Raw genomic sequence first — 72,089 nt, forward strand, 5'->3', positions numbered from 1 at the left:
GCTGAGCAGAGAGCCTGATGCGGAGCTCAATCCCAGGACCCTGAGATCATGACCTGAGCTGAAGGCAGCGGCTTAACCCACTGAGCCACCCAGGCGCCCCGGAACATCACTTTTGAACAGAAAGTTAACTATAATATTCAGATCAAGATGGCCTTTAAATAATCCATATCAATCACAGGCTTCTTACCTGGCCGTTCTAGATTCAGGGAAAGTTGCCCACGGACTCACTGAAAGAAGAGGGGAAATGCTAAGCCTTGGGGGTAAACCAGTTCTCATCCCTGGTTGCATGCAGAGTCATCAGGGGAACTTTAAAAACAGCCATGCCGCCCAAGTCCCTCCTCAAACCAATGAAATCAGATGTAGGTAGTTATGTTGTGAAAGCACTACAGGTGATCCTAGTCAGTCTTGGATGAGAAAAAAAATGGGTTTGAACTATAAGTACGTGTCACTGGAAAATTTTCCTTTCTCCCTCCACGTCTCTCTTTCCTGGAAATAGAAGACATAAAAGCAATCTCAGCATGTATGCCTCACCCAGGTCAGACCTGGGTGATCAGCACCCCTTGGAGCTCTGCCCAAGAGTGGTGGTTGAATGAATTAGTCACCTCCCTGTTCCCCAGGAGGCACTGGGAAAAAAGATCCACTGGGAACGCAGAGGGAAGGAGAGAGAGTGGATCAGTTCCCAGAGACAGCTCGATAGCTTTGGTGGCTGCTGACTTGTTCAGTTGGTATTTCCCCCTCCTTCCCCACCCTCTTTGCCATGAAGCATGATCTTAAGACCTCTAGATCCCACCAGTAAGAAGACCAGGATTAATTTTCGGACTTCTTTAAAATAATGAGTGCTTTAAAATCCCGGAAGCGGGAACCATACTGGCTTCAATTCTGTTATTAATGATAATTAAACAAAATAATTTGACCAATGATCCACCACTGCATTCTTTCTCAAAGTCACCTGCTTAGTGACAGGACACATTCTCTCCATTGCTGTGACTGCTCCTCTTCCTCCTCATACTAGCCCCACACTTTTCTTGGGGCACCCCTGAGGTATCTCTGTGTGGCTATAAAGTTCCTCAGGACAGCTTGAAGCATAATTCAGCCCTATTGCCTCATTTTATAAGACTGAAAATTGAAGTCTAATAGGGTGAGTGATCTGCCCAAAGTCATAATTAGTGACAGGATCAAGAGTAGTGCTCCTATCCAGAGTGTCATCTGCATTCACTGCTTAACTCACCTTACCACTGACTTGGACACAAAAGGAAAAACAACAAAAGGTATCCATCTGGAAGATACTCTTTCTGTCCGGTCTTCTAAATCCTTGCTATTCAAGATACAGTAGTGTAGTGTAGGCCCCACCGGCCTAGTAAATGAATCAAAATCTGCATTTTAACCAGATCGCTAGGTGATTCTAAGGCACACTTAAATTGGAGAAGTACTTTTCTAAATTAACATTTAGATATGCATTCACACAGAAATGCAAGTACTTATTTAACACACACAGTATAAACCAGAGTGATAGCCAGTGAGACGGTAATTCTACCAGAAAAAAACAAAATAACAACAACAAAACCACAAATAGAATATAATAATCTTAAAAATTTTAGAAATAATGGTAAATTAAGGTATTTAGTTGGATACCAATGATACAGATGGATCCAATAGCCTGATTTCCATCTCAAATAATTCTAGACTTAAATACTGTACTAACTTAAAAAATAAAAATTTAAACACTCATTATCCTGGTATTAAGTGCATGTGTCAAATTCCAATGTTCCCAAAGCACTCTTCATTGCAATTCAAAGCCTCTGCTTTGAATCAAAACCACTATGACATAGGACTGAGTCTGTTTTGAGGTCAAGGGCTGCACACCAGTTTCATTCTGGCAATTGTAAAACTCCTGGCATGGAATAACCTCACTTCCCTAGACCAATTTCCTTGATCTTGTTGCTGTCAAAACATCGATTCTGGTATAGATTCAAGCAGGCCCAAAGCACACCTGATGTCTGCCAACTTTCCTTTCCGCTTTTTTATTAACACTGAGTTTCACCTCAAGAGTTTTGGCCTCTCCTTGTTTCTTGGCAACAGAGCTTCCAGAGAAAGTGCAAGAGCAAGGGCATACACAAAGACTGGAACAGAACAAAGGCACAGAGGATAAACGCATACACAGTGAAACACAAAACCTGTGAATGGCAGAATAATGGGCTCTTTGGTGAAATGAAAATATTTATCAAACCCCAGGCATCACAGCTCCTCTGCTCACTGCTCTAGCACTACTTTTGTGTGCTCAGGTGGTGGCCTTTGTACCCATCTAGGGGACTCTAATTGACTGTTGATTGTAAATAAGGTCAAGTGCTAACTCATGGAAGTGAAAGCCTTTAGAGTAAATATACTTGGGAAGAAAAGCAGTACGTGTACAGAACAGTAATGTCAGTGCCAGCCCAGATGTGACAGCAGCCAAGTGAGGGACAGAGATAAAACGTGTAACAGATGTTTAAGGGAAAAGCCCAGACTGGAAGCAAGGAGGAAACTGTCTTTTCCTCTTTGCAGACTGGCCTTTTTACTTCTCTGTGTGAATGAGAGGTGGAAGATGGCTACCCCACAGCTTCCAAGTTTACGCATTACAGATCTCTCATGGTCATGACTACAAATTCCCAACAGAGAAAATGACTGCTCTGATGTGAATCAGGGGATCGCCCCTGCACGGTCAGCTGCCGCCAACATATGTTAGCAATCCCTGACTGCCTGTGCAGGGGAGAGGGATCCATTCCTAGAACAGGGAGTTTACTATACTGGCTTGTGAGCTGAACATACACCCCAGCAGATATTCACGGGTGAGACAGATGCAGTGACAAATGCAAGTGTCAGCCAACAGCAGCACCAAGTTCAGGAGTGGCTGGCTGGGCTGGATGGAACCCCACTGTCAAGAGTCACCCACAGGCAGAGCAGCAACATTTAACAGATAGTCTGGGGGACAGTAACACAAGTCTAAAAAGAGTTATAAACTCTTTCCTTCATCTCTCAAGCCTGCTCACTTATCAGTATGTGGTCATTTCCTACCACTTCAGTGCCTTCTTTGGAAACTCACTCTGACCTACCCTCCCCACTGGAGCTATTGTCCTTGTAGTACAGGTACCTGTCTTCTGGTGCAAGTATGCCCAGACTTGTGTCAGGAACAAGATGCTGTCCAGCCTCTGGTCAGCTTTCCATTTCCTCATTCTAGTCCCTTTCTGCGGTTTACCTTCTAAAGGATGAACAAAATGGTATTATTCAAAGACTGAATGTGAAAATAAATGCAAGTTTCTTTGTGGTTCCAGGCAGGTAAGGCCTGAAGTGAATCTGGGCCATACTCTGAACCAGTTTTTTGTTGTTGTTTTTTTTTAAGATTTTATTTATTTATTTGACAGAGAGAGATCATAAGTAGACAGAGAGGCAGGCAGAGAGGGAGGAAGGGAAGCAGTCTCCCTGCCAAGCAGAGAGCCCAATGCGGGGCTCAATTCCAAGACCCTGAGATCATGACCTGAGCTGAAGGCAGAGGCTTTAACCCACTGAGCCACCCAGGCACCCCTGAACCAGTTTTGATATTTTGATAAAGACTCTATACAATAAACCTGCTATTTGGTGTAAATTATATGCTAATTACAGGTATACTCAGGGATTTGAATTTCCAACTCCAGCACCACATAAGTGACCAAAGAGCTTTTATGTGTGCCACGAAGGGAACCCTATTTCTGATAGCTGCAGAGCTGAAATTATTTAAAATAAAATTTAGAACTTCCTCTGGTGACTGGTTGAATTATAACACAAGTTCAACACTCAGACTCTCAGGGAGTCTACTACTGAAGTGAGGGCATTGACTGGGAAAGAATGGGATCCTGTAAATGGGGAGGTGGGGACATGTAGGAAGACCCTGATGAAGTCAGGGACATTGGGCTCCTAAATTCTGATGGTCCCTCTCTGCCAGTGGAATAGGCCTCCCCACAATTACTGGTATAGGCCCACTTGTGGGGGGATTAATTCTGCATTGCCCAAGGAACTTGTAATGGCCTCCTCTAAGGCAGTTCCCATGAAGGCAAAGCTGATTCTCCTCAATAACCCCCTCCACCACTTTTCTTTACTTCTTCCTTATGGGGAAGTGAGGAAGTGTACTATACTAAAACGAGTTGAGTTTTCTAATTTATGCAGATAGAAATGAAGGAAACATTTATTAGGAATGGATACTAAGGATGTGGAATAATGGTGGAAGGATCATAAAGTTAGATTGGGCCAAATTTATGGATATGGGCTCACTAAGCAGAGATTCTACATCTAGTGTTACAACTTGGGGAGTTAGAAGGGGCCCTAAAAGTTTATTTGGTTGGCTAAAACATAGATGAAAATGTGGCTTATGATAAGTGAATTAGACATGCCTGACCTGCTTGATTTAACATAGAAGAGATTTAAAGGCAGAGAGACTGCAACATTACGGTGTATTTGTCATTTAGGACCTACTCACCCACACTGGGAGGGTGCAGAGACATACCTTTCACCAAGACTATGAGAGGAATAAGAAATAAATTTGTGAGGGGAGCCCCAGAATCCTAGAAGGGCTCCATGATTACTCTCTCTGTAGGCCAGGCCTTACAGTGGGAACTCAGCCGTTTAATCGGGAAACCAAAATTCAGTGGGAGTAATTGGACCTTGAAGTGGCAGGATCTAAGTGGATGCACTCAAGAGCCAAAGGCAAGGTAGGCAGAATCACCACAATGGACAGCAGAATCAAAGCAGAAATCAGAAGTCTGATTCATGCAGATTTACGGCATTGACTACTTGATCTTGCTGCTCCTAGAAGTAAACTAGATAAAAAGTTTACTAAATTCTTACTTGATCTGTGTAAGCAGAAAAATCCTAAGTCAAGTGAATAAAAGTCCAACCTGAATCATAAAAACAGAGAGCCATGATCCCTCAGTCAAGTCCCAGATCTGTTTATAGACCTAGAATCCCTTGAATGAAGGGAAGTCTTCATTGCCTTGAGGAAGGACTTTGGCATACTACCAAAAATTGATACTGTTAATCTTTCTTCCAGAGGGAGATGCCTCTCCCCCAGAGAGAGGGGGATATGTGCATTAGAGAAAAGAAAACCATCAGACCCTTCAGGAACACCCTCCAAATTGACATTAATTCCAGGAGACCCAAATGTCACTATGGTCTACCAGTCAGAGTAAATAGTAATAGTAAATAGTAAATAGTAAATCAAAGGCAATAGTGCATTCCTAAAAGGATTGTAAAAACTAATGCTACTGTCAAGGACTTGAAGGATGTGGAGTGCCTATTCCCACCACATCCCAATTCAACTTTCCTATTTGGTCTGTGCAAAAGACAGGTCTTGGAGAATGACAGTGGATTACTATAAACTTAACCAGGTGGTGACTTCAATTACAATTGTTGTACAGATGTAGTTTCATTGCTCGAGCAAATTGAACACATGCCTAGTACTGGGCCTTTAACTATTGATCTGGTAAATGCCTTTTTTCTATCCCTGTCCATAATGCCCATCAGAAGCAGTTTGCTTTCAGCTGAAATGGCAAGGATTATAAATTCACTGTCCTTCCTCAGGGGTATATCCTGCACTATGTCATAATTTAGTTTACAGGGATCCTGATCACCTTTTCCTTCTACAAGATATTACACTGCTCTATTATATTGATGGCCTTGTGCTGATTGGACCCAGTGAGCAAGAAGTAGCAATTACTCTAGACCTACTGGTAATATATGCATACCAGAAGATAGAAGATAAATCTAATATTCAGAGGCCTTCTCTGTCCATGAAATTTGTAAGGATCCAGTGGTGTGGGGCATGTGGAAATATCCCTTCTAATCTGAGGGGTAAATTGTTACATCTGGCCCCTCCTACAACCAAGAAAGAGGGACAATGCCTAGTGGGCTTCTTCAGATTTTGCAGGCAACACATTCTTCATGTGGGTGTGTTACTATGACCCACTTACTGAGTGACCTGAAAGTTTCAGTTTCGAGCGGGTCGCAAAACAAAAGAAGGCTCTGCAGCAGGTCCAGGCTGCTGTGTAGGCTGCTCTGCCACTTGGGCCATATGATCTGGCAGTTCCAATGGAGCTTGACATGTCTGTGGTGGGTCAGGATGCTGTTGTGAGCTGTTGGCAGGCTCCCATGAATTGCAGTGACAATTCTTAGGACTTTGGAAGAAAATCCTACAGCTTTCCACTGATAACTTCTCTCCTTTTTAGAAACAGTTCTTGGCCAGCTACTAGGCCTTAGTAGAGATTGGCTGCTTAACAATGGACCACCAAGTTACCATGCAACCTGAGCTTCCCGTCATGAACTGGGTTTATCTGAAAGAGCAAATCATAAAGTTGGGTGTACCATTATCAACAGAAGTGGTGTATATGTAATCAGGCCTAAGCAGACTCTGAAGACACAAATAAGTTACATGAAGAAGTAGCCCAAGTATCTATCATCCCCATTCCTGCCACTTTACCTTCTCTCTCCCAGTCTGCATAGTCTCATGGGACGTTCCCTATGATCAGCTGACAGAGGATATGAAATTCAGGCCTGGTTTATAGATGGTTCTACAAGATATATTGGCACCACTTGAAAGTGGACAACTGCAGCACTACAACTTGAAGGTCAGTGGTGAAGGGAAATCCTCCCAAGGGCAGAACTTTGGGGGCAGTGCATAGTTCACTTTGCTTAGAAGGAAAAATGACCAGATATGTGATTATATACTGATTCATGGGTCATGGTCCATGGTTTGGCTGGATGGCCAGAGACTTAGAAGGAATAAGATTAGATCATTGGTGACAAAAGATTTTGTGGAAGAAGTATGTGGATAGACCTCTCTGAATGGGCAGAAGAAGATATTTGTGTCCCATGTAGATATTTACCAAAGGGTGACCTCAGCAGAGGAAGATTTTAATAATCAAATGGACAGACTGAGAGACAGAGCTACTCTGTGAACACCAGTCTCTTTCCTCAGTCACGACTGTCATTGTGCAGTGGGCATAGTGGCAGGGATGGAGGTTATGCATGGGCTCAGCAACACTGACTTCCACTCACCAAAGCTGATCTGGCTAAGTCTACCACTGAGTGCCTAATCTGTTAGCAGCAGAGACCAACACTGAGTCCCCTATTTGGTACCATTCCCTGAGGTTATCAGCCAGCTACCCTGTGGCAGGTTAATTATATCATGGAAGCAACACTATTTTGTTCTTACTGGAATAAACACTCTGGATACAGATTTGCCTTCCCTGCATGCAATGCTTCTCCCCAAACTACCATCTATGGACTTCCAGAATGCTTTACCAATCATCGTGTCATTCTAGATAGCACTATTTCTTATTAAGAAAATCATTTCACAATAAAAGGAATTTGACAGTGGGTCCATGCTAATGGAATTCACTGATCTTACCATGTTCCCCACCACCCTAAAGCAGCTGGCTTCATAGAACGTTAGAATTGCCTTTTGAAGAATCATTTACAGTGACAGCTTGGTGGCGATAGCTTGCAGTGCTGAAGCAAAGTTCCCCAGAAGGCTATATATGCTCTCCATCAATATATGCTGCTATTTCTCACATAGCCAGGGTTCATGGATCCAGGAATGAAGGTGTGGAAATAAGAACAGCGCTGCTTACTATTACCCCTGGTGACCCACTAGCAAAATTTTTGCTTTCTGTTCCTACAACACTATGTTCTACCAGCCTAGGGATCTTAGTTCCACAAAGAGGACACTTCCAACAAGAGAGACAGCAATGATTTCATTGATCTAGAAGTGCCATCCAGCCGATTTGGACTTCCCATGCCTTGAAATCAACAGGTAGATAAGGAGTTACTGTTTTGGCTGGAGAAACTGGACTGCCATTCCATCACGGAAATCAGGGAAAGTATATCCAGAATACAGGAGATCCCGTAGGGCATCTCTTAGTATTACCTAGTATTACCTAGTCCAGTGATTAACGTCAATGAAAAACTACAACAACAACAACCCAATCCAGCCAGAACTACTAATGGCCCAGACTTTTAGGAATAAAGGTTTGGGTCACCTCACTAGGTAAAGAACTGTGGTCAGGAGCTCATGGGTGGCTCAGTTGGTTAGGTGACTGCCTTCAGCTCAGGGTCCTGGGATTGGAGCTCCACATCAGGCTCCCTGCTCAGCCGGGAGCCTACTTCTCCCTCTCCCTCTGCTGCTGTGCCTGCTTGTGCTATCTCGTGCTTTCTCTGTCAAATAAATAAAATCTTTAAAAAAAAAAAAAACAAAAAACCGTGGTCAGCTGAGGTGCTTGCTGAAGGTAAAGGGAATGCAGAATGGATAGAGAAAGAAGGTAGTTATAAATACCAGCTATGACCACATGACCAGTTACAGAAACAAAGACTGTAATTGTCATGAGTGCTTCCTCCATTATTGCCATGAATATATTTTTCTGTATGTATGTATCTTTGTTTTCTGTCCTTTCTTATTCTCTTACATAAAATAAGATATCTTGGCTTTATAGCAGTATTTAAATATTGCTAATTTTACATCATAGTAGTTTGGTTTAGGATTTCAAAAAGAGTAAACACCATTCAAGGACTTCTCCTCCTCTTCTGGAGAAGAGGTTAGTGCATTTTCAGTTGTATGCAGGATAGTTATATCATACTACACAGAATTATGACCTTGTTGTTGTCTTCATGTGGATATTAAGTAGAATTTAAGGAGATGCATGTGGGTGCCAACTTGATAGACTGGGGGGACTTGTGCTGGTTGGTTTTATGTGTCAACTTGACTGGATCACAGGGTGGCTGGATATTTGTTAAACGTCATTTTTGGGTTTGTCTGTAAGGGTATTTCTTGATAAAATAAGCATTTGAATCAATGAACTAAGGAAAGTAGTTTGCCCTTCCCATTGTGGGTGTGCGTCAACCAAAATATTGAGGGCCTGAATAAAACAAAGAGGCAGAGGGAGAATTTCACCATTTCTTCCTGGCTGAGAGTGCTGAAACATTTTCAGGCTCTCAGCATTCCTTGTTTTCAGACCTCGAAACTTGAACTTGAATCTATATCATTGGTTCCCCTGGTTCTGAGGTCTTTGGATTTACACAGAATGATACCACTGGTTTCCGTAGTTCTCTAGTTTACAGAGAGCAGATTATGGGACTTCTCAGCCTCCATAACTGCAGGACCCAACTCCTTATAACAAATATCTTCCTATATGTATATCCTATTCATCTATTTCTCTGGAAAACCCTTGCTCATAAAACCTGTTAGCTGGCTACCCTCATGATCCCAAGATGGTTGCTCTCTCATGAGTCTAAGATATTTGCATCTTAGGAGTCAAGTATTGGCAACATCCCCAGGATAGTTCCTCAAGAGAGTTTCTTTTCATCAAGGAGGAAAATATTTCCCAGAAGCCTGCTGCAGACTTTCCCTTATCTCATTGGCCAGAATCATATCAGGCACACAGGGTTAAGTTAATCACAGGCAAAAGGAATGGGATCACCATGATTGGCTTAGGCCAATTAGAATTCACTCCCAGGACTGACCAGGAGCTTCAGTTTCCCCTGATACATCTGAGTATCTGATACCCCAAATTTTGGAGTTCTATTAGCAAGAGCAATGGGTATATAACCAATCATGTCTACGTATTCAACGTCAGAAGCTCCAACTTCTAAAAAGGCATTTCTGGTTTAAAAAGAAGACACCTGGGTAGCTCAGTCAGTTAACTAGCTGCCCTTCATTTGAGTCGTGATCCCAGGGTCCTGGAATCAAGCCACACATTGGGCTCTTTGCTCAGAGGGAGGTCTGCTTCTCCCTCTGCCTACCTCTCTCTCTCTCTCTCTGACAAATAAAAATAAAAATCTTTAAAAAAAAAAAAAAAAGATGACACCTTTCTTATCAAACAAACATAGAACCAGGATTAGAAAGTCACTTCACTCAGTCACTTGTCCTATTCAAGTTATATGGACACCCCAGTAAGTGCTGAACTATGAGATAATAATAAAAGCAATAATGACAACTTAATAACAATTTCTAAGCGCTCACCATATGCCAGGCTCTGGGCTAAGTGCATTACACACAATTGGGAATGCTGTGCAGGGACAGCACTAGGGTGAGGCAAGCAAGGCACAGAATTTAAGGAGGCATTCACTCTCAGGATGGTGCACATGCAGTTTGACACTTAAGAGTGAGTGCCTCCTTAAATTTTGTGTCTAGGGTCCTTACATGCCTACCTCTAATTTCAGGCCTGATGCTGTGTTGTGCCACCCAGACCACTCCATTTAGAATTAAGGCACCCATTCCCCCAGACGCTGGGACTATGGGTAGCTCAGAGTTCTAGGCTGACGTCTCCCTGGGGGAATTACCCTCAGCTGAAGACAGTTGCTTTGTCTGAATTCTCATCCTTTCCAGGAAGCAGTCCCTACCCAATGACTGCTAAATGCAGAGGTATCAGCTCAGGTAAACTCTGCAAGGGTCATCCCATATCCAGAGTAGCCCATGCGAAAGACCTTTTTTGTAACTGTACTGCAGTTCAGCTTCTCTTTCTGTCCCATCTTATTTCCTTCATTCACAAAAGCACTTCCTAATCACCTTTTAGCATACAAATCTGAGAGCTTATTTCTTAGTGAACCTCTATGGCAATATTGGTATAGATGTCTGGAAAAGCAGACATTAAAATAGGCCACAACAGGACTTTGTCCACAGTGATAAGATGAAGCACTGTTAGACCCTGATATACTTTAATAGTGAAATTTAGAAACTTTTATAGGATGAAGTAGGGTAGGACACAGTGATAGAGTATGCACTATAATGTGTCAAGCATTCAGGAGATGGGGTAGATAATAATTTAAGGAGTATGGAATTGGATGGCTATTGCAGGGAGAAGAGATGCATTGGAGAAAAACAATGAAAGACTGAGTGTGATTAATTACTAATTAAAGTTAGATGTTAATACCAGAAGGCTTCCTTAGAAGCATATTCAAACAAACAAACAAACAAACAAACAACTCTCATATCCTGTAGCCAGAAGGCAGAGAAAACTGAGTATCAGACTCAGGACTTAATTATAATAGCAGAGCCCCAAAGGAGGTAGAATTGTCAACCTAGAAGGTATTCCACATCAGAACCTGGTCCCTAATTAGGAAAGGGTGAACCCTAGAGACTTGGGATAGGAACATCTCGTTTGATGCACTCAAAAACCTCAAATCCTAAGATTCCCCTAGACACTTTGGGTCTGCCAAATTGGTTCACTCCTTCTGCCAAAGGCTAGCATTCAAACCTTGCCTAAAGATGATGTAGAACTTCTTCTTGCAAAATAACACATTGCTCTGTGGTAGACAGACCCAAAGATGGCCCAGTGGTCCCATGTTTACTTTTGCTCTGAATGGAACTTTTTTTATCCAACAAAATATTGCAGAAGTTCCCAAGTATAACTACTGAGGCTAGCTCATAAAAGACATGTGGCTTCCCTCCTGGGTTTTTTTTTTCGGGGGGGGGGGGGTTGGGAGGGAGTAGTTACCCACTCCAGAGGAAGCCAGCTACTATGTAGTAAGGATACTCAAGCAGCATTATGGAAAGATCCACAAGGCAAGGAACTGAAACCAATTGCCAGCAAGCCACTAAGACGTCCTGCCAAAGGCCATGTTATGAGCCATCTTGCAAGCAGATGTTCCAGACAAGACTTCAAATGATTATAACCCCGAGCAACATCTTGACTGTAATCTCATGAGTGACCTTGAACCAGAAACACAGAGTTAAGCTGTACCCAAATTCTTCAACCACAGAAATTGTGAAATAATAAATTTTGTTGTTTTAAGCTGTTAGATTTTGAGGTAATTTGTTACACAGCATGGATAACTAATACAGGACCTTAGGATCTACTCCCACATCCCATATTGGTCATCAGACCAAGAACTAGAGTTAAATCACAACATGACCCAATTGAGGAAGTACTGAGTCCTTTAAGAAAAAAAAAAATCTATCTATCATATCTACACACACACACACACACACACACACACACACACATCCCTCCCAAATAAACTATAGGATCTAGATAGCATATGCTAATAGGAATTGTGATACTCTGTGAAAAGGATTTAATACCTCAGGAAACAGTACTAAAGCATTATCTAGAATGGATCTTGGATATTTAGCAAAAGCAGTGAAGTAGAAATGTCAGAACTTCCGTGGCAAACAGTGGAAGAAGGGGCTGAAGGGCTCTGGGTAGGAGGCATGCTGAAGTGGATACACTAAAAACGTTGAGAAAACGCAACAGAAAACTTTGTTTTGTGGGAGCCCCAGAAGACGTTCTTTTAACCAAAGTGACAAGGAATGCCCTAGTAGAGGAGCACTAACATCAATGAGAAGTTTCAATAGTGAACATCCTCGGTAGAGCCAGCCTGTTGGTAGCAGATATCATTACAGAATCGGACTCACTGATAGCAATGGTAATGGCAGCATCCTGAAGAGGGGCCAGGTAGCCACACTGAACCACTAAAAGAAAGGTAGTCACAATTGCCCTAATCCATGGAGATGGTTAATAGAAGACAGAATTTCTAGAGCAAGCCGATAGGGTAATGTTCAATCTATACAAACAAAAGAAATAAAAAAAATGGGTGATCAAGAGACTACTTATAATCCAATGAAAAGTCATGTCCCTAATCCAATTTCTGGATCTGAGCCAGTATTTGACTTGGAACCTATTGACTGAAAGAGAAGCAAAGTCCCCAGAAGGGAATGCCCTATCATACCATGTTAAGTATATATACTAATAATCAGCTCAATCCCTCCCTAAAGGGATCTATTGTCATTTATTCAGGAAGTTGTACACTTGGAAAAGGGCAAATCCTGAACAATTTAAGAATGGTTGGATATAGGACACATATATTGAAAATCTGGGCTCAGATTTATCACTTTGTTCAGATCTTAGCATTTCAATCCCTTCACCTGCTGGAATGTTGGCAGCTACCAGCTATGAGATGAATCCCTCTTGAGGCACTACCCTCCGCTAAAGAGTTTCTTTGCCTGAGATCACACCCCCTTCCTGGGGCCAGCTCACATCCAGTGCCTGGGCACTGCCAGAGTGTCTGGCTGACCCCTTTTGTCTCTGTTTCGAATAGTTCTGAAGGGCTACTGCAGCTGCACAGCTGCACTCATGGGAGTGCAGTCAGGCACTGACTCCCAAAAGTTTGGAGCTCTCTCTTGTGCTCAGGTTGCTGTCTTACCGACCTGACCCAATGCCACCCCCAGCCCCATGGGTCCCAGATCTCAAGGTAACTGGAGTGACCCAAATGCACAGTAGTCTTTTTGTCTTATGAATTCAGTGGTTTAATACGCGATTTGTGGCTAGAAAAATTGCGTAACTATAGAGACCATTCAAATCTACATCAGGTCTCTCTTCCCTCCCCACCCCCAAGCTGTCAGTTCCTCCTTTGAGTAAGGCTCTGCCCCCCTGTCTCCCCCATGTTCTAAGATGTCAGTGCAAGATATAGGAAATGCTTGATGGGAATGTGGCTAAAACTGCCTCCACTGGAGCAGAGAAGCAGATTGTCAAGAGCTGCAAGTAATCTAGAGGCTCTTTGTCTCTTAGACAACTTTATTCTCATTTTACTCTCTGAGAAATCTCATAGACAATGCCCAGACCACCATCAACTTCTGCACATACACAACATTTATAAGTAACCAGGCAGGGCAATGAAGCATGTTTAGTCATTTTGCATAAGAACTTCCCTTGCACAACTTCTATATATAACTCACTTGGCAACCCCCTTTTCTACTTATTGAGGCACCAGAGCAGAACATCCTCTTACGAGTGCTCACAGCAACTTCTCTTGAGGGCTCCCTGAAGCAACTGAAAGAATATTCCAGGAGTTCTAGTTCCCTTACCCTTATATTTACATCTCCAGTCTCTCCTAGACTTGTCTCATTATTCCCAACCACAGTTCTTCTGCTTGGGAAGGTCTGTCTCCTTCCCCCGATCAACAGGTTCAGCTCATTCCTGCCCTCGTTTTCCTCCTATGACATTTTCCACTTTTCTCCCCATAGCTGGATCTCCTTTGATTCCTTTAATCATCCATGTGCACTGCACCCTTTCCCAAGATAGTATCCTGGGGGAACCCCATTCCACCACATTCATGAAGTCTTATCAGCATGCACTTATACAGATATTGGACTAAAATAGCCAGTTTTCAATGGAATCTGTTACAGTTTTAGAGTCAGAATACTATTTCTAAGACTCTTTCCTTTACTGGAATGTGATCCTGGGCAAGTCCCTCTTACTTTGAGCTTCGCTGTCCTCATTGGTAAAATGGAGACTGTAAAACCCACACAAGATGTTTGTGGAGAGAATCAATGAGGTAAAGTAATGGGAAGTGATTATACATTTCAAGTGTTGTACAAGTGTTAATTATCATTATTGTGTTGTTTCTCCCCCATGGGCCCTCAGAGACCACATGTTTTACTTCCTTTCTAACTCGTCCCTGGGTCATATATGGTGCCAGTAATGCTGTAAGCTAAAATTAGACACACAGTTAAGAAGAATAAAAGGAAATGATTTACCTAAGAGGATTAAGGCAAAATCATAACCATATTAAATCTATTGTAGACATTTTTCCACAGAGTGAATCTAGGACGCTCTTTACAGGGAAAGACCATGAAAATTTATTTGCAGCCCACTCTTGCAAGTCTAAGCTGAATGGAAGAGGAATAGCATCAAGATAGTTCCATTCCTCATTCTAACATGAGGCCAACATTGCTGGCAAGGGTAAGGTGGCCTCTGGAACCCTTGTTAGTTTTCCTCGAAAAGGCTGCTACCTTTAAATAACCAGATTTTAAAAATTCTCCTTAGAGAGATCATTTTTATCTCTATGGTATGATCAGTTCCTCTTCAACATCTGATGCAACCCTTAGTGTTTTCCATTGCTTTCTAGCTGTGTCAGATTTCCCTAGAAGACAGAAATGAAAGTGATGACTAAGAAAATTGTGCTTAAAATTCAAATTTTTGACCTACACATTGATTTCCCCACCCACCCCTCCCCTTCCTGGCTCCTTGACTTCCAAAGGGGAAAATTACCATTTTTACACAGTGTAAAACCTTCAGTTTGCACCATTACCTGCAGATTTGCCATCTCCAAGTACAAATTTAGTTCATTTGGTTGAAACTATACAAAGCAGAAGCTACTCAGAGAATTCAGACTTTTTTTTTTCTATTTCCCTGACTATCTTCTGAAGAGACAGAAAGGGTTAGATCCCCAAAGTGTACCAGATATGGTCTATGGTCTATTTCCCCTCTGTCACTCAGACACAATTAGGCATTGCCTTATCTCCTCCCCAACATTGGCTTCTATTCTATATTCCAATCTGACCCAAGTGCAGTTATTTAAAGCACCATGTCTGGAATGGAGAAAGATACTGGGGGAAAAGAAAAAGACAGTGAGGGGGAAAAACAACAATTATATGGAGTCTTTCTTCAGGCTACCTCAACATGGTCTTATAGAACATTTCCCTCACAGAAACAGGATGAGATTTCTCAATTGCTTGTATTTTCCTTCAACGACCCAAACTTGAGTAATATAGCCAATACTTTGATGGGTATCTAAGAAAATTAAATGGTTATGCTGACGTGTTAATGAAGCTCATTTTCCAGGGCAGTCTGTTCCAGATATGCTCACTGAAAGCAAAATCACCTAGAGTTTTAGCCCCATTCTCTACCAAAAGGCAGTTTTTCTAGTCTGCCAAGCTAGCAAAAAGTAGATCATTAGATAGCCCAATTATTACTGACAGATCTTTGGCAAACATGCCTTAGGTACCTTGGGTGTAGTGCAGAATATCCTGCAGGAACTCCACACTTCTCCACGTATGTATTGAAAGCCATGTACTGGAACTACAAAAGTGATCAAAACCACTCCTAAACAGAAGTGCACGGTCTTAGATTGACCCATTAGCAGATGATGATAATACAAATCAGGTGGTAGACAAATACAAGGGCCAGGGGCTGGGGGCAGTGTAGGGGTGTAAGAAAGGAGCTGCCTATGTTTTAAAAGATAAGCAGGAACTGGACCAGAAAAGAGAAGAACAAAGGCCAATCTAGGCAAAGAGAGCAGCCAGAACAAAGAATCAAGACAACAAGAGAATGTCCCGTGCAGAGAATCAGCAAACATTTTTATCCCAAATGTGTTTTTTATATGCTGCTACCAGTTTGTGAGTCAAGACTGCCCATTTTGTTTCTCTTTTGTTCTGGAGTTCTCTGGAGAGGTTGGCCTACGAAGGAAGCACTCCCTCAGCCTCCCACTGTGTGGCCACCTCCCTCAAAGCTCTGTTGCCTCACGGCTCTCCATCACCTCTCCCAGGAAACTCGGAGGTGCCAACACTGTCCAGGAACCTCGGGTGAGCTGAGGAAGGCGGCTCTCCCCTTATCATGTCTGCTTGAGGGCAAGCAGGGTTCAATGTCTTCCAGAACATTAGAAGAGACAGCCCTTGAGAGGTCTACCTCAGCCCATTGGGCTCTCTCTCCAAATCAAAGGACTCGGAAATGACTCCACGGGAGTCTGCCAGGGGATTAGAGGAAATCACTTCTTCAGAATCTCCCTCTCCCGCCCCCCAGCAAAGCCTAAAAGCTTTGATGTGTGGCCAAGCTCCTTCTCCCTTAGGCACTCCTCTCTCCCACACAGTTCCTCACTCTGCAGCCCTCTGACTTCTGGCTGGCTGCCCTATCAAGTTTGCCAGACAGCCCACATGTGCCTTGATCCTGACAGGAGGGTCCAGCTGAGGTCAGAGCTGGGGGGCCTTTCTACGGGCGTTTCTTTCTCCTTTAAGCACAAGTGAGAAAGTAAATCTCCAAACATCATTTTCAGTACCAGAGATGGTTAAGGGCAGATGTCTCTGGAGAGGGGAACAGAGCAGCCAGCCAGGGGGCAGGGTGCAGGGAGACTGACTTTTTCACACACCCTTTGGTAGTTGTAAGTGTTGTACTACGCATATGAATCACCTATTCAAGAAGCATAATTTTCTAGAAACTTTAGAAAGAAAAGTAATTTTTTAAAAAGATTTTATTTATTTATTTGACAGACATCACAAGTAGGCAGAAAGGCAGGCAGAGAGAGAGAGGGCGGCAGCGGCAGGGGTGGGTGCAGTGCAGGGGAGCAGGCTCCCCACTGAGCAGAGAACGATAAGGGCCTCCATCCCAGGACCCTGAGATCATGACCTGAGCCAAAGGCAGAGGCTTAACCCACTGAGCCACCCAGACGCCCAGAAAAGTAATTTTTTGAAACCCAGAGTTTTAAGAATATTTTTGAGAATGCAATATTGAGGTCTTTCCTGTGTACTCAACTGGTTCACTATCTTATAGGTAAAAAGTCAGTTTAAAAAAAAAAAGGTGGTGATTAACAAGACAGATCTCAGACAATAAACTCACTGTGAGACTTTAACTTTTTCGCTCTGTGCCTCAGTTCCCACATCTGTAAACTGAGGACTATAAGTCTAACTCAGATTTCTTGTGAGATTAAATGACTCATAGGTACGAAGCACTTGGTGTTTGCCACATAATAAATGCTGTAGAATTGGTTGCTAACAATCATTATCTTTTTTTTTTTTTTTTTTTTTAAGATTTTATTCATTCATTAGAGAGAGAGAGATAGCACACAAGCAGGGGAAGAGGCAGAGGGAGAAGGCAAAGCAAACTCCCCGCTGAACTGGGAGGCAGACGTGGGGCTTGATTCCAGGACCTAAAGATCATGACCTGAGCTGAAGGCAGTTGCTTAACTATCTGAGCTACCCAGGCACCCCCAACGATCATTATCCTTAAAAGTTGTGGGGTGCCTGGGTGGCTCAGTGGGTTAAAGCCTCTGCCTTCAGCTCAGGTCATGATCCCAGGGGTCCTGGGATCGAGCCCTGCATCGGGCTCTCTGCTCTGCGGGGAGCTTGCTTCCTCCTCTCTCTCTCTGCCTGCCTCTCTGCCTACCTGTGATCTCTATCTGTCAAATAAATAAATAAAAATCTTTAAAAAAAAAAAAAAGTTGCAACACACTTGTGTCACCTTCTGCTATAGCAATTGGTAAGAAGAAAAGCTCCCAGTGAGTAAAGCACACCTCTAAGTATTAAAAATGAAATCTTAGGGGCACCTGGGTGGCTTAGTCGGTTAAGTGTTGCTCTCGATTTCAGCTCAGTTGTGAGATCAAGTTGTGATCTCAGTTATGAGATCACATGCTGCATTGGTCTCCCCTCTCAATGGGGAGTCTGCTTTTCTCCCCCTCTCACTCTTTCCCTCTCTCTCCGGCCCTCCCTCCACTCATGTGTCTTCTCTCTCTCTCTCAAATAAATAAATCTTTTTTTTTTTTTTTTAAAGATTTTATTTATTTGACAGGGATCACAAGTAGGCAGAGAGGCAGGCTGAAAGAGAGAGAGAAAGAAGCAGACTCCCTGCTGAGCAGAGAGCCCGATGTGGGACTCCATCCCAGGACCCTGGGATCATGACCTGAGCCAAAGGCAGCAGTTTAACCCACTGAGCCACCCAGGTGCCCCTAAATAAATCTTTTTTTAAAAAACGAAATCTGAGTGCTTTCAAAGCCCTTGTCACACTTTGCTCTCTTTCTCCACCTTGCGGGAGAAACACTTCCACGTGAATCACCCCAGCCATGCTCTGCCTCCAATAACCTCAGTTGTGAGATCACGCGCTGCATTGGTCTCCCCTCTCAAATCTGGCTCAAACCCTTGTTCCTTCACTAACCTGCCATGAGACTCTTGGCCAAACCAAAGGTCTCCAGTCTTAATGTCTTCACAGGGATGTCAGAGGAGAATGCAAGTCACTGTAAGTGAAGGTGCCTTGTATCCACCCAAACTCTGCCAGTTTCAGAAATACACAACTGATGATCTGTTACATGAAAGGGCTGAATTCAAAGAACAAGTGTCTAGCAAGTCACTGCCATAAGAAAAGTTTACTTGTTGATAAAAACTCTGTGGTGATTGAATCAACTGCTGAAGGAATAGCCCCCTCCCAGAATGCTCTCCTGGTGGGGCTGCTGGTGTCCCACCTGCCACCAGCACCTCAGGGTAGAAAAGCCCTGAAATGCTGAACTGTTCCTTTTCTCCCCTAGACGTTTCCTCTAGGATCAACACTCTGTGTCCTTTCACTTCTCTGGAAATAACTTGTCTCCCTTCAAATCCAAGGCACCAAAACATACTGCAGATTCCTACAGTTCAATCCACAACGACTTTTAATCAGTTCAAAAAATCTCAGAGAAGCGGGTTCACCAGTTCCGTGACTTCAAAGCAGTTAATCTCTTGAGGCCACAGCCTCCTTACTAGGAAAATTCTATTTCAGATTCTAAGAGTCAACATGGGCTTGGCACAACTGTAAACTTGGCTACCACTGTTTCCTATCTCTCTGACCCTTCTGGTTAATTCCATAAACCTCCACCCCTAGACCAGGTTGATATCCATCTCACTCTCAGATCTCTCTGGTTTTCAAGAAAGTGGGTCATGACTTGTTTTTGTTCTCAGGTGTGAAAGGTTGCTCTCCTCCCACCCTGGCCCACCTGGCCAGGATCCTCACACAGCTGTGGCTTAGAAAAGTCATGCTTAGTGGAGAGACAAAGGAAGGAATGCATGGATGAATGGATTAACTTGTTCATTCATTCAACAAATACTTACTGAGTGTCTGTTATATACCAGAGAGAGTAGTTCAGTAAGAACATGATCCACCTATTACGTGGAGGTGAGAGGCCAGGGGACGCTCCCCTAAGTAAGTGAGATCTGGCTGAGACCTGGAGGAGGAGGAGGAGGTAACTCTACCAGGAGTATTCACAAGACCAAAGGTCCATCAGCTGGAAAGAAGGAAGAGATGAATGGATGAAGGAAGGAATGAGTGAATGAATGAGTGAACTAAAGGACCAATGAATGGGCAGCCAGCCTTCAACCTTGGTTACTGGCACTCTGTCTCTCATTGGGCTTCTTTTTCAAAAGAAATTAGCACCTCTTTGTTGCGGGACACATATGGTTATGTTTCATTAGTCTGTGAAGCAGGTGTAAGTCCTGGACACCTGCCATGGTGTAGAAAAGAAGTTGGCAGTATCTATCAAATATTTCCTTGGTTCCTATTGTTCAGAAAGCAGTCATTATCCAAATGGAGAGCTGAGAAATTTCAGACTTCTGCCACTGCAGGGGATCGGCTCCTCTCATCTCTTCACTGATTCACCCCAAGTTCTTCCAAAGGATAGCTTCTGTATCAGCCCTTTCCATTATCAACATCATTGAAACACCTCCCCATATTGGCTCTAGCAGTTTCGATTTTTAAAAAATTTTGCAATAAAATCCAGTAAATCCAGCACAGAATTTAACCATGTCTTTCTTTCTTAAGGTGAAAATCCTCCAGGGAGATAAGTTTACTAAGCAGAAAGAAAGAAAAAAAAAAAAAATCTTTTGTCATTCCTGAGAAGGGGGGGGAGGGAGGGGAGAAAAAAAAAACCCTGTAAATGTCACTACTGACTAATCCGGTCTATTTTTGGAAGGCCTTGGGGGGTTTTAGGGCTTTCCGTGTGGTAAATTAAACAGCGGCATTCCTCTGAAACAGGAATGTGCAGTCTTTACTCCCTGCGGCACTCACCTGCAGCAGCCATAATTAGGAGCCTGAAAGGTGAGTGGGAATTTTGGGGGTGGGATGCAGTTTCCAGTTGCACCCCTACCTGCCCTGGGGTACTGCAGGTCACTGGCATTTTTAAAGCCCATGAATCAAGCGTGACCCTCATCTGACAGCTTTCCCAGGGCCCCTGTGGACTCGAGATGGTGCTCTTCTTGCCCTCGCCTCCCAGGCGGTCTCCTACCATTGACTCCATTTACACGTGACTTAGACAGTGGATGGTGCGGTCAGATGCCCAGATCTCTCTCTTCCTATGAGCCTGCCCTGAACTTGATCAAATCAGTGTGAGTCCTACCCAAAATGTCACTTGTTAGAAGTTCAGAAAGTGTTTTGTTGTTAACAAATGGCATTTGCATGATACTGGTATTCACTGGAGGAGTAAAGCTGGACATACTGGGAAGTACGTTCTTGCCATGTTTTTAAGTTCTACCGAACTTGTAAGTACTTCTTACACTGGCCACTTTGTGTCTTCCCCTATCAGGTTGATGGCGTTACTCGGAAAAGAAATGGAAAAGAAATGTTTGCAGCGGTGGTTCATTACACGAGCCTCTACTTTTGTGTGTATTTGAGATTCTCCATGATAAGGTGAAAGAAAAATAAACAAGCACAGCATTTCACATGCTACAGGATCTTTGATGCTTTTACTTTCTGCTCTTCAGCCCAACTGAAGACATCTCCAAGTGAGAAACCTTGGAAAGCCGAGCTTGCCCCAAATCCCGGCTCATTTTGCTCCGTTGCTTCAAAGTGGGGCTCATTTTTTTTTCATTTTACATCCCACCAATACTTTCATAAAGGAACTCTGTCTCATCGGGATTAAATTAAAGGTTCATTTCTTCTAAGAGGGAAATTACATATTAACAGGCATTCTGATGTTATTCTTACCTTTTACCTAAAAGGTAAAGGCTTTAAGGACGTATATAGTTGCAATGTTATTACTGGAAGTAAATTTTATTCCTCTGTCTAGAAAACATATTAGCGCAAATGATGATGTCACGGTAGTTGAATTTTGCAATACAACAATTGAGGATTTTTACGACTACCTTAAGCCTAAACCACAACACAGATAAGTAAAACACTGAAAATGAATTCTGTAATTGTCATTGCCACACCCAAAAATATCCACTGAACATTTACAAAGTTAATAACAAGGCATAGCATGCTAGCAGATAATCATGGGGGTGAAACTACACTGGTTTCTTAGGAACTGTTATAAAAACTCCACATCCCACCTACACAACTTCGGGTCACAAGTGTTCTACTCCCAGCTGAAAACCGTTCTCTCAGCACATGTTTTTAATACACCCCAGGCCAGGACAAATTGGCATTCCCTTCACAGCCCTGTGCATATAGACAAACAGACACATGAAAGAGGCGGGGCAGAGAACTGAGGACTCCAAGCCAACTCTCCCCAGATCACAATCCCCATCCCACTCCACAACACCCCAGCTTGGCCCTGACATCAAACCAGTTTCCTGGGCTCTGAGTGAGAGCAGAAAACAAATTTCCTCATGCTCCATTAAAACATCCACTGGTTATTCAAAAGAAAACCCTAGAATCTGCTTGATAATATGGATCATTTTGAACTAACCAGATGATGATGGCCAGTCTGAACTAGCAAAAGCCTCCTTTATGCTTTAATGTAATGTAGAGGACAATTTTTGAAGACTTTTATTTATTTGTCAGAGAGACAGAAAGAGTGAGAGCGCACAAGCAAGGGGAGCAGCAGGCAGAGGGTAGACTCTGCCCCTGAGCAGGGAGCCTAATGCAGGACTCGATCCCAGGACCCTGGGATCATGACCTGAGCTGAAGGCAGCTGCTTAAGTGACTGAGCCATCCAGGCGTCCCTAGAGGACAATTTTTAAAAGTAGTTTTATTACACTGATAATCTTGGTGTAGGCTAACATGTAAGGTAGGCTAACAAAGGACTGTTTTATAGGCATCTCTTGCTTGGCGACTCAGTAAGAAAGACTTTCAATGCAGTCATTTCTTAAATTCTAAGATGTCCAGATAGCACTCAGTAACCGTGTGGGGTTTTTTTAAGCTTTTTGTTTGTGTTTTTAAGCTTTCTTAAAAAATTCTACTCTTATTCCAGTGTAATACCAATGGATTTTGCTCAGTTTACCTTCTCATATCTACTATTTGTCTACTTTATCTTAGCTGGGTTATGACCTCTTCTTAAATCATTAGTTGAATGTGAGATTTTAAGAAGAAAAAGCTGCAAAACCAGGTCTTCTTAAGAATCCTTGCTCCCAGACAAAGGGGCAACAAGCAATCTGCAAGACCAAATAGAGAGAAGGGCATCCACACAGCTTCCCAAAGGTGCACAAGCGGTGCCAGGGCCCCAGGCTGAAGATGAGCGTGTGCTGTGTGAGTCTGGGACGCACATCCACGGTGCCTGCACACACACAGTGTGTAGGCTTATTCTAGACATCAGTCTCCTTCCTCTTACCCACAGCTATCCTGTAGAAATTGGTACACTAACCCCTATTCCAGAATCCTCTGGGAACCTCACCCCACACCTAAGTACTCTCACTTATATTAAAGGGCAGATTCAAAATCCCAATATTCTCTTTCAGATTAAACAAGACTTCGGAGAGTAAGCTTCCATGTAAACAATAATACAAGGCCAGGGAAAAGATGTGACTTAGCCAGAGGAGATAAGAATTAATATACAGGCAGAGCTTCTAGGTCCACTTAAAGAATTTAAAGTTTGCATTTATTTACCCCAAACCCATCAAAATGGCATTGCAAAAAAAAAAAAAAAAAAAAAAAAGCTGTTAAGGAGAAAAAAACTAAGCAGCCAAGCAATTCTGTGTATGGGACTTCAGCCACAGGTGTAGGTAGAGTGAAATACCAACAGAAATAGAGTGAAATACCAACCAACCCCAGTGGTTGAAAGAGTGAAATACCAATAGAGTGAAATGCCAACAGAAAACAGGGAGATTAACTAAAAGATTCACAATGGATAAAGAGACACACAGGTGCACGTGCACACAGCCACCAACATCACCCCTTTTACTAACCTTTGTGAGACAGAGCTATCAGAATACTTGCAAGGCAAGTTTACACCTTCCCAAAAAGAGACTAGACAACTCTTCTCTGGGGCAACTGAATATTCCAGGAGAAACCAGCCCCCACCTTCTGCATATACTAATATTTAAATCTTCCTATGGAAAAATCAAGAGCCCTTCCAGCTCTCTCTTCAGAAAAGCCCACCAACTAATAAGCCCTACCTACATCAAACTTCCAATCCCCATTTTAGTATCTCTCCCTTACAAATAAGTAACCAAGACATTTGGAAAAAAACACACCCTTCTTCTGAAAGAAAGAGACCAAACACAAAGAAAAACTCAGGAGAAACACAAAAAATAAGAATTAGAAGAAAAATGTTTTAAGGCAATGCTAATTTCCTCAGAAAGCTAAAAGCAGATATATTCATGGCATAATAATAGACATATAGATCAATGGAACAGAATAGAGAACTCAGAAATGGACACTCAACTCTACGGTCAACTACTCTTCAACTACTCATCAACAAAACAGGAAAGAATATCTACTGGAAAAAAGACAGTCTCTTCAACAAATGGTGTTGGAAAACTGGACAGCAAACATGCAGAACAAAGAAACTGGACCATTTCCTTACACCACACACAAAAACAGACTCAAAATGGATGAAAGACCTAAATGTGACACAGGAATCCATCAAAATCCTAGAGGAGAACACAGACAGCAATCTCTATGACCTGGCTCCAAAAGCAAGGGAAACAAAGGCAAAAATTCAACTATTAGGCCTTCATCAAGATGAAAAGCTTTTTCTCAGCAAAGGAAATTAGTCAACAAAACCAAAAGACAACTGACAGAATGGGAGAAGATATTTGCAAAAGTCTTATCAGATAAAGGACTAGTATCTAAAATCTATAAAGAACCTATCAAACTCCACACCCAAACAACAAATAATCCAATCAAGAAATGAGCACAATACATCCCAATGGCCAAAAGACACATGAAAAAAACACTCGACATCACTTGGCATCAGGGAAATACAAATCAAAACCACAATGAGATCCCACCTCACACCAGTCAGAATGGCTCAAATGAACAAGTCAGGAAACAACAGATGTTGGTGAGGATGTGCAGAAAGGGGAACCCTCTTACACTGTTGGTGGGACTGCAACTGATGCAGCTACTCTGGAAAACAGTATGGAGGTTCCTCAGAAAGTTGAAAATAGAGCTACCCTATGATCTAGCAATTGCACTACTAGGGATTTACCCCAAAGATACAAGTGGAGTGATCCAAAGGGGCAACTGCACCTCAATGTTTATAGTAGCAATGTCCACAATAGCCGAACTATGGAAAGGGGCCAGATGTCCATTGATAGATGAATGTATAAAGAAAATGTGGTGTACATATATTCAATGGAATACTACCCAACCATCAAAAAAAGGTGAAATCTTGCCTTTTACAATGACAGAGATGAAACTAGAGAATATTGGGCTCAGCGAAATAAGTAAGTCAGAAAGATAATTACCATATGACCTCACTCATATGTGGAATTTAAGAAACAAAACAGAGGATCATAGGAGAAAAGAGTTAAAAATAAAATAAAATAAAATCACAAAGGGAGACAAACCATGAGAGACTCTTAATCATAGCAAACAAACTGAGGATTGCTGGAGGGGAGTGCGTAGAGGGATGGGGTAACTGGGTGATGGACATTAAGGAGGGCACATGATGTAATGGGCACTGGATATTATATAAGACTGAAGAGGGATGCTTTTTTGACTCAGTCAATTGAGCACCTTCTTTTGGCTCAGGTCATGATCCCAGGGTCCTGGGCCTGAGTCCTTCATGGGGCTCCCTATTCAGTGGGGAGCCTGCTTCTCCTTCTCCCTCTGCTTGCCACTCTGCCTACTTGTGCTCTTTATCTGTCAAATAAATAAATAAAATCTTAAAAAAAAAAAAGACTGATGAATCACTGACCTCTACCTCTGAAATTAATAATAACATCCTATGTTAGTTAATTGAATTTAAATTTAAAAAAATTTTTTAAATGAACTCTCATTTTCCCAAGTTAAAAAAAAATATATATATATCCATGAAACAAGACACTATTTTTAAAAAGAGAACTCTTGGGAATTCTAAATATGACAGCAAAGATGAAAAGTTCAATGCACTAAATAATAAAATGAGGATAATAATAATAAATAAGCTAATAATAATAAATAATAAGTAATAAGCTAAATAAATAATGAGCAAATTCCCAGAAAGAATAGGAAAAAGAGAAAGAAATAGAAAAGAGAAAAAGGGTTTTATTTGGTTATTTTTGTTTTTTAGATAGAAGATTAATCCAGAAAGGCCAATATCTAGAAAAAGAGTAGTGAAAACAGAAAAAGAGAGGGAGGGAGGGAAAACAGAAACAGGAAGGAAGAAAGAAATGTAATACTTATGAATGATGCAGCACATATGTAGTTGGGGTTCAAGCAATTTAGCACACCGTAGAACATTAAGCCAACAACGGCAAAAATGGAGAACCATCAAAATTTACAGTAATCCTCAAGACTCAGGAACTTGCAGTCCCAGATACTTGAGAGTTAAGGCAAAGAAAACCAAAGAAAGGCTATGTGAAGGCGGTTTGAGAAGCAATCAGAGGTTCTATTGCCTCCCAGCTCTGTATCATTGAGTCTACACCCTGCTCTTCCCCACACCTGTTAGAAAATGGTAGGTTTATTCTTTGAAGAAATTCTTTGTGGATTGGTGGTCAAACCGCCCAGCCATTGGTTTTGGGAACAGAACCACAAACTAGGGCATAGAGTGACCATAAAATGCTGAGACTCCCAGCCCTATTTCCCCAGGTGGCTACCAGAACACTGGCAGCATAACCCTATGAACTTGTCATAAGAAAAGAAAAGTTTCTTTCTGGAGAATGCGACCAGCCCAAGAAAAAAAGACCAGAAAATGGGGACCTGGGTGTCTCAGCTGGTTAAGTGTCTGCCTTCAGCTCTGACTCAGGGTCCTGGGATCCAACCCTGGTCGGGCTCTCTATTCAACAGGGAATCTGCTTCTCCCTCTCCCTGTGGGATCTCTCTCACCCTTGCTTTCTCTCAAATATGTAAATAAAATCTTTTTTTTTTTTAAAAGACAAACTAAATCCTTTAACTTTAGAAAAATCTAAATCATGTTTCCTACAATAATCAGTGCTTCATGCTACGGTGAAGCTCAGTCAACAAGCCCCAAGTACAAGCCCAGAGATTCCAATTAGTTTCTTAATCTTCTACTCTAATACAAAGCAGACATCCAAGGATTACCAGATTCCTAAGGAAAGCTGAAAACAAGAAAACTAGATAATAAAACAAGTAGATAAAAACAACTTGAAGAAAAAAAAAAAAACAACTTGAAGGAAGCAAAATAAATAAGGATTAAAGAAATTAAACAGTGCAATTAAGGGGAGCCTCGGTGACTCAGTCAGTTGAGTGTACAACTCTTGGTTTCAGCTCAGGCCATGATCTCCTGGTTCTGGGACTGTGCTCACATCTGGCTCCATGCTCAGTGGGAAGTCTACTTGAGATTTTCTCTCTCTCTCTCTCCCACCTGCCCCTCCTCCACGAGCATGTTTTTTCTCTCTCTCTAAAATTAAAAAAAAAAAAAGTCATTAGTACTCTCAGTAAAATAAGATACAGTATTATACCCTTCAAACAATGATAGGAAAGTATGAAAAAGAACATCCAGGTTACGAAAAAGAACATCCAGGTTACGAAAAAGAGAAATATTAGTGTAAGGGCCTGGTTAGCCAGAGGAATTAAGTTGCAAATCCCAAATACAGGGGTGGGCCAGGCCAGATGGAGACATCCAATCAGTGGGGTGTGCATATATTTACTGTGGTAAGTTGAAATCCCATTGGCGACCTGTGTATGGGTCGGGCTCAACCACCTATATAAAGATTAGTCTGTGAGGCTAGGGAGTAGTAGGAGTAGTAGGAGGAGTTAAAATAGCCATTGCAGGGCGCCTGGGTGTCTCAGTGGGTTAAAGCCTCTGCCTTCCACTCGGGTCATGGTCCCAGGGTCCTGGGATCGAGACCCACATCGGGCTTCTCTGCTCGGCGGGGACCTGCTTCCCCCTCTCTTTCTGCCTGCCTCTCTGTCTACTTGTGATCTCTATCTGTCAAATAAAACATAAAAAATCTTTAAAAAAAAAAAAAAAGATTAGCCTTTGGGATAGCCCTTAGGGTAGGAGAGTCTGAGCGTCATGGTCATCATGGTCATCAGGAGCATGGTGGCTGTCCTGGTCATCCTAGTCGTAGGCAGCGGCGCCAAGGCGAACAGCCTCGCCATGGAGCAGCCATGGAGCAGCCTCGCTGTGGAACCACCACGAGCTGCGGCGCCGCCACAGCCTTGCCAGAGTGGAATCATTCTGGGGAGTGGCCCTGTCCAGGGAGCGACCTCAGCAGCAGCGGCCTTGTCCTGGGAGCAGCCTCGTCCAGAGTGGCCTCTTCTTGGGAGCAGCCCCGTCAGGGGAGCAGCCTCGCTGGAGCAGCCTCATTCCGGGGAGCGGCCCTGTCCGGGAGCGGCCTCGTCCAGGCAGCGGCCTCATCTGGAGTGGCCTCATCCTGGGAGCAGCCTCCTCCAGAGCGGCCTCATTGGAAGCAGCGTCATGGGGAGCAGAGTCTGCGTCATCAGGGTTGTCGTCCTCGTCATCATCGCCTCTTCGTCGTCAGGAGCGGCTTCGTCCACAGCAGCCTCGTTGGCAAGCAGCCTCATCCAGAGTGGCCTTGTTGGGGTCGTCGTTGCCTCCTCGAGTGGCCTCGTCTGCGGAGCGGCCTCGTCCAGAGCGGCCTTCTTGGGAGTGACCTTGTCAGGGTCATCGTCGTCATCTCTTAGTAAGAGATGGCCTCTATCAGTCTGATTTTCAATGCTTGGCACGAAATAAAGCTTTGTTTGATTTTTGCTTTGTTTTAGTCTCATTCCTTTGATCACGGACCCTAACAATTAGAAATTAATAAACATTATGGTAATAATGAGAAACTGAAAAGAAGGATCAGAAAAAAAAGTGGAGGTATTCTCCTAAAAAGGAGAGTAAGACACAGAGGGAACAATAGAAAAGAAAAAATAAAGACATTAGAGGACCAACTGCAGGATTTCCAATATCTAATTAACAAGAGTTTCAGAAACAGGGAACAGAAAACCAAGGGGAGGAAATCATCAATAAAGTAATTCAAACAAATTTCTCAGAAGTGAAAGATGGGAGTTTCCGGATTTCCTGAAAGGGCCCTGAGGGCCCAGCATAATAAGTGAAAATAGGCCCATGCCCAGGAACATTTACTGTGTTTCAGAACACTGGAGACAAAGGGAAGATCCTTTCTGTCTTGACTACTACAGGATATTCTCCACCAAAACAAGAGAGTAAACCAAGAAAGAGGAAGAGATAAGGAATCCAACTCGGAAGAAAAACAGGAAATTCCAAGGTTGCTAAGGAAAGGAATGTCCTAAAATGACAGCTCTGCAACAGCACGGAGAGCACTCAACCCAGACAAAATTGGATTGGGGTGGGGATGGGGAGGCTCTATTTAAGAGAAAGAGACTGGTAGATTACCAAATTTTGGTTGATCTGTGTCAATCTGAAGGTAGATACAAAGAACATTATGTAAATAGAGTGGGAGTAGGAGTGGAGGGGCAACAGTTAATTTCAGGAAAAACAAAAAGAAAAGAAACAACCACAGTCTACAATGTTCAACTGTGAATTGTAATTGCCTAGACAAGTTATGTAAGTACAGAAGTTGATTTAATCAACGCGTGTATTATCTTGGGAGCATGTGACACAGGAACAGAGAAGAAGATGATGTAAGAGAATTGGATGCTTATTTACCATAACAGGTGATAGAAAATGTCTAGAAGTCACAAATCAAAGCAGTCTAATCTAGGCATATTATTTGGAAGTGACAAGATATACACTCCAGAAGAAATGGCTGAGAGAATCAAAAGTGGTTGTCTCTATGAAGGGGTCCTGGAAGTAGTGTAAAGAGCAATGCAGGTGGGCGCCTGGGTGGCTCAGTGGGTTAAGCCACTGCCTTCGGCTCAGGTCATGATCTCAGGGTCCTGGGATCGAGTCCCGCATCGGGCTCTCTGCTCAGCAGGGAGCCTGCTTCCTCCTCTCTCTCTCTCTGCCTGCCTCTCTGCCTACTTGTGATCTCTGTCTGTCAAATAAATAAATAAAATCTTTAAAAAAAAAAAAAAGAACAATGCAGGAGACCACTGTATTTTGTTATAAACTTTTTAATACTATTTAACTTTCTAAATGATGTACATGTATACTTTTAATAAAGCAATTGATATTTAAAAATATGTTCTATTTTTTCAAAATGAGAAAATAAAACAAGTGTAAAGGATTTTAGTTCATAATTAGATTAATGAGTCAACAGGGGGATGGACTACTGACTCCTCCAGATAAGAACTGGTCTTACTCCCCTCTTTTCCAGCACCAGCATGAAGTAGGAACTCAGTAAATTACTCTTTAATTGATCATTCTATGGATAAGTATTTTAGGCTACATCAAGAGAATGATAGGGGAAAAGTTAATAGATAACACTCACTGAACACTCACTATGTATCAGTCTTTGGTCTAAGTCCTGGGCATATATTGCATCATTTAACTTTTACAATCCCGTGAGAAAAATGCTGACATTGTCCCATTTTAGTGACAAGGGAACTGAAGGACAGAGTATGTCATATAGTTCATTCTAAGTTACACAGCTACAAAGTATCAAAGCTGAATCTACACCTCGTCTGGCTGGCTCTGGAGTCTCCACTCTTTGCTAAACTTCACAGCCAAGGAGGAGTTGTCCTAGGGGCATACCACAGTTGGAATAATCTGTTCTGTTTTGAACACACTCTCTCTCCCTTTCTTTAGTAGTGAACTGTAATAGGATGTGAGAAGACCAAAAACCACCCAAGCGGGTGTGGGAATAGAAATAGTTTGTCAATGATGAAAATCATGTCTAATGTCTAATCATCTTTCAAGGAGGCTGATAAAGAAGAGGCAAGAACTTATTCCTTGTGCCCCAAGCAGTAATGTTAGAACCAATGACAGAGATTATCTGAAGCTATATTTCAGTTTCAGGAAGAACTTATCCACTGCTCAATGGGGAGTCAATTGCTTTAGAAACTAGATGGTTCCATTACTGAAAACCATTAGCTCATCACACTCCAGGCTTAGAAGAAAATCTAGACATTTCATCAATCAACCTCAGAATGCTTAAATCACCTTTACATTATCCTCCTCAAAGGCATTCTTAAACATTTCAGAGATAAAGAACACAGAAAGGGAAGTACACTCTTAAAAAATATTTAAATCAAAGTTTAAACATGCACACAATTTAAGGAGTTTAATAGTTCTACAATATTTTTTAAATTAATTAATTTTTTTCAGCGTAACAGTATTCACTGTTTTTGCACCACACCCAGTGCTCCATGCAATCTGTGCCTTCTCTAATACCCACCACCTGGTTCCCCCAACCTCCCACCCCCCCACCCCTTCAAAACCCTTAGATTGATTTTCAGAGTCCATAGTCTCTCATGGTTCACCTCCCCTTCCAATTTCCCTCAACACCCTTCTCCTTCTACAAGATTTGTTACAAAAATTTCCTCACTGGAGGCAACCACTTTCAATTTTTTTTTTAGGCGATTCTTCTGGAAATTTTTATCTCTATATTTCTAAATATCTCCTTATATTGCCACTTCTTGATTTTTCAGGATTAGGCATTCTCCAATTACTTTCCACAATGTTATGATTTTATTCTCTTTCACTCCCCACCCACAATATACCCTCTCCATCTCTTTACTATTTAAACATAGTTTATGTAATTTTGGTTATTTACTTTGGTTATTTAGTGTTTATATTATTATAACTAAACACTACTCAGAATCGAATCATGATGCAAACCATGACTATTTTCCTTTCCTAAACATCTTCGTGATGCCTCTGAAATTAATAAACATCTCCCTTTTTTGCCTTTGCTTATTTTTTTAGTGTACTTAGTAATACAAATCCTCCATTTTCTATTCAATATATGAATTTCTTCTTGAGACAGTCATACACATCAGGTTTCTAGCCATTTTACCCCTAAAGAAGCCTGTCTCAGAGCCTCCCAGCTTTTCCTAATGTGGACTGGCTACTCTCCATGCTTAGTGCACAGTTGCTATCTGGGAACTGCCCTTACCATCACCTGGAGATTCCCATCACCTTTCTCCTGTTTCCTGTATCTCTTGTATCACTCTTAATTTGGTTTTCTCCATTGTTTTAGTGGTGTTCATCCCACAGCAGCTTCTTAAGAAAGGTTGTGTGGGAGGTAAAAGAATTTTAATATTTCAAGACTAACTATATCTTTATTCTACCTCACACTTGATTCTAAATTGCATTCTAGTTTCTACTATTACTATTGAAATGTCATTCTGATAGCTGTTCTTTGCATGACCAGTTTTGTCTCCCTTGAAGTTTTTAAGATTGTCCCCTTGTCTTGAGTGTCCTGAAATTTCACAATACTGTGCCCTGGGTGTGGGTCTATTTTCTTGCATTGTGCTGGGCACTCAATAGGCAATTTCAGACAGGAAACTCATGTCTTCCAGTTCTGGGAAATGTACTTGAATTACTTTGTTGATGACTTCCTCCCCTTGGTTTGTTCTGTTCCCTCTTTTGGACACTTTTATTCAGAAACTGCACTTCCCAGGCTGATCCTCTTATTATTCTATCTTTAATTTATCACCGATGTTTCTATCTTATTTCTTTCTAATTTCTGGGGTAGTTCCTCAACAGCATCTTCCAAACCTTCTGTTGAAATATTCACTTTTTGTGCCATTTTGTTAATTTCTGAGAGCATTTTTTGTTCTATTGATTGCCTTTTCTAAAAGCATCTTATTTTCATTTTATGATTAAAATATTTTTTATATTTCTAAAGACATTAATAATAGCTTTTTTCCTTGAAGTGTTTTTCTCTTTCCATAAATCTCCTTTTTTCTCTCTCTTTGCATTGGCTTTTCTAGTTGTTTATTTCATTATTTTGGTCTCTTTCATTTGAGGCTGTTCTTGGGGGTCTTGTATTCCTTGGTTATCTGCTCATATTAAATAGGGACTTAAAAACTGGCTGGAAGTCCTGGCCTTTCAATGGAGTTTGGCCAATTTTGGTTTCACTATAGTGGAACCTAGCTGGGTTGTTTGGTGGGGAACCTCCAACATCAGAAACATCAGGTATTTCTTCTTGGATTGGTCAGATACACCAGAGTATACTCTTCTGTTCTGTTTGGAAGTTGGAGTCCCAGCTCACAGAATTCTAAGAGCCCATGGGTGTGTTTGGATAATATTTCTGCCATGGTCCTCAACTATGCTGTAGAAGCAAACAAGTAGAGTGAGTAAGAGCATGAGCTCTGAAGCCAGGATTGATATACAGATTTGCCACTGCATGACCTCAGGCAAATTATTTAGCTCCTCTGTGCCTCTGTTACCTTATCTGTAAAATAGGGTTGGACTATTTTTCTAGGCTCTATAACAAATCACTACAATATAGAAACTTAAGACAATATGCATTTATTATCTCACAACTTCCATGGAGTCAAGACATGACTTTGTTGGGGATTCTGCTCAGGAACCCATACAGCTGCAATCCCGGTATTAGCTGGGCTGTGATCTTATCTGGAAGCTTACTGCTTTTAATTTCATTCAAGTTGTTTGTAGAATTCATTTTCTTGTGTCTGTAAGACTGAGAACCCTGATTCTTACTGGTTGTCAACTGAAGGCCACCCTCAGATCCTAGAGGTTTTCCTCAGCTACTAAAAGTAGCTTCAGGTCCATGCAACATAGCTGCTTACTCCATCAAGCCAGCAAAGAGAGTGACCAAAGCTAGTCTGCTACCAAAATGGAACCTTATGTAATATTACATAATCATGAGAGTGACATCTATCATCTTTACCATATTCTAGTTAGAAGCAAGTCCCAGATCCCATTCACACTCAAGGGAAAGCAATTATACAAGGGATGTGAACACCAATTATATATATATATTTTATATAAGTATATGCATATAATTATATATAAATATATAAATTTTATATATAAAATAAATTCTATTTATATTATTATATATAATTATATAAACTTATTTATATAAGTTTTTATAAAATAAATTATATATAAACATAAATTATCTATAAACATATATTTATATATTTGTATATAATATACAATAACTTATTCTTTTATAATTATATATATATGATAAATACATAATTATATAATGTATATTTGTATATGTATATAGTATATGTTTATTATAATTATATAGTATATATTTATATCTTACATATTGTGATTATATATTGATATTAATATAACAAATATATAATTATAAAAGAATATGTTATTTTTATATGATATAAATTTATGTATAATATATAATTTAAGTATATAATATATATAAGATACTTTTATACTTAAGTATAAGTATTTAAGTATGTAATTATAATTACATATAAGTATATACTTCTTTGAGGTAAAATGGCTAGAAACCTGATGTGTATGAATGCCTCAAGAAGAAATTCAGATATTGAACAGAAAATGGAGGATTTGTGTATATACACATATATATAATTTATATATTATTATATAATTGTCATAATTATATAATGAGTATAAAAATTTTCAATCAGTCAATGCCTGGTTTATTGTTAGCATTGAATAAATATTAGCAATTTTTTTCATTATTATTCTATTGGAAGATATTTGATGATATAGAAATATATCAAAGAAATACTATAAAGTAAAAAACCAAGTTGCTGAGTGAGGGACAATATATAACCTTTTTTTAAAAAAATTTAAAACATACAAATATATATACTCATACATAGATAGGGAATTTTTAAATTAACCATTAATATTTGGGGGTGTGAGTTAAGGCTACCCAGAACTGCAGCACAGGTGAGAATGTTGGGAGTCCCATGATCTTTAAGGAACCTTTGAACCCTAGAGTCTAAGAAATTATTGATCTAGTCCAACTATACCTTAGTTGACCTCAGACTAGCAGTGCCAGTAAAAACTCGAAACTTTCTTCTAAATCCATACTTCTGGCTAGATATTTTTTAAGATTTTATTTATTTATTTGAGAGAGAGAGACAGTGTGAGAGAGAGAAGAGTGAGCGGCAGCTGGAGGCGGGGAGGGCAGAGGGAGAGGGAAAAGCAGTTCCCCACTGAGCAGGGACCTCCCCCCCCCAATGCAGGGCTTGACCCCAGGACCCTCAGAACATGACCTGAGCTGAAGGCAGATGGTTAACCAACTGAGCAACCCATTCAGCCCTAGGCTAGATCTTAGTCCCCAAATAATACAATTGAACTCAGCAACAATTGACTGAGAATACTTTATACATAAAGCATTGACTTTGATGCTATAAGAAATAAGAGTATTGAAAGAGGTGGTCTTGGAGTGAATCAGATGAAACCACAAGAAACAGTAGGAAAAAATACAAGGCAGGTATGATTAAAAGCTAAACCTCTACCATCAATGACACCACTTGTTAATGTTTCTATATATCTGTTCTTCTGGCTCCTGCACAGTTTTTCATCTTGGAAGGCAATCCCTTAAGTGTACATCCATCTCATTGTGGCCAAGGGGAAGGCTCATCCTGATTGACTCTAACCCATCAGAATTCTGTCTATGGTCAGGAGTGGGTCTATCCCACTAAATGTCAGTAGTGTCTCCTTCTAGTCATAATGATCAAGAATATCCCCCCACACATTTTCAACTACATTTGGGAATAACTACTCAAAGCTGACAACCACACCTCTCTCTTCTCCTTTTTTTTTTTTTCAAGTAGTCTCCATGTTCAAGCTCTCCAACATAGAGCTTAAACTCACAACAACACTGAGATTAAGACCTGAGCAGCGATCAAGAGTTGGATATTTGGACACTTAAAGACTGAGCCACCCAGGGGACCCTACGCTCTCTTTTTTAAAAGGTAACTGCTTGCCACACAATGGAGAAGCAGCAGAACGGAATTTGGGGCAATAACTACGATAGTACAGTATCATCATCCCCATTATAGAATTAAGAAAACTCAGGCTCAGAAAGTTGTAACATGTCCAAAGTTACTCTGTGATCAAAGGCAAGCCACTTAACTTCTCCGATGCCTAATTACTTCTTCTATTATAGGAAGCTAATAATGCCATCAGAAAGTTTGCAAACTTGGTGCTTACACAAGTTGAACACACATACACGCAAACATGTGGTACAATGACACATTAACCTGCCTCCACTCCAGAAGAGAACAATGAAAATATTAGAGATGACATCAAATGGCCTCTCCCAAAACTGTCTCAAATAGTATGATCTCACATTCTTTCTCAGTTGAAATACTGTGAGTTAGTGAAAGAGTACTCACTCTTGTGTGTATGTGTACATATGTGGGTGGGAAAATAGGCAGAGTAAGCTTTTTCTGACTTAATTTCTGTCCTCAGCAGCCCTGCAGAAAAAACACTACTCAGTTGGCAACTATGATAGATCAGCCCTTAAGACTGACAATTCTCAGAGGAATTTGATGTGATCCCCAGGGGTGGGCTATCTGAGCACACTTGAAAGGAACAAGACCCAAGCAATTAGGATTCAGGGTCTTAGTCAGCGTGCCCTGAGTTAGCTCACTATCCCATTGTTTATCTCACTCCTGCGCTGCAGACCCTGTTACTACTCAGACACAACTGCTCTAAGTGCCTTCCTAGCAACATCCTACTCATGCACAGGAGCCTCTTCCAAAAACACACCCAGTGCCTGGAAAATCCTTCCCTGCCCTCTGAACAGCCTTCTTCATTCCCACCCCAGTCTCAGGTCCTGAAGTCCCAGCCTCCCCAGTTGTCAAGGCTCCACTGATTAACCAGAAAAAGAAGGTAATTTCCTAGAGTCTCTACCATTACACACTCACCTAAAAGGCCTTTCACCTGTTGTTCAAAAACCCAAGATAAGTATTTCCCAAAGAATAGCTGTTTATTGGTTGGTCTTTTACCTCACCAGTCTTCCTCATTCTTTCCACAGATAAGTCTGAAGAGGGTAGAAATGGTGTCCAACTTATTTGCAAAGTATCCAACACAATGCTATGCTACTCATTCATTCATTCATTCATTCAACAGGTGATAGCATCATCTCTGTACGAGGCTGAATAAGACTCTGCCCTCTTATAGATGAACAGGAGATAGAGAATATAGACATTTACAATACAGAACGATGCTTGCCCCCATGGGGCTGCTTTCAAAGCCCCCTCAAGTTGTATGCAGAATTCATCCCCTTGTGTCTGTAGAACTGATGACCCTATGATTAAGAAATAGGGAATTAAGGAAGACTACACAAACAGGGTAGCATGAGGTTGCCCTATTCTTCCCAGGTAGAGAGTAGAAAGACGGCATTTCAGAAAAAGTGAACAGTAGATTTGGGGGAACATCATCAAGAAGACATGACCACCAGATGACCTGTGAGCTGGACCCTGGGCATTCGGAGACTCCTCATCCTTTCCCCATTCCTTAGCATGTAGATTCTGCTTGCCTTCGCTGCGCCCAGAGGCTGCTCCAAGGGCCTACTCTTGAGATAGTAATGTGATGTTAAGAATGCCTGTACAGGGGCATTTGGGTGGCTGGTTAAGCCTCTGCCTTCAGCTCAGGTCGTGGTCTCAGGGTCCTGGGATGGAGCCCCGTATTGGGCTCTCTGCTCAATGGGGAGCCTGCTTTCCCCCTCTCTGCCTGCCTGTCTGCCTACTTGTGATATCTCTCTCTGTGTCAAATAAATAAGTAAAATATTAAAAAAAAAAAAATGCCTGCACAGCATATGTGACTAAACCTCGTTAAGGTCTCTGTAAACTTTTAAGGCTTGGCAGGTAAGTATGGGGATCAATTCACCTTGCTGCCACCCAAAACAAACCTCCCGTTGCTTATTAAAACTACCACCTACCGACCTGGAGTGGCCTGTCTCTTCAGGCTCTCTCTGAGCTGTGAGTACAGGGGTCAGTTTCAAGTTACACTAAGAAAGCTCTTGAGAGTGTTATTAACCAACAGCAGCACAAAAGCATAGCATAAAGTCTATTCAAACAATAGTCAAAGTTTGAAGGGAGAGTAGCAAGGTGATAAGTTTGGGCAAGTAGGCAGGGGCCTTATTAAGAAAGGCTTGCATGCCTAATGAAGAGTTTGAAATGTGAAGTCACTGAAGCATTTTGAATCAGAGAACGATAAGATCAGTTACTGTGTCAGAAAGAAGCCCCTGCCCCCGGCACCCAGCAGAAGGAGCAGAACAGGTGAAGAGAACAGAACAGAGAGGCTTTAGGAAAGATCTGGCAGGAGATAATGGCCCTGAACTAGGGTAATGATGGTACAAGTAGAAAGAAAGGGACAGATCAAGGAGAAGTTGATGAGGTATAACTCACAAGAGAGAGTATGGGGAGACTCACCTCATCAATACCAAGACTGCGGGAGGGTGAGCAGATATGGAGAAGAGCCTAGTTCGGGACCTATTGGCTTAGAGATGCCTGTGGGACTTGCATGTGAAGATATTCAGGAAGGGTGGAAGGGTCAAGGGCTCAGTCCAAGGTTGGGTTGAGATGAACATATGTGAGAGTCACACCCATAGAGATGGTGGCTGAGGCCATGGCAGGTGATGAGGAAATTCCCCAAGGAGAGGATATGGAGGGAGGAGAAAAGAGGACCCAAAGTGGACTTCTAGGAACACATACAAAGACATCTAGAGACCACACAGAAACTGAGACAAACTAATTGTGGTTGATTCCTTTGGATCCTGACACCGTATCTTCTCTTTCATACAACACAGGTCCTGGACAAATTAGATCAATAATACCTTGCACAATATTATATTGGAAGGCTTAAAGGGATATGTACAGTCAAAATTATAACAAATTGTGTCTCCTTCCCTGCTCAAATCAAGGCATAACATGCTTGCCCTACAGCTATGTGGCCCTATTTGCATAGGAGCATGACTCCCCAAAAGCATCTTTTGTTCCCATGCAAAGTCATCTTTGCTTGAGCCCAACTGCATTCCTCTGTAAGTAAAGGTAGAATTAGAGGAAGAAAGACACAGAAAGTCTCTTTCCCTTTCCTGGAGCTGTATTTGGGATGAGTCCTGAGCATTAAGACACTAAGTTAAATGACACAAGATATCCAGATTGATAGAGGTGGGTCTCCAACGACCAACAACTCTGAGGAATGGATAAGAATTTCAGTAACATATGAGATAAAAGATTTTTTCCTCTTTATTGTAATAGCTGTGTGTGTGTGCGCGTGCACGCACACGTGAAGCTAATGGAACACATTTTAAACTCCAATTTCCACCATGTGATGACCAGTAACAATTTATTTAAATCTTGATTTCCATGAAGCAGAGACTTTTCCACTTATAGAAAACTCAAGAATAGGCAAAACCGATCTTTGCTGATTAGCAGTCATGATAGTGGGTATATCTAGAGGGTGGTTATTAACTGGAAGGGAATTGTACAGAATTCTATGGGGTAATGGAAATATTCTATATCTTGATCTGGGTGGTAGTTACATAGGTGATACATACATAAAAATTCTTCATGTCCTGCAACTAAGACCTTTGTATCTTACTACATGTAAATTCTATATCAGTAAAAATAGATAATCTGAAACAAAATAGATATAGCATACATTCCTACACACACACACAACAGACACCCAACAAGGTCTATGTTGTCCAGGAAAGAAAACAAATTAAAAGCAGACTGACATGATCTGATGAGCACTGGGTGTTACACGCAACTGATGAAACATTGAACACTACATCAAAAACTAATGATGTACTGTATGTTGAATTAATTGAACTTAATTTAAAAAAAAAAAGAAAGAAAAGAAGACTGGTCCACTTGAAGTGGAATTAACTGAAGGCCCTGGTGAGATCCAAGAGCTGACATAATGAGAAAGGGAGTGACAGAGCAGGGAGGTCAGGAACCATGATCAGGGTGGGCTGCTGGCCTCTAGGACCACATGGGTGAAGCAACCCCACTAGACAGCAAAATCCAAGATGAGGCTATATTGTGAAAAGCTACAATGGAAAAGAAGTGATGATCTTTGGAACAGAGGAGATCTCCAAGAGAAGGAACATCAGAGGGATCAGCTATGTGGTCACTAATGCTCACCAAAAAGGATGGCTGGAGTAGGAATTCCAAGTGTCAAAGATCTCAAAGCATTTGAGGAAGTAGCCAGGAGACAGGAGATGATAGCTTGAGATAACAGCAAATCACTCAAGTGACTCATGAATGGTTTTGATTATGAGAGTAAAGAGGGAAAAAACTGGTTTAGGGTAAGGAACTCTGAAAAATGAGGTTTTTAAGCGAGAATGAAGTTAAAGGTCAGTGTTAAATCCCTGGAGGGAGGAAAAAACTGATGTTAGGTCACCTTCTCTTTCTTCAACAGCCGTCTGTGCCATGCAACTGTAACAAAGCATCCCAGGTCAGAGTTCCTTAAGGACAGTGCCTTCACAATGCCTGGGGGTCAATGAGTGTTGCAATAGAAAAAGAGAAAGGAAAGAAGGGAGGGATGAAAGGAAGGATCTATTATAAAGAAAACCTCAGTTGTAATTTTTTTTTAATCTTTAATTTTTAAATTTCTTTTCAGTGTACCAGAATTCATTGTTTATGCACCACACCCAGTGATCCATGCAATATGTGCCCTCCTTAATACCCACCACCAGGCTCACCCAACTTCCCACCCCTCTCCCTTCCAAAACCCTCAATTTGTTTCTCAGAGTCCATAGTCTCTCATAGTTCATCTCCCCAATTTCCCCCAACTCCATTCTCCTCTCCATCTCCCCATGTCCTCCATGTTATTTCTTATGATGCACAAATAAGTGAAACCATGTGATAATTGACTCTCTCTGCTTGACTTATTTCACTCAGCATAGTCTCTTCCAGTCCCGTTCATGTTGATACAGAAGTCAGGTTGTAATTTTTTAAAGTGCATTAACTACAGCATGGTGGGATAAGCAGGGTTTAAAGTTTTACAGGCTGTGAATTACAGAGTTCTGATACTAAAAGGTTACAGAAAAATAATATTTTAAAATGTAAAAATATTTTAAACATTTAAAAACATCTGCATTTATTTGATGTATAGGTGACTGGCTAATTAATGAATAGACCAAGTGTCAAATGATCAGGAGGCTGTCACTTGCTATAGTACTTACCTTCCCAAAAGGTAAGTACTATAATGAGCCCATTCCCCAAGAAGCAGGGTGGAAAGAAGGGAGGGAGCTGATTGGCAATTCCTTTATACACCGGTCATGTTACAAGGGGTAGACTACCCTCGAGTTACTGTAACAGAGTATGATCCAAAAAGCAGCAGCAACAGTATCATCATTGTGCTCACTCCCCTGCAAAGAATAATCCTCAAAGTTTCCTAAGGCAACCCTCCTAAGGTTTCCTCAAGGTAAGCCTAGATGGAATCAAAGTCCTCACACACCCAAGAAGGAAACAGAAGTTTAAGGATTTCTTCTAGGACTTCAGAGGACCTCTCAGAAATGACCATCTGGTTCAAGGGACTCACAATGGCTGAGTAAAGTCAAGAAAGCAGAGGAGGCAGCAGTTCCCAAGAGACTGGCTGGCAGGAATGAGCTGGGCTGCCTCAGAGTCTTATCATACTTTCCCCAGGCTCTGTCCCCTCTTCAGCTCTTCATCTTTCCCTGCCTTTCTTCCTGGTGGTCTCATCAGAACAAAAATCATTCTGAGGGGGGCACCTGGGTGCCTCAGTGGGTTAAAGCCTCTGCCTTCGGCTCAGGTCGTGGTCCCAGGGTCCTGGGATCAAGCCCCACATCAGGCTCTGCTCAGTGGGAAGCCTGCTTCCTCCTCTCTCTCTTCCTGTCTCTCTGCCTGCTTGTGATTTCTGTCTGTCAAATAAATAAATAAAATCTTAAAAAAAAAAAAAAGATTAAAAAAGTCATTCTGAGAAATCAAAGAATTAGAGCCTAATTAACCATCTCACCAGGGCATTGTGAAAAGAGGACTATCTAAGCAGGAAAAGTAATCTACAGTGGTGAATTTCTTTGGGAACCTGGAATTGCACCATCCAGGCACCTACACCTTCAAGTACCTGGGTCAATTCATTAGTATCTGAGAGGCTTGCAGAAAAGCTCAGTCACTGTTGTTCTGGCCCTTGGAGGGCTGGCAACTGTGCTGGGGCTTGATTTCACAGTTTCCTTTTCTAGCAGGTGCATTCTGTTTTCCAACTCCTGTACATCAAGATACATTGTATCTGGAGATTTTTTTTTTTTATATGTAAGATATCCTCTGAAGTAAATGAAAACACCCTTTCATGAAGCCCCACCAGGTGAAAAATTGTTGCTGTCAGCATCTCTTCAGGCTGCTTTCCCAAAACTATAATAAAATCAGTTCTCACCCCTAAACTTAGAAATTGTCAGAGCTTTTATTTAATGTTTGAAAATATGGGATAATGTATGGGGAAGATAAACCTGACCTAACACTTAATGAAAGATCTATTCTCTAATAGGAAACTTAAAGTCCAAAATAGCACAAGTAGGATCAAGTAATTAATTAAGATCAAGTAGTTAATAACTTTCACATGCCTGTCTGTATCTTTTTAATGCCACCAGAGTAAATGTGTCCTAAATATAAATGCAAAGAATTTCCTCCTGGTTAAACTGAAGATGTAGTGGCTAATCTTTTTTTTTTTTTTTAAGATTTTATTTATTTTTCTTGACAGACAGAAATCACAAGTAGGCAGAGAGGCAGGCAGAGAGGGGGGGGGGAAGCAGGCTCCCACTGAGCAGAGAGCCCAATGCGGGGCTCGATCCCAGGACCCTGGGATCATGACCTGAGCCGAAGGCAGAGGCTTTAACCCACTGAGCCACCCAGGCGCCCCTGTAGTGGCTAATCTTGATAATATAATCCAATGATAAAAAATTACTTAATTTCTTTTAAAGTCTCCCAAATTTATAGGCTTAAGCCATGTGTGAAAGAATTTCAGACATGAACTCAGTCGAAGTGGCAATAGACAAAGAACAAATAAATTGGAGAAACTCCCTAATTACTTTTGGGGAAAATGAGAGCCCTCACAACAGATTTTCTTTTTTTAAGATTTTATTCATCTATCTGACAGAGATCACAAGTAGGCAGAACGTCAGGCAGAGAGAGAGAGAGAGAGAGGAGGAAGTAGGCTCCCCACCGAGCAGAGAGCCCGATGCAGCACTCGATCCCAGGACCCCAACACCATGACCTGAGCCAAAGGCAGAGGCTTAACCCACTGAGCCACCCCACTGCCCTGACAACAGATTTTTAGAAAATCATTCTCAACAGGGCCATCTGGGTGGTTTAGTCAGTTAAGCCAGGGACTCTTGATTTTGATGCAGGTCATGATCTCTGGGTCCTGAGATCAAGCCCACCTCTGCCTCTGGGTGGGCATGGAGTCTGCTTGGGGTTCTCTTTCTCCCTCTCCCTCTTGGTGCCCTCCCCTCCCCCCCAATCATGTACTCTCTAAGATAGATGGAAGGAAGGCAGGAAGGCAGGAAGGACGGGAGATGATAGATAAATATCATTCTCAATAAGGTAGATGCTATCAGAAAAATCTTAATCAATAAAATATTTACTTAACAATAGGCTTGGTGATTGATCTAAGGAGAACTGCACTGTGTAAGAATACCACCTTAGAAGAGCTAGCAGGGAGTGCCAGGTTGTATTAACTCTGGGCAGAATTTCTATATCCAACTAGTTACACGATGTCATTGACTAATGTAATACCCCAAGGTAGACAGTTAAAATGTTGTTTCTTAAAGTGGGGGAGGAGGTTGTGGACTTCCTCTTTCAAAGCTACTGATCCCTGGTCCCCAGCCCAGCCCAGCCTACTTGCTAGGATTGGGATTCCTGAAAGTAGGACCCAGAATCTATACTGTAAACATTCCCCAGGTGATTCTGATACACATTAAAAATTGAGAGCTACTAAGTTAAGACTGTATATATTTCTTTATATTCTTTTTGGGTTTCCCAGAACAGTGGAATTTGTAACTTTCACTATTCCCATCACTTTATATCCCGCCAGGGAAAAAACTGAGCAGGATTAGCTCAATTGTCTCTGTTGTCATATGGTGGCTGTGTGACTAGGGATTAGGCAACTCACATATTCTTCTGAATTTTGGCTTCCTCATCTGAAAATAGGGATAGCAGTATCTACTTTTTAGGGCTGTTAGGAAAATTAAATCGTATAATACATGCAGATTAAGTCATGCTGAACACAAGACGGTAAATGGTTCCACCCTTGTGCAATTGCAATCACAAGGGATATGAAATGATTTTACCACAGACGTGACAAGGCCTTCGTAACTTTGCTCAGTGAAAAATCTGTTCTTAGTTATGACACCAACATGGAATATCTACTTCCAACCAGTTACCTCCAACAAGTAAAAACTGAAACCAGATGAGGAATATTCAGAAGCTCTGCAAGCTTTTAACATTTTAGAAATTTGAGTAGTAATGAGACAAGAAAAAAAAATAGGTATAAATCTCACAAAAGATGACACAAAATTATTATTTGAAGTATATGATTATTAGTAAAAACCCTATCAGGTAACAATATCTACTAGTAAAATTGGCCAGTTTGGATAGAGAACCAGTTACAAAAAACACAAAAAGAGAAAACTTTCTCCCGTACGTGATGTAAACTTTAATAACAGCAAAGTTTATATGTGATGGAAAAATTTTCTATTCCTAAAGAACAATAAAAACCAAAATACATAGGAATTAATCAAATGAAATACATAGGACTGATATACTTAAAAAAAAATTTTATGTGTTTTTACCATGATTTTTTTGAGAAAATCAGCCTTGATGGAAAAAAAAAACAAAATTTTATTGAAATATGTTAAATATTTTAAGAATAGACATAAACTAGCTTATTAAATGAGAAAAGCCAGCAATGTAATGATATCAATTCATTTCACAGTAATTTATACACTTAATTCAATTTCAATAAAAAAGATTATTTGGAATTAAAAAATTAAATTTAATTTACTATAATTAATTTAATTTAAATTTTGGAATTAAAAAAATTAAATTCTGAAGTTAACAAAATGTGATAGCTAAGAAAATAATAAGAGTAATAACAAAGGAGGCACCTTCACTGCCAGAAAGTAGGATATATTTTAAAGCTAAAATAATTTGAGTAATGTGGCATCAGTGATAGAAGGATAGTGAACCCTGTAAAATGGAATAGGAAGTCTGGAAACTTTAAGAAGTATATATAATTATTCACCATACAATAAACATGAGAGATTATTCAATAAATAGTACTGAGATTTCAAAAAGCAATAATATTAATATCTTATCTCATTCTGTTTACCAAAATTAATTCCATATAAGCTAAGTAATTAAAATTTTTTAATGAACAAATGAGAAAGCAAACAAAACCTTGGATGAAAATATGGTGACTGTTTACATAAGCCTAGAATAAGAAAGGAGTTTATATGCATTACACCATGGTAGAAGCTACAAAAAATATAATAAATGTGATTTTGTAGTAAAAGGCAATATACAAAATTGAGAAAATAGGGGAAAGTATTTGCAACTTATATAATAAAGGGTCCCTGTCCTTACTGTAATAGAGCGTATCTTAAGTATTTATAATAATCACATTTATTTAGCAATTGCTATATGCCCAACAATGTTTCAAATGTTTTACGTATACTGACTTATTTACTTCTCACAATACTCTTAGATAGGCATGATTGTTCGTTCTATAGATGATAAAACTGAGGCACAAAGAGGCTAAGTAATTCACCCAGGATTACACAGCCAGTAAGAGAGTGGGATTTGGGTTTAGGCAGTTGGGCTCCACATTAATCACCCCTCTACTATTAATACAAAGAAATAAGATATCTCATTGGTGATTGATCTAGGAGAATTATCAACACAAAGCTATCAACACAAAGAAATAAGAAAAAGATGACCCAGACAAAGGACCAATGACCTAAAGAAGCAAATCACACAAAAAAGTTTATCTGAACATGAAACACATGTAAATATATTCAGACTCATAATCAAAGAAATGCCATATTAAATACCGAGATACCATTTTATACCTATCAAAATGAAAAAGATTAAAAAGTCAGTGCCCACTATTAACCACAGTCCTGAAATTCCCATACACTGCTGGTGTAAGCAAACTGGTATCACCTTTCATTATAAAGGGTAACATGGCAACATTTACCAGAACACTTAAAATGTATATGCCTTTGACTTTACAGTTTCACTTCAAGGATCTTATTCTGAAAAAAATGTCAAATGAGTGCAGAGACATCTGTGCAACAATGTGCCCTGCAATATTATATATGATAGAAAAATGGAAATGATCCATCTATCCCCATAAAATTGAACTAATAAAATCTATTCAGAAAAATGTTGCAAAATACATTTTTATATGAATACTATGGGAAAATGAATATAACATATTGCCAAATTTTAAAATATTACAACACAGGAAGCACAATATGATAGTTCTTTTGTAATATAAATTAAAATGCATGTGTGTTTGTGTATACATATATATATGCACACTAAAATATTAATAGTGATGACTTCTGGGTAGTAGAATCATAAATAGTTTTTCCCTTGTGCTTTTTGGTGTTTTCCACATTTCTCTATTGATCATGTTCTGTAAATAGTGTTGGTAACACTCATTCTTAAGGAGGGGAAAAGCAGGAAATAATTTTTCCAGCCAAGGGGAATGGACAAAACACAGTGTGAGATCACTAGAGGAAAAGAGAACAGAGGAGAACAAGAGAACAGAGTAGAGGAAGGGTAGAAAGACAAGCTATTTCTTAGTAATACGTGACAAGAAACAGGCTTACCACATATCCTTTTGATGGGAGGATAAGCCTCCTTAGCCATGAAGTTTGCAAAAACTCCAGAAATAACTGAAAAACCACAAAAACAGAAGATGAGAATAAGATTTATTCAAGAATTTAACCGCCCCCACTCTTGACTAGCTTAGCACAGGAACACAAATGAGAGATCTAAGCCAGAATGGAAGGAAGGCAATCCTTAAATAAGGACTTGATTCACCAATGCCTTAGGTAGGAGGCTCTGAAGTTAGTAATCAGTACCCTACTGCAAATCAGTGATAAAGTATTGAACATAATTATGCTGGAGTTAATTGCATAGTAAATTACATCAAGCTCCAATTCCATGGTCTATGCTTCTTCATTCCCAAGTGACTTCTCTCGTTTGTCTTCAGAAGTTAGAGATGGAGGTTCCTCCCTGTGTCTGGATGAGCTCTCCCAGACATCACATCACAACTTTGGTGCCTGTTATTGGCAGACCTACACAGAATGCTGTTGTAACAATGGATTATTCTATATTGGAGTGTTCTGTAAGGAAAAAAACCTCTGGTACTGCCAGCAGTTTATGTTCTGTTTAATTTATACAGTGAGCCCTGGAAACAGGTTGTTGCTACTAGTAGCTGGAGCTGCAATTGGAGGTTGGAGGTTGGAAGCATGAAAGAAAATGGTGAAATCTTTCAGAAATGACAAAACTAGACAATCATTTTTAATTTCTGCCACCATTTACATCAAAATAATTAAATGCTCAGGTGCAAGTTTCAACTCTAAGGAAGAATTGTTTCAATGTCATATGGAAAGACAAGTCAGAAAGGAGCTTTGAAATTATTCAAGTACATGATGTAGAGCGGGGGAAAATGTATCATTGAGGAGAATTTTTTAACTTGAAGAAGCCAGAATAGAAATGTTACAAGAAGATCATGGAAGATTATTAAGTTTTGAATAGTGGCCTGGTCTCTTTCCATGAAGGATAGAAGAGGAAATGATCTCAATTAAGTAAAGCAAGACCCTCTGACTTACAGAAGGGTTTGATGCACAATATTTTGTGGATAGTCTTGGAGCCCTCCCTCCTCCAGAGATGTTTAAAGAGCAGAAGGATGCAAACCCACTGTCCGGGGGGCTGAGGGAAACCTCCCTAGGGATAAAAACACAGACTCTCTGACATTGTATGGTGCTTTCCAGTCCTGGGTTTCTATGAGCAATGAAGAGAAGCTTATTTTTAGATTCTAAGCTATTACTTCTCCATGCTGACCTTCGTCTTACACACCTCCATCACATACTTCTCTCCCACCCTGACGTATTTTTCTTCTTTATTTTCATGCAGACATTTGCTATTAAAAAAATTAGAGGAAAGAGAAGTTATTTAGGTAAGTTATCCCTGGCAGCTGCTATATCAAAAACAACTCTTTCTTCTGACAGAATGAGAATACTAACAACCTGCAGGTGTCCTTTACTTTAAGTCAACAGACCATACATATTGTCAAGTGTTCCAACCCTATTTTCACAGTAGCTCCTGCTAGGGAGTAAAGGGAAAGATGAGTGTTGAGGATGTGAACTCTTTCATAGCTTTTTATAAAAGCAACAGTATGTGGGTGTGTAAATATTCATACTAGATAAGACAGTATTTTTATAAGGTTAGGGATGAAGACAAATTATAAAAATTATAATAAAAAAAAAAACCCAAACTAGTCAGGAAGGGGGTGACACAGATCTAAGAACTAAAAATCAATCTTTTTTCTTGCCTCACAATTACTTTCCCCCCAAGACAATCTTTTATTACCCTAATAATTAGTCACTGTTTTAAAAGGATTGATTGACTATTTTATTTCTGGGACAGATGTTGTGATATTTATTTAAATGACTTTTTTTGGCCAATTACAAACTGTCACCCACACAAACATTCTCACCTGTTCCCTCATCAGGCACTTCTGGATTGGTCCTCTTTTAGGAGGATAAACGTCCGTCCCATCTATCACAGCTCCCAGAATCCATCAAAAAAGTACCCACTCTTATAAATCATGTAAAAAAAAATAAACACAGCAACCCAAAATAAAAGTAAGCAAAAGATATGAACAGAGTGAGGATACAAGCCAATAAAACATACATGATGCTCAACATCATGAATAATAACAAAAGAGTGAGGGCTAAAAAAAATAAAACAGATAATTTCTGTTTTGATCAAAATGTAGAGAAGCTGGTATTGTTGGTCAAAGTGTAAACTAGTGTAATTTCTCAAAAGAGAAATTTTACAGGCCAATGAAAACTTCAAATGCACATACCCTTTGTCCCGGAAGACTACTTCTGAATATTTGACTTACAGATAAAATATGGCAAAGATCTATGTTCAGAGGTATTAGCAAAAAAAAAAAAAAAAAATTTTTTTTTGGAAACAATTTCAGTATCCACGAAAAAGAGGAACTAATTATAGCAATTATGGTAATTTCATATAGTAGAGTATTATACAGTTCCTAAAATATCATGTAAATCTAAAGGGATTAAGGGGGAAACTGTCCAAATAAATATATTCTAAATTGTATTTAACAGTCATATATGCACTCATCTTAAAAATCAAATGATCAAATGGCTTGAAACAAAATACAGTAATTCCCTATTCTACCCCTTCCCAATCCTGCAATTCATTCCTCAGAGACAACCACTTCTTACTATTTTCGCTCTTTCCTTTGGCATTTATACATCACCTTATTTCTAAATCAGTACTGTCCAACAGAAATATAATGCAAGCCACATACAAAATTTTAAGCTCTCTGGTGGCCACATTTTTACAAAAGGTAAGAGAAACAAGTGAAATGAATTTAATATCTCTTATTTAACCCAATATCTTCAAATATTATCTTTGCAATATATAATCTATATCAAATTCCTAATGAGATACTTTACATTCTCTTTTTGTTCTAAGTCTTCAAAATTCAGTGTGTAGCTCACACTAACAGCATATCTCAATATGGACCAGTCACATTTTCAGTGCTAAATAGCTACTCACTATCATGTTGGATAGCATGGCACCAAACAAACTATTTGCTATCTTGGTACATGCAAAAGAATGAAACTGGACCACTCTCTTACACCATGTACAAAAGTAAACTCAAAATTGATGAAAGAACCTAACTATGAGATCTGAAACCATGAAACTGCTTAAAATGCCTCAGCAACATTTTTCAAAATACCTCAAGCAAAAAAAACAAAAGCAAAAATAAACTATTGAGACTATACCAAAATAAAAAGCTTTTGCACAGTGAAGGAAACTCTCAGCAAAATGGAAAGGCAACCTACTGAATGGGAAAAGATATTTACAAATGACATATCTGTTAAGGGTTTAGTATCTAAAATCTAAAGAGAACTTACACAACTCAACACCCAAATAATAATAATAATCTGACTAAAAGTGAGTAGAGGACCCAAATAAACATTTTTCCAAAGACATAGAGATGGCCAATGGACACATGAAAAGATGCTCAACATCACTTATCATCAGGGAAATGCAAATCAACACAATAAGATATCACCTTACACCTATCAGGTTGGCTAATATCAAAAGGACAAGAAATAACAAGTGTTGACAAGGATGTGGAGAAAAGGGAACCTTAATGCACTATTGGGGAGCAATGGAAATTGGTGAAACCACTATGGGAAACAGTATGGAGTTTCTTCAAAAAAATAAAAAATAAAAGTATTGTACAATCCACTAATTCCACTACTGGATATTTACCCAAAGAAAATGAAAACACTAATTCAAGAAGCTACATGCACCCCTATGTTTATTACAGCAACATTTATAAAACTAATATATGGAAAAAACCTAAGTTCCATCAATAGAGGTATGAATGGATGAAGGAGATGTGTTGTACATATATAATGGAATATTACTCAGACATAATAAAGAATGAAATCTCACCCTTGGTGATAACATGGATAGACCTAGAGGGTATTATGCTAGGTGAAATTCTCTCAGACAGAGAAAAACAAATACCACAAGATTTCACTTATATGTAGAACCAAAAAAACAAAACAAATGAACAAACAAACAAAAAACAGCAAGAGAATCACAAATACAGAGAAAAAACTGGGGGTTGCCTGAGGAGAAAAGTGGAGGGATGAGTAAAATAGGTGAAGGGGATTAAGAGGTGCAAACTCCTACTTATAAAACAAGGAAATCATAGGGGTGCAAAGTACAGCATGGGGAATATAGTCAACAATATTGTAATAACATTGTGTGGTGACAGACAGTAACTACATTTCTCTATGTTCACTGACAGACAGTAACTACATCACTCTATATTCACCATGACTGGTGAACATAGAGTAATGTACAGAACTATTGAGTCACTATGCTGTATGCCTGAAACTAAAATAGCACTGTATGCTAACTATGCTTCAAAAAGTTTTTTTGATTAAAAAAATAGAATACTGGGCACCTGGATGGTTCAGTGGGTTAAGCATCTGCCTTTTGCTCAGGTCATGATCCCAGGATCCTGGGATCAAATCCCACATGAGGCTCCCTGTTCAGTGGGGGGCCTGCTTCTCCCTCTCCCTCTTCTCCTCCCCCTGCTCGTGTTCTCCCTCTCTCTCTCACCCTTGTTCTCTCTTAAATAAGTAAGTAAATAATAAATAAATAAATAGTATCTTAAAAAATAGAATACTGCTTTTCATTCATTAATGAATTCCTATTATGAGCAAACAAAGGTCTAGCTCTACTTACACTTTTTTGCTTTCTTTCTCACAACTTTATATACATTATACTTTTTGGTTAACTATTCAATATTTACATTATATACCCATGCAAATGTTAATGACAACCAAGCACTATAATGTGCTATAATAGTGTTTCCCTTCCTCTTTTGTTTTTCCTTAATTTAATAATCACCTTGTTTTTTATTAACTTGAATATAATAGGTATACTATTATAGTAAGTCTTCCACATTGTCCAATGGTCTTTCCACTGGTCAATCCCATCAGGGAATGTATCAGTTCTCAGTAGTCTCTCATATTCTTTCTTCCTTTATATACATACTTTTATCAAACTCATATTCTAGTAGTTCTACACAGTTAAGAAGACTAGTTCTATGTTCCAACTACCAAGGGAAATCTACAGATTCCATGCAATCCCTATCATATCCCAGCAGCATTTTTTGGAGAAATAGAAAAATTCATCCTAAAACTCATGGAATCTCAAGGGACCCGTAATAGCCAAAACAATTTTAAATAAAAAATTTGGAGAACTCACACTTCCTGATTTCAAAACATATTGTGAAGCTACAGTAATCCAAGAAATATGATGCTGGCATAAAGACAGACATGTAGATCAATGAAATAGAATGGACAGCCCAGAAGTAAACTCACATTATTGTCAAACAATCTTCAACAAGGCACCAAGACCACTCAATGAAAAAGGGACAGTCTCTTCCACAAATGGTGCTGGGTAAACCAAATATCCACCTGCAAAACAGTGGCTGGACCTTTATATATATATACACACTGTGTACATGGGCAAAGGACATGAATAAAGGTTTTCCAAAGATGATCTACAAACGGCCAAGAAGCATATAAAAAAAAGTTCAATGTCACTAGTTGTCAGAGAAATGCAAATCAAAACTACAACGAAATATCACCTCCCACCTATTAGGATGGGTACTATAAAAAACAAAACCAAAATCAACAACAACAACAAAAAAAAAACAAAACAAAAACAGAAAATAACAAGCATTAGCAAAGATGTGGAGAAATTAGGACACTTGTGCACTGTTGATGAGATTGTAAACTGCAACTGCTGTGAAAATAGTATAGCAGTTTCTCAAAAAATTAAAAATACAGCTACCATATGATCCAGCAACCCCACTTCTGAGTATATATCCAAAAGAATTGAAAGCAGGGTCTTGAAGAGATTATTTGTACACCCATCCTTATAGCAACACTATTCATAATAGCCAAGAGGTGTTACCAACCCAAATGTCCATCAACGGATCAATGAATAAACCAGATGTGGTATATACATACAATGGAATATTATTCGGCCTTAAAAAGGAAGGAAATCCTGTTGCATACTACAACATGGATGAAACTTGTGGACATTGTGCTAAGTGACCTAAGTCAGAGACAAAACACAAATACTGTGTGATTCCACTTATATGAGGTATCTAAAGTAGTTGACTTCACTGGAACAGAAAGTAGAATAGTAGGGAAATGGGAGGGGGAGTTAGTATTTAATGGCTGTAGAATCTCACTCTCAGTTTTGTAAGATGGAAAGGTTCTAGAGATCTATTTCACAACAATGTGAAATACTAACACTACTAAACTGTATACTTAAAATGGTCAAGGGGCACCTGGGTGGCTCAGTGGGTTAAAGCCTCTGCCTTCAGCTCAGGTCATGATCCCAGGGTCCTGGGATCAAGTCCCACATCTGGCTCTTTGCTCAGCAGGGAGCCTGCTTCCCCCCTTCTCTCTCTGCCTGCCTCTCCACCTACTTGTGATCTCTGTCTGTCAAATAAATAAATAGAATCTTTAGAAAAAAATAAATAAGATGGTCAATTTTATGTTATGTGTTTTTATTACAATATATATTTTTTGAAAGACTGATACAGTGGCAAAAGACTTAGTGATGCCAGCTTTCAACCAAATTCCTGAATCATGCTATTCCAATCAGTACTGCTTGCCCTCTACATTTGATGGGCAACTGTTGTCCTGGGATCTCCTTCCACCTCTCTCTGGGAGATTCCCTTCCCTGAACTATATTCCATACTTTCCTCTTTCTTGGCTTCTTCACTCATCTATATGGAGTGTATCCTCCCGGAGCTTCCTGAAAAGGGGGACTTTCTGCAAGATTTTTAGATTTGCCTGTCTGAAAGTATCTCCTTTTCACCTGATTTGACTCAAGGTTCTGCTCATTATAGACATCCACGTTGGAAATAAACATCCTTCATGGTTTTGGAAGTATTGCCCAAGGCCTTCTAGCTTCCAGTGCTGCTGTTGAGAAGTTCAGAGACCTTTTAATTGATGATCACTTATATGTGACCTGTTTTTATATCTGGGATCTTGTGAAATCTTCCTTATCCTGAAGGTAATGAAATTTCACAATTATGGTGGAGCCATCTTTTCCTTCACTGTTTTCGGCAATCACTGAGCCTCTTGAACCTCAAAATTCATGTCCTCGCAGTTCTGAAAAATGTTCTCCCCTCCATGTTCTCTGCACTCTATTTCTGAACCTTGTACTGTTGGATCGTTGGGTTTCCTGGACTTATCCTCTAATTTTCTTCTCTTTATTCCATTTTCAACTCTTTCTTTTTGCTCTACTTTTAAGGGATTTCCTCACCTTTTCATGTAACCCTTCTTTTGGGTTTTTCCTCTGGTGATATGTTTCCATTATCCAAGGATTATTTCTGTTTCCAAGCACTACTTTTTACAGCACCTCATTCTTCTTTCATGGAAGAAATATTTTCGCTGAGGATATTAATGTCAGTTTTTTTTTCTAACTGTACAATCTGTTTCTTCTGTTGCTTTTCTGTTTATTTTGGACTTTCTCATGTAAGATGCTATCCTCACACAGCTGGTTGTCTACTCACATTCAAAAGAAGGTGAAGAAAGGGCTAATTGGAAGCTTTAAGCTTGAGGATAGGGCTTAGTGACTTGGAGCTTCACTATAGAGTGATCTAGCTGATATGGTGTCCATATCTTTATGTCTTTTTGCTTGCACAGGTCAAATTTCCTATAGTGTACTCTTCTGGTCCCTACCTGGAAGATGAAGAAGGCCTGACAGCTGAGCTTAGGGAGCCAAATGGGAAATAATCTTCAGTATGTGCAGTATCATGCACACAATCCCTCCATTTTCAGCATAGAACCCATGCCATGCCTTCACCTGTGTCTTGCATTCCAAGCCCAGACACCCTAATCCCCACATCCCTAACTCCCCCCTCCTCACCACTTTAATACTCCTGTTCCAGCTGTCAGCTGCTGAGTTCGAGCAGAAGGCTCTCAGCTTTCTCTGGGGCCAGATTAGGTTTCAGTTTTCCTGGGTCTATATCATTTGCTACTCTTCCACCTACCTTTCTGCTTCCAAAATGTTAACAACTTCTGGCTCTTCTTTTATTTATCCCATCTTTATAAGTTTTCATCTTAAAAGAAATCCTCTTTCTATTGTTGTAGTGGTTTTGGAAGGCAGAGAAAATATATGTTCAAGCTACCATATTAACCCAGAAGTTGCCAAAATAAATCTATTTTTAAAAAGAAAAAAATTTGGAACACATAATACGTATATTCCCATTTATATATAAAAAAAAAACTTTGTACTGCTGATGAGATAAAAAAAGATGAGAGATAAAAAGAAGATGAGACTCTAGGTAGGCTGATAAATGCATGAAAGACTTCTGGATAAGGGTACACTCACTTTTCACTTTGTGCCCCTCTAGACTGGTTAGTTTCTTTTAAAAAAAAAAAAAACATGAATATAATTAGTGAAGAACTTATTTAAGATTACATTTTAAAGACCTAGCTCTATGAAACAAATTATCCTAACCAAAGAGAGCATGTCATAGGCCAGCATGAACCTCCCTGAACCCATTCCCTGCTCTGCTTGTCAATGGTCTCAGAGAGGGTTAAAACAGGTTGTGTGTCTAGAAAGCCACAAGTGCAATGTTTGGCCTCAGGAACCTTAGAATATACAATAGGCCATTCTGATTCCAAGTAGAGAAACAACCCAGATCTTGACTTCCAATCCAGAAAAAGAGCAGTGTTATGAAACAGACCAGGCCAGACCACCGTAGGTCCTGGAGTATTCTGCCAGACTTGCCTACCCCACCTACCGTACCCTCATCTGTCCCCTTGAGCACACACTGTAGTTCCCAATTAACTGCATCCTCAACATGTCTGTCTGAGTGATTCATATATCACATATGCAAAGCTGCTCTAAGTCTATTCCCAGGGAGCTTTCATTCTTTAAAAACAAAACAAAACAAAACAAAATAAAACAAAACATTTATCTGTGGCAGCAGATCATAACGATTAACTCATCCAAACTGATTTAGTTCTACTACAGTTTCCACTGTCAACGAGCACATTACTTAACCTCTCTGTGCTATAGCTTCCTCGCTGACAAAACGAAGATGATAAGTAGCTGCTTCTGAGGCTCCTGGGGGGCAGGGACTAAGTGAGTTGATACTGGTAAATGGTTATTGAGTACCCATCCTATACCAGAGGTGGAGACACACAGAAGTCATCAAAATAGAGATTCCTGCTCCCATGGAGCTTAAGTTCTAGTAAGAATGGCACAATTTGGTTACAGAAAAGGAAAAAAGACGCAAATAACCAATCATAACACCTGGTGCTAGGATTTATAATGGAAGAGTAAAAATGTGGTAGAAGTTGCAACAGGGGGCCAGTTTCTCAATTAATTCTCATAGTTAGGCAGGAATTCGGTGGTTGCACAACAAAAGATATTCAGAAAAACCTTCCTCTTAGCCAACACTTGAAGCTTATTATATAGTTTCTTCTATTTAAGATTACCTTTTAAAAGAAAGGTCCTATTTTTTAAACATTGGAGTGTCTCAATAAAAAAGAAGACAGATTCCAATGTATGTGTGCCTTGGAGAAAAGGAGAGTTAGCATGTTACTTCCTCCCTCCACTAAAGCAAAAACGTGCCTATTTGTTCTCTGCAGCAGTAATAGAATTGCTGGCATTAACTAAGCGCTAAGTATAAAGGCACTGCATGTCTGGTCTTGGATAGTCCCTAGTTTCACTTTCTGGTTCTTGGGGACACTCCCAGATGCCCCAGGGAAGATCTCAGAGCCTCCCCACCCTATCACCGCCTCAAGCCAGTAGTTTGTTTGGCTGGTTGAACACTCACTTGATGAAGTGCCCTACACCATGGAACCCCACCATCTACCAATCTTAGATTGGCTAGGTATAAGTTATGGTTGAAAGCAATTAGGAATAATGATTTATAATAGTATAAAATCCCTGACACGATCAACTAAAAAGTCTCAGAGAGTAGCCTAACATTTTTATTCCCACAGGTAAAGGAATTCAATGGACGAGAAATAGCTATAGATTTCCATCTTTTTTCCCCCGAGTTATCCAGTGTTCAAGCCTTGATGCAAACCATTGATACTCTGTGGCCTCCAGCCTAACTCTTGTCTCTTGCTTTCATGGTCAAAGGGATTTCCCCAGTAGTTCAGTAAAAAAGAGAGAGGAAGGGTAATTTACTAAGTACTTCACTTCCTTACAGTCACAAGGCCCACGCTATTTCCTATCTGAGACACTCAACTTAGAAAGTATTGATGAAGATGGCTGAGATGGAATGTAGAAATTATCTTATGATAAAGAGAATATAAAAGACAAACCCATATATACACATGCTCAGCTAAATGTAAATATATGAAAGATAGGCTTTGGGTGATTAGAGTTAGATGAGGTAGATCAGGGGAAGGCTTAAGAAAGAATTGACTATAAGTTTCATTCATTCATTAAACAAGTATTTACTAAGGACCTACTATATTCCAGGCACTGTGCTAGACATTAGGGGAACAGTGAGCAAAATAATTTTATCTATTCTCATGGAACATACGACAGGGTGGGAAAGACAGAAATTAATCGAGTATTTATACAAATGAGTGTACGAATTACAGACTGTGATAAACATACATATGGGGGATGGGGAATGCCTGTAATAGGAATGTGACAATCTGGAAGCAGTTAGGAAAGGTTTTTGTAGGAAGTGAAGCCTTGAGCTAAGATCTTGAAGGATGAGTAGGAGATGACTCAGCAAAGGAAGAAGGGAGAAAAAGAGTGTTCCACATCAGAGAGCAATGTGGACAAAGGCCCCATGGCAAGGAGAAGCTGTCACATTCAAGTAACTGGAAGAAGGAGTACAAAGAAGAGAAGAATGCCACAAGATAAGACTAAAGAGCCAGACCTTGCAGGGCACTGGAGGTCACGTCATGTTGTGTCTCCAACCTAATCACCACAGGTTGTCCTTACAGGTTTTTAAACCAGATGGGAGACAGAGAGACAGCAGAATCACCTTGTGACAAGTTCAGTCTGAGACCAGACAAGAAAGTTACAGTCCAGGTGAGAGGTGTTGGAAAATTGGACTAGAGTGGTAGCTGTGAAGACAAACAGAAGTAGATAAATTTGAACATAATTTACAAGGGAAAATTGATAGGACCTCCAGACGATTACATATGGGATGAGGGAATGGAAGGTACCTGCAGTGACTCCTCTGTTTTTCCCTGAAGCTTGAAGAAGAGGGAAGTAGCACTGGGAAAACCAGGAGGAAGGAGAGGCAAGTAAGCTGGTACACCTTGGAACTGAATGGGTGGGCCTGTCTAGGGTCTGTCTTTCTACCTTGAGCTGCTTTATGTTTGGAGAACATACTAGAGGATTCTTCTCCTACTACCTCAAACCCTGGTAGGACACTACTTTTTTTTTTTTTTTTAACTTCATTCATTTTTTTAAAGATTTTATTTATTTATTTGAGAGGAAGAGAATAAGAGAGAGAGAGAGAACATGAGAAGGGTGAGGGTATGAGGGAGAAAGAAGCAGACTCCCTGCTGAGCAGGGAACCTGGTGAGGACTCATCCAGGGGCTCCAGGAACATGACCTGAGCCAAAGGCAGTCGCTTAACCAGCTTAGCCACCAAGGTACCCTAGGCCACTGCTTTAATTGGCAAAATGCTTGAACCTGGAAGCAGGAAACTCCAGATCAATTTCGGACTTTGCCACTGATTGGTTGCATGGTCTTAAGCAAGTCACCCCACGTCTCCAGAGTTTAGTTTCCCGAAAGGTCCTCACTGCTTCCTCCCATATCAGAATCTCCTGAGGCACTTTTTAAAATGCACACTTGTGGATATCTGTCTCCATTGGACTATGAGAAAGCATAAACTGAAAAGAGTTCCCTTAGGTCATACAGGTAGTAAGAGCCAGAATAAGGGCTTGACTCCAGGTCTGACTCACCCTAAAACTGTAAGAGATGAGTAATAGAGGAGAGAATGAAGAAGATCCCAAACAATGTATCCACAGCATTGCCAGTGAAGGTCATGATGTAATATGGCCAGGTTTGGGGCTGTGGCTGCTCTTCCAGCCCCTGGTTGAGCAGAGCCACAGTTAAGTTTCATCATTTCATCATTTCCTCTATTGACCCAGGCAGGCACCACCGCACCCTTAACCAGAGAAACACATAAGACTCTGACATTTCACAAAATATTCCTAAAAAGAAGCCTAAAATTTCCCTTTGAAACCAACTGGAAGAACCAAATCTACCTCAACTCTACTCTGAAGCTACTTTTCAACGCAGATACCAATAACATTTTTAAAAGAATTTCAGGATGCTGACTCTATAGAAACCATGACAAACACGTAATCAAACTTTTGAAGAATGAGGCTGACATATCAGCCTGTCATATGATTTATGAGATGCTTTCAAGAAAATCATGGGAAATTAAAGCGGACTCTTTAAAAGCATCAGACTCCCAAGAAGAAATTATCTCACTGGCATAGTTTTTTTTTTAGTTATCCACATAAATAATCTCCAACGTAGATCTTAATTTCTAGGGCACTTAGAGCTTTTGAAGGTCTTCATTGTTTCCTAATGGTTTCTGACAGGTTTGGTGTGTTTTTCCAACTAATTTGGAATAAAGTCCAGTGCTTCCTTTTGCATTCCCTTCATTGTCTGTACACGTTAAACATCTAACATAGTATACCAGGCACATAATAGTAGCTCTGAGAATAAACATTTATCAAATACTAAATACTGCACATGTATTATCTGATTTGATTTTCATGACAACCCATATAAATGGGGAAACTGAGGTCACAGAGTTAATAAATGGCAGAGCTGGAATTCTCACCCAAGTCTGTATGATTCCATCCATGAACCTTACACTTGGTTCCACATTATAGTGGTGCTTGCCAAATGATTCATCTCTTTCCTTCTTGTTTCTTCTTCTCTTTCTTCCAAATGCATTCTCATGCTCTCTTAATCACTAACATACTTATAAAAATCCATTATCTTAAGGAAAAACTATGACTTTCTTATCAGTAGATGAGATTGAAGAATGCCACAGCTTTCTTAGATAATCTTAAATTCACAGACCAGTTGGTTCTGCAATTCCATTGCTAGAGATAGAGCCAAAAGATATACTCATACAAACATGCAAGAAAACCAAAACTATGTATAATAATAATCACTATTGTAATATTTGTATTAAAAATGACTGGAAATGACCTAACCATCCTTTAGGAGGAGACTGGCTAAATAAACTATGTTAGTTTTTATGACCTGTTATGTAGCTCTTTTTTTTTTTTTTTAATTTTTTTATTTGACAGAGGGAGAGAGATCACAAGTAAGCAGAGCAGCAAGCAGAGAGAGGGAGAAGCAGGCTCTCCACTGAGCAGAGAGCCCGATGCGGAACTCAATCCCCGGACCCTGAGATCATGACCTGGGCTGAAGGCAGAGGCTTAACCCACTGAGCCACCCAGGCTGAGCCACCTGGCGCCCCCCTGTTAAGAAGCTCTTTAAAAAGAATATGATAGGTTGGTGTCTGTGTGTGAATATGAATGAAAAGATCTTCAAGAAATATTAAATTGAAAAAGAACAGAACATTATATGTAGTATGACCTCATCTTTGAGTAGTTTAAACTAAGATAGGCATATGTAACAGGATCGTTTTTTTAAGAATCTCCAAATGTATGTATGTTCCCTTATCAACAAGCTTATTCCTCTCCCTGAATTCTCAGTTAGTGTTTAATCTAAGGTATAGCACTAGAGTTGGCATGCAGAGGAATATGCCATAGGAGAAGTCCCTAGTAGACACAAAGAAGACAGGAAGTAAAAGCCCAACCTTCAGGCTCAGAGGGCTCTGGGAAGGAGAGAGAGAGAGAGAGAGAGAGGAGAGGCAGAGAGTCAGACTTGTGTGTTATGGAAATCCTGCCTCCCAAGCCAAACCCCCAGATGGTAAGTGTTAGGTTGAAGGGAAAGTCAAAAGCAGAGGACCTCTTGTTCCTTTTCCACTTGATAGGCCAGAAAGATACTGCTTCATTACAGTTTTCCATGTATCCCATCAGAGACAAAAATCCTTCTGATGTGATAAGGCAGAAAAAGCACCTGGATCTAGCCGCCCAGGATGCTCCTAGCTCCATGTATAGTGAGAGCGTATGCAAGTTCCTCTGTCCCCTGGAAGGGGCACAGAAGGTACCTGGTAGTGTTGGCTGACCAACTTACAAAGGAGGGCTTCGGGGAAGAGGTAAATTGGGGAGGGTGACAGTGAGGGGCCGCCATGCTAACAGCCCCCAGATCAGTGGAGTCCGAGGCCAATGTGAGGGAGCACAGGCCTCACAGCTGCTAGCTATAGGCTTCAAGAGCAGATTCTAGCAGGTGAACCACGCGGACAAAGTATGACCTACGCTCCCACCACAGAACCAGTAAGTTCCTGGATAAATTCCCCAAGGTGTCATCTTGGACAGGAGAAGGCAGGGGAATGGAGTGCCAAAAGACCAAGCATTTCTTTGAAAGGAGCCATATCAAAGCAACAGGAGACTATTTAAAGCAGAAGAGACTGAGCTCCCATTATTGACAGAATTGGGCTTCTGTTCTGCCCAATGGGAAAGGATTTAGGAGGGAAAAAAGATAATCTACCAGAGCAACGCAAAGGTGTTGTCTTTTGTAAATCCAAGTGTGGGGACTAAGTTAATCTGTGACCAACCACACAAAAATTTTATATTTTGCACAAAACTTCCAGAACTCTTGGAAGAAGTTACCTCTAGGGAGTGGGTAAGGGGTCAATGGGTATACAGAGAGGGAAACTTTATTGCTTTTATAATAGAAAACTTTAAAACTTTTTAGATAGTTATCACCAGAAGCACTTCTGGTGATAGAAAATTAAATAGTCCACTTTCATTTATACTCTATTTCTAGATTAAAAGAATTAAAATAGTGCTTTGCTGGTTTCTTCTATTTCATTGGTCACTGATGAGCTCTCTAGCCCCGTATCCTAACCAAAAGCGACTATAAGACTATATCACATTTAAATTTCATTGAAGGGGCACAGTTAGGTGGCTCAGTTGGTTAAGCGTCTGCCTTGGGCTCAGGTCATGATCCCAGGGTCTGGGATGGAGCCCCACATGGAGTCCCTCATCAAGCCCCACATGGAGCCCACATCAGGCTCCCTGCTCAATGAGGAGCCTGCTTCTCCTTCTGCCCCTCCCCCAGCCCATGCTGGCTCTCTCTCCCTCTCAAATAAATAAATAAATAATCTTTTTAAAAATGCCATTGAAATAGCAAATATCAGATTAACTCTTATATATCAGAAATAATTCCCCAAATGGGAGGCTTATAGTTAAAAAAGTTTTGTGTGTTCATTTATTCATTCAATAAATATTTTTGAGAGCTTATTACGTACTGAATACTTTCATAGGGACTGGGATACAGTGATAAAACAAAGCCCCTGCCTTCCAGAAGCTTCCATTTTGGTGGGGGAGATGAACAATGAACATGGATGTCAATAAATAAGTATTATATCTCAACTAATGCTGTATGTTAGGATAAAAATAAACGAGGGCTGAGCTATCAACCCCTGAAAAGACATATAGGAAAAGCAACAGCATATTACTATGAAAGAAGCCAATCTGAAAAGGTCATCTCATTCTAATAATAATGACATTCTGGGAAAGACAAAGCTGGAGAAACAGTAAAAGGATCAGTAGTTGCCAGGGGATGGGGGAAGGGATGAATAGGTGGAACGAGAGAATTCTGGGGGCAGTGAAACTTCTCGGTATATTCTAATGGTGGGTACACGTCATTATACCTTTGTCAAAAACCACAGAATGTACAAGAGTGAACCCTAATGGAAACTACTGATTTGGGATAAATAATGTATCAGTGTGGGCTTACTGGTTGTAACAAATGTACCTACTCTGGCAGATACCGCTAAGACTGGAGGCTGTGCATGTGTGAGGGTAAGGCCTCTATGGAAAACCTCTGTACCTTCCACTCAATTTTATTGTGAATCAAAAACCGCTCTAAACATGGAGGTCTACTTTTTGTTTTTAAGTTAAAAAAAAAAAAAAGTAAATTAATCAAGGTAAGGGAAAACAGTGAAAATTGGTGGGGATTATTTTGAAGTGAATTCTCACTGGACCCTTAGTAAATAATTTTCACTTAAAATCATTTTTAGAAGGTAAAATTACTCTACTTCTAGTGCTTTGCCTTACAATGCTTTTTAAACACAAAATAACAACCTAGAAAGAATGCAAGCATGAATCTTTACATTAACAAATAATGCAAATTATGGGACATAAGGAAGGTTAGGTGTGACAGTTAATTTTGTGTTAACTTGAGTGAGCCGTGGGATGCCCAGATATTTGATTAAATGTTATTCTCAGTATGTCAGCGAGGGTGTCTTGGACTAAATCAATGTTTGAATATGTCAACTGAATAAAGCAAATTGTCCTCTCCAGTGTGCATAAGCCTCATCCAATCCATTGAGGGCCTGAATACAACAAAAAGGTTGGGTAAGGCAGAATTCACCCTCTCTCTGCCTGAATGCTTGAGCTGGAACACTGGTCGTCTCCTACTTTCAAATGGAGACTTACTGTCAGCCTGGGTCACAGGTCTTCAGATTCTGGAACTCCATCACTGGCTCTCTTGGGTCTCTACTTTGTTAACTGCAGATCTTGGGATCTCTAAACCTCTCCAGTGTGAGCCAATTCCAAACACACACACACACACACACACAAGCATACACACACACACACACACACACACACATGTATATATGTATGTGTGTGTGTATATAGATAGATAGATAGATAGATAATCTCTTGTTGGTTCTTCTTCTCCAGAGAACCATGATATAGTAGGATACTTACCTGAGGTTCTATTGGAACTTTGAGTGAATGGAGCACAAAGTTGAGGTGAGTTTTTTTTTTTTTTTCCTTTTTAAGACTTTATTTGAGAGAGAGAGAGAGAGAGAGATTGCATGTGAGAGAGTGAGCACAAGTGGGCGGGAGGCAGAAGGAGAGGGAGAAGCAGACTCCCCGCTGAGAAGGCAGCCCACCATGGGCTCTATCCCAGGACCCCGGGGTCATGACCTGAGCCAAAGGCAGACACTGAGCCACCCAGGCGCCCCTGAGGTGAGAATTCTTATAGTCAGTGTTACTCAGTAAAATAAGGAAAGGGAGGCTCAGAAGTCCCACATGGGGTAAGGATGTGGCAGAACTGGGGCTCAAAGTCAATTCCAAGCCCCAATTCTACAGCACTCTGTTGCCACACACATTATATGAAAGTGGGGGTTTTATTCAAATTCAAATATATTAAGTGAGGACAGAGGAGTATCAGGGCTGATAGTGGCTTAAATGTCCTTCAGTTTGGCTGGGGACTGGTTTTTCATACCTTGTTTTAAGTACATACCTGGGAGATCTGGGGTCATAAAGGGCTGCTTAATTTTTCAACACCAGCTCCCAGAACACAAAGAGGAAGTCCCTTGGTTAGATGCATCCCAGACTTGGTACACTAAAGAAGCTATTAGGTTCTTAGGTCTCTAAAACTGAATTCATCCCCAGTAAGTGAACTGCTCAATGTCCCATATCATGCCCGGGAATCTTAACTTCTAGGAACCTTTCCTAAAAGCACAAGTTTTGGAATCTGACAGACTTGGGTTTAAATTCAGCTTTGCTAGCTGTGTGATAATAGGGGAGTTAACTGACCTCTCTGAACTTCAGTGTCTCATCTGTAACATGCGATTGTTGATTTGTATGAATGTATTTGGTCAACACAAGTTTCTCAGCCCTTTCCTATGTGCCAGACAATGATATAAAAGTGAACAAGGTAAAATCTTCTCTACTCTCCAAAATTGCCTGCTCTGGTAGAGAAGACATAGATAAATTATTCTCATGCTACATAATAATTTCAATAGACATATAGAGAGTGACAGCATCTCATCTGTAGTAGAAGCTTCTAGTGCTCATTTATGTCCAATTCTCCTTTCCTTCCAGCCTCATGAGGGGACTACATACATTTCTGCCCCCTTGCACTTAAGCAGGGCAGTGTAATAGGGCTGGCCAGCAGCCCAAGAATGGGAGTTAACAGTACATTTAACTGCCAGCATGACACTCAGTATTCTCTTCATCTGCCACATGGACCAGGAGAGCCAAGGGTTCTGGATAATACGATTACAGGATGGTGAAGCTTTCATCAGCCCCTCCATGCAGGTCTGCAAGGAGAGCTGCCAGAGAGAATGATGACCCACACCTGAAAGCAGACTTTGACCGCCCAAACAATAAGTGTGTGTGAGGCCACTGAGATCTGTGGGTCAGAGTCACTACAGCATGATCCAGCTTTACTAACTCCTAAACCAGCCTGCAAAAGCCATTCTGAAGGAGCCAGAGTCCGAGTGCTAACTGGTGAGTGAGAACAGAGCCAGGGGATGAGGTGAGGAGGGACCATCAGAACGGAGAGGAAGGCAGAGCAAAGGCGGAGAGGGCTGCAGCAACCTGGTAAGGTGGGTAACAGCAAATAATGGGCGTGCTGGAATGTGAAGTGAGCAGGAAAGGGTCACGAGAGAGACTGAGGAGGCAGAGGAGATCAAACTGTGGAGAGCCTTGAGGGCTGTCGTAGTAGCTTGGCCCTTACCCTGGAGGGGGTGGGAACCACAGTGCTTCCAAGCTCAGGGGTGACATGCTTATCTGGGTTATGTAGAGGAGGGGCTGGGGCGCGACCACAGGCAGGAGACCAAGATGAAATTAAACAACTTATGGAAAGTACCTACAGTACTACCTGACAGACAGAAGTACATCACTTCCCTTTTCCCCTCCCCTGCTCATGTATGAATGTTGTTCTAGAAACCAGCCAACTCTGTAGTTTGGCAATCTTACTTTGAGAGCTGTTTAGTAATAAATGCTTCATTATATAAGAATTTATATATAAGGATGTCTCCTGTAGCCTTGCCTGTAGAGATGGCAAACTGGAAACAACCTGGGTGTTCATCGAAAGGAAATTGGCCAAAGAAATCATGGACCATGCTATACTATGCACCATTAAAAACAGTAAAAACTACATTAGCTGACCTGGATGGTTATTCATGATATAGAGTTAAGTGAGAAAAACTCGTTGCAGAGTAATATGCATTATATGATTTCACGACTTGAAAAATAAATAATAACCCAACCCTGTAGGTGTAATTATGGTGCCTGTTTGTATCCATTCGTGTGAGCCTGTGGCAGGGTTTGCATGGTGATCTGGCTGTTAACAATGGTCATCTTAAGGGGCTGGCAGTCTTGCCACAGTTAAATTAGTATGTGTTACTTTTATAATTTTTTTTAAATTAATAGAGAAATCAAAAGAAAACATCCTGGAGAACTGGAATTAGTAATGCCCTTCCTATGGTGATTATCATCAATTGCAAAAGCATAAATACCAATCTTTCTGCCAGAAGATCCCTTTTCTGGTTGAAGTTTCCTCCTCCCACTGGAAAGTTTTTGAGTCAAATACCCTACCTCCAAGTTCACCGTGATTACTAATTCCAGTGGATTGGACCTAGACTCTCAGAGGATTTGAACGGATCCAGGCCTTCAATCTAATTATTCCATGAGAGGAAGCCTGTTCATTTTTAGGAAATGAATGGGCCTTCCCATCAGGATAAGCAAAATACTTTGGGCTGTGGGGAAAAAGCAACCAAGCTTCCAAATGGATTTATTGGCATTAAAAGACCAAGGACATGAATCATGGATCATTGAAAGCTCTTTGAGGGCTGGGACCACAGTCTTAGCAGGTGTTGATGAATTGATTTGAGCCTAACACCAAATGCAACCTGAGATACAGGATAATTAAGTTCAAGTCTCCCAGGTTCTAATTTGCCAGGCTTTACCACTGGGCACTATGAAAATAATATCCCCCATTTTTCCAGATACACCATCTTAGAGACACTGACATGCTGAATCAAAGGTGTCTGTGGGAGTTCCAAGTGGAAATGTCCACCAAACGCTGAAAATATCTAGACTGTCAGTCTAAAATAAAATGTAAGAGAGATCTGAGTCACAGACGTACACTTGGCAGTCATATGTATAGGAGAGAAAGGTTAAGTAAAGCCACACAGGGATGAGCTGGCCCATGGAAAGCATAGGAGTGCCTGCAATGGTTTAGCATGATCATAAGTTATGCAGTTTAGAGGGATGACTAAGAGCAAGGAGTCCCTGGGTTCTAATCTCCACTCTACCCTAGCTGGGCACTCTTGGACTTGTTACTCGACTTTTCTAATTCTCCATTTTCTCATCTGAAAAATACAGTTGGCAATCAGCTCCGTTAGAAAACTGTGGTGAGAACTAAATGACATAATCTATGCAAAGTAGCTAGAGCACCTGGTGCCCAGGGAGCCCTTCCAAATGTTACCAAATTGAGGGGGGTCAGTTAGGACAGCAGACTGAAAAGCAGCCACAAAAAGGAGTGAGGACCAACAGGGAGGCCCAGCAGGAAGGTGTGGTGGGAGCTTCAGATCTGACACTGGAAAAGTAAGATTAGCTCTAAAATGCTCCCTATGGATTTAACAACAAAGAAGTCACTAGAACCAGGCCAAAGCTGTTCAGGGTGGAAGCCAGACAGACTGTTTCCAAAGCAAAATAGGCAGCATTACTAGCATTCCTAAAGATCCAGGAATGAAGGGCTATCTTTAAAAAAGTTTAAAGGAGGTAGAGGTACACTTTTATTACTGTCTTTCTAAGGATCAAAGTAATACATGATCAACGAAGAAAACCTGCAAAATCAAGTACAAAGAGAGGGGAAAGTTTATTCCCTCGTCCAGCAAGACCTGCATTTTCTCCTGGGTGTGCGCATTTATAGCAGGATGATAGACAAGACTAGTTCATCTTGTCGTGTGACAATCATAGTCTGTATTTGCTCAATACTTTGAAAACCTATTATTTAAGAATACTCAAGGAAAACTGGAAAGAATATTCTCCTGATGTCAGAGTATATTAAGATTTTTCATGTGTGGGCGCCTGGATGGCTCAGTTGGTTGAGCAACTGCCTTCGGCTCAGGTCATGATTTCAGACTTCCAGGATTGAGTCCTGCATAGGGCTCCCAGCTCCTTGGGGAGTCTGCTTCTCCCTCTGACCTTCTCCTCTCTCATGCTCTTTTTCACTCATTCTCTCTCAAATACATAAATAAAATCTTTAAAAAAAAAAAAAAGATTTTTCATGTGTATCACAAAATCCAGAAGTCATAAAAGAAAGGATAAAAGTCTACTTCATCAAAATCTAAACTTTCTGCATGGGAAAAAAAAAAGCCACTATAAACTAATAGAAACATGAATGATAAACCAAAAACACAGATGAAGAACAAAAGTTTACCCTTTGAAGTATATCAAGAGCTCCTTCAACTCAGTGTGAAAAGGATAAATACAGGGCGCCTGGGTGACTCAATCAGTTAAGCCTCTGCCTTGGACTCAGGTCATGATCTCAGGGTCATGAGATCGAGCCCCCACTAGGCTCCCTGCTCAGCAGGGAGTCTGCTTCTCCTCTCCCTCTTCTCCTCCCCCACCCACTCATACTCTCCTTCTCTCTCTCAAATAAATAAATAAAATCTTAAAAGAAAAAAAGGATCAATAACCAATAAAAACTCAAACTCTACGACACAGAGTTCATGGAAAGTGAAATAAAAATTGTTCTCAGATAGCTGACCAGATACTCTACCTTAATTGTAATGAGAGATGCGAATTAAAACGACACAGAGATATGTTTTCTCCCTCATCAGTCAGGCAAAGATCAAAACCGATAACGGTGACGTGCTGACAAGAGTAGGAGGAACAAGAGTTCTCGCTCCTTGCCAGGAGGGCTCACTTAGTATAACCTCAGTCTGCCTGTCCTCGTTGCTGGGATCCTTTGAGTAAGCAACTCATTTCTAGAAAACTATCCCACTGATACACTCACATGTGTGAAATCACAGATGAACATATTCATTGTAGTTTTATCTGTAATAACAAAAGATTGGAAACAACCTAAAATTCCATCAGTGGGGGATGGGTTAATAAATGGAATACAAGGGCTGAATGGAAGGAGACAGTGCTGTATCTCCTGAAAAGACACGATCACTACAACACATGCAACATAGGAAGCAAGCCGCAGTGTTAATCCACCACCACTTGTGTAAAAGAGTAAAACTAAATCGTGGGAAGTAGGAACATTTTGCTTATCAATGTATAGAGTATTTCTGGAAGGAATCACAAGGGAAAAAAAACCTGTAGAAGTACTTGTCCCTAAAGATATCAACTGGTTGGCTCAGGCAGGGTGGAAGTAATTAATTTTCCATGGAGTATCCTTTGGTGCCTTGTGAATTTTGTGCCATGGGTATGTGTCACCTATGCAAAAAGTAAAAAATAAAAATACAATATTTTAAACAAAATGAATCTATGGACCATTTTATTTGTCTTTATTTTTTTGGTGGCTCTTGCTCTTTTTTAGCGGTCTTTCTCTGTCACACCTTCATCCTCTTCTATTTCCCTTTCCCTCCTCTTGTCCCTTGCCCCACCTGTAATAAAACAACTTAAAAAATTAGCATCTGCTGACATTTTTGTCTATACCAATAACTGTTTTATGGTGATGATTTCATTCAATTTTCACAACCACCCTAGAAGGAAAGTTTTCTTTGCCATAGTTTGCAAATGAGGAAACTCAGGCACAGGGGATTGAAGACTTGCCCAAAGCCCTACGAGCAGTAAATGATGCGGCTGGCATTTAAACTAAGTCTGTCTCTGAAATCCATGCTTCTTGTAGTAAACTGTACTGCCTGTAGCACAGAGTAAATACACATACATACATATTTTTAAATTTATTAAATAAAGTGGGATACCTGGGTGGCTCAGTGGGTTAAGCCCTGCCTTAAGCTCAGGTCATGGTCTCAGGGTCCTGGGATCCAGCCCCATATTGGGCTCTGCTCAGCAGGGAGCCTGCTTCCCCCTCCCTCTCTACTTGCCCCTCTGCCTACTTGTGATCTCTCTCTCTGTCAAATAAATAAATAAAATCTTGAAAAAAATATTAAATAAAGCATTACAGTCTTTGTAATTTGAAAACTTGAAAATCAAGAGAGCTTAATATTTTATATGACCTATAAAAACATGTACACGGAGAAAATTTTTTATATTAAACTATTTTCTATTTCTAAATTCTTGATTATTTGTGATAGGTCAATTGAAAGGATACCCCACCTTTCATTCATTCATCAGCCCCAAGCATCTGGTAAGGGTTCAAAACTGTGCTTCCTATTCATTAGCATTGGAAGATGGAGCCCGCAAGAAGCTTTCAGTCCACTGCAGAGAGAGCAATATTAATGTTTATTGGGCTTCTCCTATGTGCCAGGCAGGGTGCTAAGCATTTTACATAGGTTTCAACAACTGTATGATATAATTGCTTCCCCTTCGTTTTACGAAGGAGAGAAATGAAGCTGGGATGTTCAGTAACTTCAAAGGTGACTATAGCCTGAAATGACAGAACAGGGATTTGAACCCAGGCAGTCCAGCTCGAGAGCCTGCGACATCACGATACTGCCTGGAAACTAATTAGTACAGTACATGATGCTACAGGAGAGCCCAGAGGGGAACCTTCACTATTCCTGGAAATGGGTCAGCAAAGGCTTCCGGGAGGATCAAGGCACGCAGTCTGCGTCTTGATGGAAGTTCAGAACCAAGAGATGTCGTGGCATCCGCAAGATGTCATTCTATCCTGTGATGAAACTGTTAGGAGAAAACTTACATCCTTTGGCAAGGGGGGGAACAAAAGCAGAGAACCTCATGTGGTCTGCCTGGGAGCTGTGCCATGTAAATGGAATCAAGTTCCTAATAGGGAGTTTTACATTTTACTCAATATTCTGAAGTTTAGCTATGACGCAGTCAAGTATGAACCAGGTTCCTGTCATCATGCGGGTGCCCTTAGAAGGAGGCAGGGGGTGGATTTAATGGCACTGTTTGTTTTCCTAATGAAATGTCCTAGAAATATGCAACAGAACTGTAACGGAGATGAATCAAAAGGAGGATGCAGTACACTAAGACACAATGCCAAGAATAACAGCAGGATAAGTCATTCCTCGTGATTTGGGTACAGTTAATTGCTAAACTTGTGATCCAAGAGGCAATCCTTTGGGGACCCTAAGAATGCTTCAGGGCTCCTCTCATTCTGTCCACTAAGGACCCCAAAGCTGGACTCCTGATTCATCAGTCTGGTTGAAATGGCACAGTGACAACACAGAAATCTACTAAGCCTGTGGGCTGCCACCTTGCCATGTCTAATTCTCTCACAGAGACAAGTCTCCTGCCCCTAACTCGCCCATGGCTCAAGAGCTGGGCCTCCCCTCTGCCCTGATCTACTATGGTATGAACCAATATCTGGGGAAACTGGAAGGACATCCAATTCTGTAGAACAGAAATTTTGCCCTGTGCACATCCTGATTCCCCCAAAGTCAGCTGGTGGCCTGTTTATACAAACTGCAGACTTCATTCTACAATACAGCGGCGGCATGCTTTGACCAGAATAGTTTCTTTCCTTAAAAAAACCTTGGGGCGCCTGGGTGGCTCAGTGCGTTAAGCCTCTGCCTTCGGCTCAGGTCAGGATCCCAAGGTGCTGGGATCGAGCCCCACATTGGCGCTCTGCTCAGCGGGGAGCCTGCTTCCTCCTCTCTCTCTGCCTGCCTCTCTGCCTCCTTGTGATCTCTCTCTCTGTCCAATAATAAATAAAATCTTAAAAAAAAAAAAAAAAAAAAAACCTTATGCCCGGGGCGCCTGGGTGGCTCAGTGGTTAAAGCTTCTGCCTTCGGCTCAGGTCATGATCTCAGGTCCTGGGATCGAGTCCCCCATCGGGCTTTCTGCTCAGCAGTGAGCCTGCTTCCTCCTCCTGTCTCTCTCTCTCTGCCTGCCTCTCTGCCTACTTGTGATCTGTCTGTCAAATAAATTTAAAAAAAAAATCTTAAAAAAAAAAAACCTTCCTAGGAACATCGCCAAGGGCAAGGGAAGCAAGGGCAAAAATGAACTATTGGGATTTTATCAAGATCAAAAGCTTTTGCACAGCAAAGGAAACAGTTAACAAAACCAAAAGACAACTGACAGAATGGGAGAAGATACTTGCAAATGAAATATCAGATAAAGGGCTAGCATCCAAAATTTATAAATTTATAAATTTAGCAAACTCAGCACCCAAAGAACAAATAATCCAATCAAGAAATGGGCAGAAGACATGAACAGACATTTCTGCAAAGAAGACATCCAGATGGCCAACAGACACATGAAAAAGTGCTCCATATCACTCGGCATCAGGGAAATACAAATCAAAACCACAATGAGATATCACCTCACACCAGTCAGAATGGCTAAAATTAACAAGTCAGGAAATGACAGATGCTGGCGAGGATGCGGAGAAAGGGGAACTCTCCTACACTGTTGGTGGGAATGCAAGCTGGTGCAACCACTCTGGAAAACAGCATGGAGGTTCCTCAAAATGTTGAAAATAGAACTACCCTATGACCCAGCAATTGCACTACTGGGTATTTACCCTAAAGATACAAACGTAGTGATCCGAAGGGGCACGTGGACCCAAATGTTTATAGCAGCAATGTCTACAATAGCCAAACTA

At 40.7% G+C, this 72,089-nt stretch overlaps 1 long non-coding RNA gene across 1 annotated transcript; it reads right to left on the reverse strand.

The window, feature by feature from the left end:
- Positions 1-14,624: 14,624 nt before the first annotated feature.
- On the reverse strand, positions 14,625-46,921 carry LOC131830406 (uncharacterized). Its single transcript, XR_009353142.1, has 3 exons — positions 46,814-46,921; positions 46,493-46,558; positions 14,625-14,919 (listed from the first exon to the last, which is right to left on the reverse strand). It is a non-coding gene; the product is annotated as an uncharacterized LOC131830406 (long non-coding RNA).
- Positions 46,922-72,089: the final 25,168 nt, after the last annotated feature.

Source organism: Mustela lutreola, chromosome 4, assembly GCF_030435805.1.
Source record: "Mustela lutreola isolate mMusLut2 chromosome 4, mMusLut2.pri, whole genome shotgun sequence".
Classification (NCBI taxonomy): domain Eukaryota; kingdom Metazoa; phylum Chordata; class Mammalia; order Carnivora; family Mustelidae; genus Mustela; species Mustela lutreola.